The sequence below is a fragment of the Crinia signifera genome, chromosome 6, assembly GCF_055691185.1.
Source record: "Crinia signifera chromosome 6, ASM5569118v1, whole genome shotgun sequence".
Taxonomy (NCBI): domain Eukaryota; kingdom Metazoa; phylum Chordata; class Amphibia; order Anura; family Myobatrachidae; genus Crinia; species Crinia signifera.
The window spans coordinates 72,118,237-72,190,325 of record NC_139222.1 but is presented as its reverse complement, the minus strand read 5'-3'; the positions used below and the strand labels follow the sequence as shown (position 1 = coordinate 72,190,325).

General features: G+C 45.5%; 1 long non-coding RNA gene across 1 annotated transcript; it reads left to right on the top strand.

Moving 5' to 3' along the window:
- Positions 1-36,670: 36,670 nt before the first annotated feature.
- Positions 36,671-64,534, top strand: LOC146007717 (uncharacterized). The gene is made up of 3 exons (XR_014444392.1): positions 36,671-36,768; positions 43,383-43,614; positions 63,997-64,534. It is a non-coding gene; the product is annotated as an uncharacterized LOC146007717 (long non-coding RNA).
- Positions 64,535-72,089: the final 7,555 nt, after the last annotated feature.

The following is a 72,089-nucleotide window of genomic DNA, read 5'->3' as shown; positions in this document are numbered from 1 at the left end:
ATTTTATTTTGAAACAAACAATGTTAAAACAGGAAGTGGTCATCACTTTTTGGTGGGAACCACATTGTAAAGGATTTTTTTTTTTTTTTAAGAATAATTGTCATTTAAATAAGTTTGGCTTGAAGAGATTTAATTATGTAAATATATAAAGATTATGTAAAAGATATGAAAAATGTATAAGACTTTTTATACGTTTCATAAAGTTTTTTTAACATTTTCTATAAAAAAAAGAATGCAAATCAATACCTATATTTAGTCCTTGGGGATCTAGTGTTTGTAGTTCATAGATCTACTTCATTTCATTCCTTATGAAGTTTGATGATATATCACCCTCTCTCCAGTTACTTTTTATCTTGCCTAATACTAAAAACTGTAGTCCAGCAGGATCTTTATTGTGTGCCTCCAAGAAGTGTTTGACACACTCTAGGTGAGGAAACCTCTTTTTATGTTGTAAATGTGTTCATAGATCTTATTTTTGCCTTCCTCTTGGTCTGTCCCACACATTGCCTTCCATAGGGGCATTGTAATAGATAGATAACCTCTTCTAAGTTACAGGAAGTATTTTGTTTTATTTTATAATTCCTTTTCTGTTGTTCTACACTTGAAAGATGTCACCGGTTTGGTCGTAGTACAGCCTAGATTCCTACAGGCCATGCAGTTCAGGCAGTGAGTGAAACCATTTCTTAATCCTGTTCTCTCTTTTTCTTCCTCTAGTGGGGTGAAGATTTTCTCTACTGTCTGTTGAATGTTTCTGGCTTGTGGTTGTGTTTTATGAATTTTTTCAAATCTTTGTCAATTTGTAATATGTGCCAGTGTTATCAACTGTTCTGAAGTTACTTGAAAATTGCGTGTTAAAGAGGAGGTCCTGTTCTGTATTTTTATTTTTGTCTTTGTACTTAATAATTTCTGATCTTTCCATTTTTTCTACTATGCCAATTTCAGTTTCCAGGTGTTTTTCCTCAAATCCTTTTTGTAAGAATTGTTGTTATATAGCATTGCTTTGGGATGTAAAGGTGTTTCTTTTCCTGTACAATTTCTCTTAACTCTTTGAAATTGTCCCAACGGGATGTTTGATATCCACTTCCTGTGATGATTACTAGAAGTTGGTAGCATATTGTTGCCTGAAACTTTCTTAATGTGGGTTCTGGTTTGTATTTTATTGTTTTTGATATAGATTTCTAAGTCAAGAAAAGGGGAAGCATTCTCGACTTGTGGTTGTGGAGAATTCCAGATTGATTGTATTTTTATTGATTTACTCTGTAAAGTTCTGCAATTGTTCTTCGGGGCCATCCCATATAAAGAAGACGTCATATATGAAGCGGTACCAGCAGGTCAGATTGTCTCTGTATCTGTTGTTGTCCCAAATTGTCCATTCTTCCCAGCGGGCTACAAATAGGTTTGCATAACTTGTCGCAAAGGGTGTTGCCATCACGGTCCCGCATTTTTGTCTATAGAAGTTATCGCCGTAACAGAAATAATTGTGATATAAGATAAATTCAGTATTTTTCATAATAAATTTAATTTTTTGATTTGAAGTTTCTGTCATATTCGAAAGCATCCATCTTGTATGTTCACATCCTATTTCATGGCTTATGCAGGTGTATAGCGATTTTACGTTGCTCATTCGCAGGACGTAACTATCTTTTCAATCTAAATTCTGTAAAATTTGAAGGATGTGTATAGAATCTTTCAGGAAACTTTTTTGTTGACTGACCAGTGGTTGTAGTGTAGTGTAGGGGACTTGGCAAAAGAAAAATCATGTTAAACCCTACACCAAACCGGACTTAGGAGAAGCCAGGGATGTGTTTATATCCTGTGGCTCCTCCTCCAGAATGCCACTATTGACCGCCTAGTGGCTCCTGATTGGCTGCTAGGTGCCTCTAGGTGGCCAATAGCGGCATTTGGGAGTAAAAAAAGTCATCATGCTGCTTCTCCTCAGTCCAGTTTGGCGTAGGGTTTCTTTTTGCCAAGTCCCCTGGATTCTACTTTGGAATGAAGAGGTCTTGATCTGCGCCGGAGGATCTGGTGAGTTTAATTTCCTTCCACAGGTACCCAAAGGATTTCTTCAGGACCTGTGGACCGATGGACGATGACCTACCTATGGGCTCAACATAGGTAATTATCTATGTCACGGACCCACATCAATCTGAGCAGCTCCAGCTGTGACTGAGGTTCACTTTTTACACACGAGTCCCCTCTATGAGGTACGCCGCCACCAGCAAAGCCTGATTTAGTGCTTCGAAATTGCTCGCACCTGACCACACAATACACTATATAAAAAAGGTTATAGCGTTATCTTCTGGCTGAAGTCCTCAGAACACAAATTCAGAACTGGAATTACGTATGATTTATTCCAAGAAAATACTTCAGAGCTTTAGTGATAAAAATAGTGACAAAGATGGTTACAGAGATTTTAAAAGTGCACACAGAAGAAATACAACTCAAAAATAAAAGGGAATTAACAAATGACAAGTACTGATTCTGTAGTGAGGGGACTAATCATGAAACAACCAGGTCACTTCCAGCCCGCTTGCTGATCCCCTAAGAAGTACATCAGCTATAGGGAGAAGTGTTTAGTTATACCTTGCAGATTCCTCCCCCCACCTTTGGGATTTTGACCATTTCCCTGCTGGACACTAGTGAATGTTCCTAAATAATTGAACCTCTTACATGAAGGATTGGTCCACTGCTTTGAAGTGATTTGTACACATCCCTTTACCCAGTAAAATGCAACAGTCAAGTCTGATGATAGATCTTTAGTGGAGGGGGCAGATCACCTTTGGCCTACTCTGGACCATGCTGATCTAACCAACCTGATCAACCTGGATTATGAGGGGTCTCTGATCCTAACTCCAGAGAACTATACAGGTGGTTACTCTGAGGAATGTCCACAGTGCTTACACTCTGCAGGGGGAAATGGCAGGCAGCTCCCCTTTTAGTTCACATTAAGTTTACACACATAATACAGGACATGCCCTGATCTCACACATAATAATACCAGAAATACATTCCTCTCACACATAATAATAACAGGAGGCATGCTTTATATGATCCATAATGTGATCAGATCGTGACAATCTGCATGAAATGGCTGTGTATGGAACAAGGATTTATTTTTCTGGTGTGTCAGTGTGTTTATTTAACAATTTGTATTGCGTGGAAATACAAGTTTCAGGAGACCCTTTAATGCCCCGCATGCTGGTTCTTTTGGTTCTCTAAGTCCATGCATGCGAGTGAGGCTTGCTGGGACACATAGTTCCACAGCAATATACAATAGTTTTATTCTATTTTTTTACACATTTATTAGCCCGGTACCCATAGCCCTGGGGTACCGGGGACAGCCCAGGCTTCAGACTGGGTAGGTAAATACTGCAGGGGGGACCTCTTCATTGGGGGGTCCCTAGGACCCCTCCTCAGGCTGACAGGTCAGGGGGTTAATGCTTTGGCAGGGGGACTTGTATAAAAAGTCTCCCCCCCCCCCCCCCCCGACTGTGGCATTACCCTGCTGGCTGGTTGGGCCTGGTGCTGGTTTTAAAATACGGGGGATGCCTACTCATTTTGTCTCCCATATTTTGGGAACCAGAACCTTCCCCTGGGCCTGCTCCTGGTTTTTAAAAAAAGGGGAACCCTGCCCGGTTTTCCCCCTGATTTTTAAAAAATAGGACCGGCTGGTTATCCATTTTTTTTTATAATTTTTTTTACACTGCAGCCTGCACAGATCTGACTGATCCGTGCAGGTTTCTCCCAAATACGCCTGGAAAATGAAGTGTATTTTCCAGGCATATTTTACCGCAATAAGCGTCCGTATCCCACTAATTGGCAGTAATTACCAGACGTATTTAGTAAATTAGGAATCACCATTCTTTTGAATGGTGATTCCTATTCATATTCTATTTATGGTGTATACATTCGTATTTGTAAATACAAATGCCAATGTGCCATGAATACGAATTCACTACTACGCCTACAAAAGCCATATTTTACAATACAAATTTTGGTACTTGTTTCCTAGAACGGCGCCCACTGAGCAATTTGCTTAATGGGCTATTCTGCGTAGGAAAAATCACATCGCATGGGCCATTTTAGGGCCATGCGATGTGCGATGCAATGCGATGCGATTTTCCTGTGTAATTTATTCACTGCTCTCTCTGCGGAATGCGTCCTCCGACTTTTTCATTACCCCACTATCCATGTCGGCGTGGAGTTGATTTTATATAGTCTGGAGTGCGCAGCAAACCACCAAGCCCGAAGTGTGGCAAGCACAGCGAGCCCCGCAAGGGGACGTGAAATACATGTAAAGTAATCCGCGTCCCCTCGCGGGGCTCGCCACACTGTGTAAAATCAATTCCACGCCGACGTGGATAGTGGAGAAATGAAAAGGCTGGACGACGCGTTCCGCTGCCCCTCACGGGGTGCGCTTTGGGCTGCCATTGATAGTGGGGGGTGCGTTAAACCTATTTTTGGGACATACAATCATATTATTGTATACCTAATGTCATGGCATCGCACACCCTATAAAATCACATGCAATCGCATGCGATTTTGTGGGACATGCGATGCAATATAGTGGGGTACAATGAGCATAGATAAAATTACATTAAAAAAACGCATCGCATGCCATCATATGGCTCATGCGATGCAATGCGATTTCCCTACGGTGCCGTACGTAGGAAATCTGGGCGCCGTGCTAGGAAACAAGTACCCAATTTTTTTTGCCATATTTGGCATACTAAATTTCCCCCATAATCTGGAAACAGGGAAAACACGCTTAAAAATTTACACCGTAATGCCTATTATACATCAAACACCAATTACATATTATACCACATGCCATAATGCCTGTTACACATTATAGCACATGCCATAATACCCATTACACATTATGCCACACAGCATAATGCACATTACACAATATTTCATACACCATAATACCTATTACATATAATAACACACACCACCTTATATCCTATTAAATATTATGCCACATAAGTTCCGCTTACCTACATGCTCGTTGCTATTATGCTTGATGTCAGGGGTTGCATGCTCTTTGCCAGGGGTTAACATGCTCGTTGCCATGGGGTTAATGCTCATTGCTATGGGGTTAACATGCTCTGGCTTGTTGCCATGGGGTTAACCTGCCCATTGCCAGAGGGGTTTAACATGCTCTCTGCCATGGGGGTTTAACATGCTCTCTGCCATAGTTGTTATCCTGACCTCTGGCTCCTGGTCTTCACAGCCCCAGCACTGGCATCTACTAATAGTCACTGCACTGAAGCAGCAGTACAGTAGCAAGCAGTGTTCCCGTGCTGTTGCTGCTTTAGTGCGGTGATGATTAATAGATGCCAGAGCTGGGGTGGCCGAGACCAGGAGCCGGAGGTCTGTGGGAATCTGCTGAGAGCTGCTGCTGCTGGACCCCATCCTCCACGCCGGGTGCTCCCCCTCCCTGCCAACGCCTCATGCGCTGCCGCCATCCCCTCTGTAGAAGCCGTACACTGGCCCAGACACCTGCTGTCTGATGCTGCCTGTCCAATCTGCCTGTGGACCTGCCCACTATAAAAAAAGTGAGTCCCTGGAAGTTACTTTGGGGTAAAATACGTGCTATAGCGCGTATTTGCTAACCTTATCCACTGTCAGGATTGTGACTGTTCCATACCATCAGTACTTATTAATTTATTAACAGTCTCTTATATAGCGCACACATTCCGCAGCGTTTTACAGAGAATATTTGAACACTCACATCAGTCCCTGCATACCCTCCAACATATGAAGGGTAAAAATCGGTACACATTCGAAATGGGGCGTGGCCAATGTGTAAAGGGGCGTGGTAATGGAAAAGTGTTGTGTGGCCACGCCCCCTTTCCCGATCACACCCCAATTATATATATAGTGCATCAGGGTCATATAAGAAATACTTGGCACCTGGAAAGGGTATTTATCAGAACACTGGGTTGCCTGTCTTGGGGGCTCTGTTCATACTGCGTATGCGCTCCGGTTACTGTGGATACACGGATTCTCTGCGCGTGCGTGCCCGTTGCTTAGGTATCGCGGCAGCAGCAGGTTACATGATTGGGAAGCAGCAGAGTTGTTTATAGTATGAATCCACTGCTACTGATTGGTAAAAAACGGTCACATGATGCCGCTTAATTCGGAACACTAATCAAAGGTCACAAAAACTAGAATGAAAACTACTGCTTAGAAATGTCTCCTATTCACAATGCGGACACAGCACTATGGCACTGGCCATTTTATTAAAGACCACAGGCTATGCCAACTGGTGTTCCTGGCTCCGGGAAAATGTCTGCGCAGCGGTGACAGAAAACCTATCATTTTCTAAACTCATTGGTGTGACGTTTCCGGCACGGTAAGCGTTTCCTTCTGTCCGACCCACAATGCACCCTTGGGAATGGGTGCATTGCGGGGCCCGGGCAGAAAAACCGGTACATTCAGTACACTTGAATTTTGCCGGTACAGACCGTTTAAAAACGGTACTGTACCGGCAAAATCGGTACTGTTGGAGGGTATGTCCCTGCCCCAGTGAATCTGTATTCCCTACCACATGTACACGCACACAAAGACATTCTAGGGTTAATTTGTTGGGAGCCAATTAGCCTACCAGTATATTTTTGGATTGTGGGAGGGAACGAAGTACCCGGAGTAAACCCACGCAAGCACAGGGAGAAAATACAAACTCCGCACCGTTAGGGCCATGGTGGGAATCGAACCCATGACCTCAGCGCTGTGAGGCAGTAATACCAACCCAATATTCCGAGCCCATTCTATTTTTAGTGAAACACAAAGAATGAATGATTATCAGGCAAGTGGGGGGGGGGTTTGCCTCTGCAAAGGTGCGAAGCAAAAGACAGCAAAACGCTTTGTGGGCGCACTCTTGTAATGGAATAAATTCAATGTATTGTGATAGTGTTAAAACTTAGCTTTTATTATAAACTCTTGTTAAAAGGAATTCGGCGCGTTAGCAATTTTTATCCGAAATGGAAGTTGTAACTTTGCTTAAGTTTTGTTGTGTGATTGCTATAGATATATTCACATAAAGTCTTTCTAACGAAAAAAGATTATAATCACACTTTTATTTATCATTTAATGCATATAATCATCTCAGGTACATGAGCCCGAGTGACCGTAGGCTGCAAAAATGAGTTGAATCCCCAAATTGAGATTATTAATTATTAAGGGGATTGGCTGCCCCACGTCAGGAAAAAATTATATATACCTCTAGTATATTATTATGAGCCTGAATTGGCTAGTTTACTGGGAACACAAGCAGTGGGTGGCTCTGAAACCACTGATTCTGTGACACCAGGACCCCACACACAAAAGATACCACACCTGGACTTCTCCAGGGGTCACCCTCCTGGGTACTGTCCAGGCCCTTCACTGCTTGGCTTCCAAGTTCGGAAGGATGTTGGGCAGACCAGTGAGGTATGGTGGTATACTGTGTGGGGACCTTGGTCACGTGCAGTGGCTCCAGTCAACCACTTGTGTATCCGGGATTATTATTGACACGGCTGTGCTCACAATTGAAGTAACGCAGAAATTTCCTGGTGAAAAAGTCAATACATATAGTCACTCTGTACTACCAGATACATCCGGATTGTATCACTGTGGGTGGTAATTATATAGTATGGTGCTCCTTGTGGATAGATAACAAGGACATTGCATGGAATGGATCATTAGATCATTAGAAACGGTGACCCATTATCCAAAATTTTGGGTCAACCTAACAGATATGACAATCATAATATGAATGGCACACTGCCAGATACTAGATAGCCAGTATACAACTCGTAGCCAAATGGATAACCATCAGGGAAAGATGTTCTCATTGGCAGAACGACCTGCCAATCAAAACAATTACACCTCATTTGACGGGACACAGAATAAAGGGCAGATGCCCACAACCAAGATGGCGCTGCATGAAGAAGCCGTCGTAGGCGAAACACGTGTCCCAGCCGCCCCCCACGTCATCAGAGAACCAGCAGCGGGATCACCACAGACCGGCTCTTTCAAATCCAACGCTCACCAGCTTTTATATACACGCCGGGACCTCACAGCCTGCATCCGCGGCTGTCTACACTGAAGACCGCACAGCAGACACCTGCAAGGTCGGATACCATCCAGAGTCTTTCAGCGTCACCCCTCACAGGAGACACTATCCACCTGCCGGAGCACAAGCAGGTTAAGGTACGGGAGCGGACCGCGGACTCCTTCAGTGTCCAAGTCCTGCTCCGTGTAGTTAACTATTTCAGTACCCACCAGCGTCTATGTACTGCTCTCATTTTTCAGTCACGTAGGACGGGTCCTGTTACAATATATCCCTTTATGTGCAAATGCTACACTGTCTCCAGGGTGTTAAACTCTACCAATTTCACTGATACAATTTATGTAATCCTATTGTGTGGTTAACACAAGAGAGTAAGGTATCTATCAAGGAAAGCTTTGCTACCAGAGACTATAGAATCCTTTTTCTGACCACTAGAACTGTCAGATACCATATATATATATACTTTTTCAGTGAACCAATATCCGACAGCATATGTGGATAAGTCACCCAATCCGGGTGCAATGCATGGTTAATTCTGTTGTAAAGTGAATACAACTTGTTATCTATCCACAAGGAGCACCATACTATATAATTACCACCCACAGTGATACAATCCGGATGTATCTGGTAGTACAGAGTGACTATATGTATTGACTTTTTCACCAGGAAATTTCTGCGTTACTTCTATTGTGAGCACAGCCGTGTCAATAATAATCCCGGATACACAAGTGGTTGACTGGAGCCACTGCACGTGACCAAGGTCCCCACACAGTATACCACCATACCTCACTGGTCTGCCCAACATCCTTCCGAACTTGGAAGCCAAGCAGTGAAGGGCCTGGACAGTACCCAGGAGGGTGACCCCTGGAGAAGTCCAGGTGTGGTATCTTTTGTGTGTGGGGTCCTGGTGTCACAGAATCAGTGGTTTCAGAGCCACCCACTGCTTGTGTTCCCAGTAAACTAGCCAATTCAGGCTCATAATAATATACTAGAGGTATATATAATTTTTTCCTGACGTGGGGCAGCCAATCCCCTTAATAATTAATAATCTCAATTTGGGGATTCAACTCATTTTTGCAGCCTACGGTCACTCGGGCTCATGTACCTGAGATGATTATATGCATTAAATGATAAATAAAAGTGTGATTATAATCTTTTTTCATTAGATAGACTTTATGTGAATATATCTATAGCAATCACACAACAAAACTTAAGCAAAGTTACAACTTCCATTTCGGATAAAAATTGCTAACGCGCCGAATTCCTTTTAACAAGAGTTTATAATAAAAGCTAAGTTTTAACACTATCACAATACATTGAATTTATTCCATTACAAGAGTGCGCCTGTGAAGGAATTGCATTGGCGATAAGTGAATTGTGACATCCTCTACTCCACAGTAATTAATGTACATTTTAGCCCTATTGTTCCCTATGTATGTCTGTATTTCCCAGGACTTTATTCATGTAAGCATTATACCATTGATACCATTTGCCCGTGCCCTGACAGGAAAAGGGTTATCATAAACTGTCCTCCCAAAAGGCAATCTCCACAGGGGGTGATCCAATTACCCTGCTATTTTGCTGCTATTTACAGGAAAGAGATAGCAGAGGAACCATCTCCACAGGGGGGTTTACAATTCTTTGTAAACCTCTGGGCTCTAGCAGACTTTGTGGAACCAGACACAGCAGGGGTTGGGAGCAGCAGTTGGACAACTGTGGATTGAAGGTGGGATATACCTTATGCTTGAATCCACCAATCAGGAACTTGGGCAACCCCACAGATGATGCGATCACCGTGGGAATTTGAAATGTTTTAAAAAGTGTTTTTTGGTCAGACCAGAGAGAGCTGAAGGAGAAGAGAGGAGGAAGGAGGTTAGTCGCAGTCTTAAGGTTCAGAGGTATGCTCTACCTGTGTCTTGTGGAACGCCTCATCCTCGCTTCTGTGGAGTTGCCAGTGTTTTGTGGACTTATACAGTTTTCTGCTATCACAGCTGTGTGGACAAGTGATAGTTTGCCCTGTGGAACTGATCTGGGACTGTGACTATACAAGGACTGTCTGTTTGGGCCTGCTACCTGAATATCTTTCTACTCTGCAATTTACCTTTGCCACTGTTTATTGTCTATTTGTGCGTGCTGTGGAAAATAAACCATTCTTCTGGTTTCATCTGCTCGGTGTCTGAGTGATTGAGGAACTCGTACCCTCACATTTGGCGGCAGCAGCGGGACCACTCAGACACCAACCTTCGAGCAACGAGTCATAAACACCTCAGGGAATGGATCCAGCACCACTATGCTACCGATACAGCAAAAAGGATCAACTGCAGGATCTGTGCCGTACGAGGCAGATTGAGTTTGAGGCATTGGACACCAGAGCAGCATTAATGGCAAAGCTGGCACAATGGGACCAAGAACACCCTGGACAGGAGGACGATGAGGACCCCGTCCTAGAGCGGAACGAGGTGCAGGGGGCCAACAGGACAAATGCTTCAGGGGCTGCGCTGCCTGTTGGAAATGCAGATCAGTTGCAGGACTTGCTGGCAGCTCTGGGACAAGGAGCCTCAGTTTTGGGAGCTGCATTGGGGTTGCAGTCCTCTATACCCACTACGGCAGCATCAGTAAGCCAGGTGGCCAGGCTGAGATATAATGACATCCCACCTTTTGATGATGCCGGTTCGGATATTGATACCCATTTGCAGATGTTTGAATCTGTTATGACTTTGCATGGAATTGAGGCAGCAGAGTGGCCTCGATTTCTGTTCCCCAGTCTGAGAGGAAGGGCTCTGGAAGCATTCCATGCCCTGAGCCCAGAGCAGGTGCTGGTATATGAGGAGGTACGAAGTGTCCTGCTTGCTAGATATGCGGTGACTGCTGAATCATACCGTGTGAAGTTTCGCACCATAACCCGAAAAGGCGATTCTTCATTTACAGAGTTTAATAACCTGTTGCGGAGGAACTGTGATAAGTGGCTGTCCGTGAAGCAGGCCCTTACTGTAAAAGATATTAAAAATGCTTTTATCTTGGAGCAGCTGCTGAACAAGATGCCTCTTGAGATCAGAGAATGGGTAGCAGATCGGACCCCTACCACCCCCGAGAAAGCGGCACAACTAGCGGACGAGTTCACAGCTAACAGGCCTCGGTGGAGAGGGGCCAACATCGAGGAAAAGACTAATCTCCGACGGGCCCAGCCAGATCAGGATCTACCGGCGGCCCCCCAACGCCCAGCTCCACAGCCCCCCAACCCCCGGCCTTGGGGACCCGAGCTACCAGGAGCCCGTCGCTGCTACAACTGTGACAAGGTGGGTCATGTCCGCCGAGATTGCCCCCGGGGAAGAGGACCATTTCCAGGTGCCCGACATGCCTTGCCTCGAGTAGCTGTGTGCCAGGAACCATCATTTGGGGGAGGGGGAGGGGAGTACTGTCCTGATGCGCCAGAGGCGGAGGAAGTAGTATACCAGGTGGAGGTGGTAGCAGCTATTGGAAAAGCCACCCCGGATAACATGAAGCCACATCTACAGCCTGTAAAAGTTAATGGGAAGGAACTGCAGGGGTTAAGAGATTCGGGTGCCTCCATCACCCTTATCCGCCCAGAATTAATCCCCCCCTGCCAACTACTGAAGCAACGGAAAATTAAGATCTCCATGGCAGGGGGGCAGATCACTGTCATCCCCATGGCCCGGGTACACTTGGATTGGGGTCAGGACTCTGGGGAAGTGAACGTGGGACTTTTGGAAGGGCTCCCCACCCATGTTATTCTAGGAAATGATTTGGGTGGTGGATTGGCCAGTTGTTTCGTGGGAGCTATCACCCGGAGCCAGTCACAGGCTGGAGAGATAGCACCTGAGGGCCCTCTCCCGCCAGCACCAGGAATTACTGCTACAGCCCCTGAGCCACCGCCGGTGAGTAACATGGTACCAGACTTGCTTGACTGTGACGTGAATCTGGGGGAGGTAGATAGAGTGGAATTTAGGGAAGCCCAACAAGCAGATCCGTCCCTAGCTAGCCTCCGCAGGGCAGCAGGACGGAGTGATTGGGGAACTCAGGAGGATCGCATTCAGTGGGAGGAGGGGAGACTGTACAGGGTGCCAGCAAAAGCAGACCCATTAGAGCCCGAAGTCCCTAGGAAACAGTTAATTGTTCCCCAGCAGTACCGTGCGCGATTGCTAGCACTTGCCCATGACATCCCCTCAGCAGGCCATTTAGGGATTCGTAAAACCCGGGCCCGACTGCTGCGGCACTTCTTTTGGCCAGGAATAAACCAGGAGGTAAGACAGTATAGAGAGTCATGTGGGGTCTGTCAACGCCTCGGGGGACCCCCACGTCGTGTACCCCTACAACCCATGCCTGTGATCAGTGAGCCATTCAAGAGAGTGGCCATGGACATTGTTGGGCCTTTTAAGAAACCGAGCAGAACAGGAAAGAAATACATACTGACTGTGGTTGACTATGCGACTAGGTACCCAGAGGCGGTGGCGCTGGCATCCATAGATGCTGAGCATATTGCCCAGGCTCTCATGGATATCTTTAGTCGTGTGGGATTTCCCGAAGAAGTGGTCACCGACCAAGGTGCGCAATTTCAAGGGGACTTACTGCAGACCATATGGGCCAAATTTGGGGTCCATCCCTTTCGCACTACTGCCTATCACCCCCAAACAAACGGATTGTGTGAGCGATTTAATGCGACCCTTAAGCAGTTGCTACGGGCATATGCTGAATCAGAGGGGGGAGACTGGGAGAAATCCTTGCAACAGCTTCTATTCGCATACCGCGAAGTAAGGCAAGATTCTACCGGGTTCTCCCCTTTTGAGTTACTATATGCCAGAAGGGTCCGGGGTCCTCTCGACTTAGTCAGGGAAAGCTGGGAAGGATCATTCCAGGAACCGGAGGTTCCGGTCTTAGAATATGTGGCCCAAATGAGGGAGAGACTGCAAAGGCTAATGCAGCTTGCGCATGACCATATGCTGGAGGCACAGGGAAGGCAGTGCAAGTATTACAACCAGCATGCACGTGAACGGGAGTTGGAAGTGGGTCAGAAAGTGATGGTACTGGTACCTGTACGAAAGCACAAGTTACAGGCGACCTGGGCAGGGCCATATACTGTAGTGGACCGACAGGGGCAGGTAGATTATATCATTGCCCTAGATCAAACCGGGAAGCGGGTGGGCACCTACCACATAAATAGATTAAAAAAATATGTCACCAGGGAAATAGGGGCTGTGGCAATCTGCTGCCCACCAATGGATGACCCAGAGACTGACCCCATCCCTGACATTCTGGCAGCAACCAAGAAGGATGTGGGGGTGGAGGCCGTGCCCATAGGCACACAGTTAACTGAAACCCAGACCCGACAAATGAGGGAGGTTTTGGAGCTAGTGGGGCCTCAGTTCACTAGCAGGCCAGGACGCACTCATGTAGCAGCCCATCATGTCGACACCGGAGCAACTCGGCCCATTAGGCAACCAGCATATCGGCTGAATCCCGAGGTGCTCAATATGATGAAAAAAGAGGTAGACGAAATGCTGGCGCTTGGGGTCATTGTGCCATCAAATAGTCCCTGGGCCTCCAGCGTGGTCTTAGTGCCCAAGAAGGATGGGAGTACACGCTTCTGCGTGGACTATAGGAAGCTGAATGAGGTGACAGTGACAGACGCATACCCCATGCCCCGGGTAGATGAGCTGTTAGACAGGTTGGGGATGGCTCGCTATGTGTCCACCCTGGACCTTAGCAAGGGGTACTGGCAGATACCCCTTACCAGAGAGGCACAGGAGAGGTCAGCGTTCAATACCCCATTTGGGCTTTTTGAATTTACTGACATGCCCTTCGGGATGAAGAATGCCCCTGCCACCTTCCAGCGTACAGTAGATCGCATACTGACAGGGTGTCAGGAGTTTGCCCAGGCCTACCTGGATGATATAGCAATTTTTAGTGAGACCTGGGAGGATCATCTGCAGCATGTAGCCCAGGTTTTAGCAGAGATTAGCCAGGCAGGGTTGACAATCAGACCGGATAAGTGTCAGATGGGGATGGCAGAGGTGCTGTACCTTGGCCACAGGGTTGGGGGAGGCCGTATTCGTCCAGAACCAGCAAAAATTGAGGCCATTCTGAAGTGGCCTCACCCCACTAACCAAAAACAGGTACGTGCCTTCCTGGGCACAGCGGGGTACTATCGTAAATTTGTTCCTCAGTACAGCACCATTGCCAAACCACTGACTGACCTAACGACCAAAAAGTACACCCGAAACATTGACTGGACCCCTGACTGCGAGCAGGCTTTCTCCCAGCTTAAGGACATCTTGTCCCGGTCCCCAGTGTTAGCCGCCCCTGACTTCCGCCGGCGGTTCATTGTGCAAACAGATGCTTCAGCTTGTGGAATAGGAGCTGTGCTAAGTCAAATAGGGGAGGATGGGTGTGAGCACCCAGTTGCCTTTATTTCCCGAAAACTAGTTGCCCGCGAGATAGCCTACGCCACCATTGAAAAGGAGTGCCTAGCCATCGTCTGGGCACTAAAGAAGTTGCAGCCCTATGTGTATGGGCGTGAGTTTTCAGTGGTAACAGATCATAACCCCCTTAGTTTTCTACAACGTACAGCTGGAGACAATGGACGGTTACTGAGGTGGAGCTTAGCCCTACAACTGTACAACTTCTCTATTTCTCACAAAAAGGGTAAAGATCATGGAAACGCGGATGGCCTATCCCGTCAGCAGGAACCAGACCCAGTGCCACCTAACACCAGGAGACCAGCCTTTGCCATTACCCAGGACACCAGGAACATGGACTAAAATGTGGGGGAGGAAATGTGAAGGAATTGCATTGGCGATAAGTGAATTGTGACATCCTCTACTCCACAGTAATTAATGTACATTTTAGCCCTATTGTTCCCTATGTATGTCTGTATTTCCCAGGACTTTATTCATGTAAGCATTATACCATTGATACCATTTGCCCGTGCCCTGACAGGAAAAGGGTTATCATAAACTGTCCTCCCAAAAGGCAATCTCCACAGGGGGTGATCCAATTACCCTGCTATTTTGCTGCTATTTACAGGAAAGAGATAGCAGAGGAACCATCTCCACAGGGGGGTTTACAATTCTTTGTAAACCTCTGGGCTCTAGCAGACTTTGTGGAACCAGACACAGCAGGGGTTGGGAGCAGCAGTTGGACAACTGTGGATTGAAGGTGGGATATACCTTATGCTTGAATCCACCAATCAGGAACTTGGGCAACCCCACAGATGATGCGATCACCGTGGGAATTTGAAATGTTTTAAAAAGTGTTTTTTGGTCAGACCAGAGAGAGCTGAAGGAGAAGAGAGGAGGAAGGAGGTTAGTCGCAGTCTTAAGGTTCAGAGGTATGCTCTACCTGTGTCTTGTGGAACGCCTCATCCTCGCTTCTGTGGAGTTGCCAGTGTTTTGTGGACTTATACAGTTTTCTGCTATCACAGCTGTGTGGACAAGTGATAGTTTGCCCTGTGGAACTGATCTGGGACTGTGACTATACAAGGACTGTCTGTTTGGGCCTGCTACCTGAATATCTTTCTACTCTGCAATTTACCTTTGCCACTGTTTATTGTCTATTTGTGCGTGCTGTGGAAAATAAACCATTCTTCTGGTTTCATCTGCTCGGTGTCTGAGTGATTGAGGAACTCGTACCCTCACAGCGCCCACAAAGCGTTTTGCTGTCTTTTGCTTCGCACCTTTGCAGAGGCAAAACCCCCCCCCCACTTTCAGTTTAGTTACTGAACGCTGGGCGCACCACCAGCACCATAACCACAAGCATCAGCCAGAAGTGGTTTATACTGCTGGTATAGATTATTCTTAACTAACTATTTAATCCAAGCTGTTGCGGGTCCATCCCCCTTCTTCCTTTATGATTATCAGGCAATGCAGCTTGATGTTGACAAAAAGGAAAATTATGCATTTTTGGTAATGAATCCTAAAAACATGCAGTTTTACTGCAAGTGCTATAATATATGCCTTTAAGAATTATGAAAAGCACATGAGACTAAACATATTTGTCAATATATATTCTAGCCTCTGCTGTTTTCTTCTTCTCTCTGTTGACAATGGCTGAATCTCATTGAGCAAATACTTTATAATGTATGTTTGAACACAAAGACTAACAAAAGGGTTAAAAGATCAGCTACTGGCATAGAAAGCAAAGATAATTGACACAGCTCTGAGGATTACCTTTGTGGCACAGTCAAGCGTACCTTTTCTCTCTCTGCAGAAATCGCTATGGTTACTATCAGTCAGGCATTTAGGCCAGAACTGAATGTAGGAAATTTAAGCTAAAAAAAAAATGAAAAAAATAAAATAAAAAAAACATTGAGCACAATATACAGGATGGTGACAAAATGTCTTTAGCATTCAGCTCTAACCTGTATTGACACATTGTATATGACATTTAAATTAGCTGAATAACATCAGGATTTTGTTTTTGACTTATGACGTTAGGGGATACTCACGATGCACGAGAGCCGACTGACATGGGTTGGACCACACATTGGGACACTTCAAAGTACTGTGGGTACGACTGCAAAAGAAAGTAAATAAAACCCATAAACCACAAACTGTTTGCGCCTAAATATGGGTGAGTGCAGTGGGCACTCACAGGTGGCTGCGATCTGCACCTAGGGAAAAGAAACACAACAGCCTCTCTACAAAACTATGCTAAAATAACTAGGACTAAAAATTTGTCCCTACTAGAACACAATAGTAAACTAGGCTGACACAACAAATGTAATGGTCTAAACCAGGCTTTCCCAACCACGGTCCTCAAGGCACACCAACAGTGCAGGTTTTAGTGATATCCAGGCTTCAGCAAAGATGGTTTAATCCGAATCACTCAGGTACTAATTAAGTCACCTGTGCTCAAGCCTGGATATCTACAAAACCTGCACTGTTGGTGTGCCTTGAGGACCGTGGTTGGGAAAGTCTGGTCTAAACTAACAGAAGAATACTCAAGGGACGATCATACAACAGCAAGAAAATTCCTTAACAAATTACACAGGTGTGTGTGTGTAAAGGTGCCCATAGACGGTCCGTTCCCGGACTGTCCGTTCTGATCGGATCCGATGAACGGACCATCTATGGGCACCTTGAAGCTGATTCCCTATGATGTAACGCATGTGCAAACGTCAGTGTCGAACACCTTTAGGGTGGACACAATACCTGGGTAGACAGATATCTATCCCTGTGTCAACATCTGTGGGGGGGGGGGGTAGAATACTTTGATAACACACCCTACTCTCTATGAACACGCGGAGGGAATTACAGTTCCTTCTTTCCCTACTCAATCCTAGATCCAGGAAGAGCTGCCACAAAGCCCACTGTTGCTGGGACCAGGACCCTTCAGGAGTGTGTACTTCCCTTTATCGGATTAAACAATAAATCTAAAATGTGGATGCAGACCTTAAGAGCATAAAATGGCTGACCGGGCTAAAATGGCCGTCAGGCCTGCAATGAAAGCACAGGCCTGGAGACTGTATGAAGGCACAGGCCTAAGGCCTAACCGATGGCACATGCTTAAAGTCTAATTGTGGGCACAGACCCAAAGCCTGAATTTGGGCACATGCAGGGGAGCCTTCGATAAGATGCACTGGCCTGAGGTCTGACTTGTTCCTGGCCTCCGGCCTGTGCTCCAGAGGCACAGGCCAGAGACCTGATTGAGTTACAGGCAGGAGGCCTGGAACAAGAGGCCTGACTGAGTTACAGGCAGGAGGTCTGGAACAAGAGGTTATGATAATCTGGGGTGAACTCAGAGTTAACCCTTGCTCTGACTGGCAGGTCTGCAAGGTGTTGATTACAGCCTGAATTGTGCTTCTGTGGCCGAGGTGATGAAGCCACAGCAGCACCTGACCCTGACTATTCCGTGTGGGTGGAGGGAGGCATCTGGGGGACTCGTAAGGCTGCAAAATTCACAGCCTTGCAACTCAACCAGAATGGGGACCTATGTGTGTAAGCAATACTACAGGGGGCATTATGTGTGAATGCAGGTCTAGAGAGGCCATTATGTGTGTAAGTGGCACAAGTGGGGGTATTATGTGTGCAAGCAGTATTAGTGAGGGGCATTATGTGTGTAAGCAGCACTACAGGGAACATTATGTGTAAGTGACACTGAAATGTCATTGGTGGCACACACATTGTATAATTATGCCACTGCACATATAGTGTTACCTCTAAGCACCGGGAACGATGTCATTTTTTGCCATGAAGCCTCTGGCAATGCGTAATTAATAGTCTTACTTTGGTGCATAATTTGTAAGAGGGGACATCAAATGGTGTCAGTGGCATAACTGTGTGTGGCATAATATGTAATGGGCATTACGGTGTGTGGTATAATATGAATAAAGCATTACAGTTTGTGGCATAATGTGTAATGGAGGTGGGGTGTTTGCAGAGATGCAAACTAAAGACAAATTTACTTTTTGGGTGCACTCTTTTTGTAATAAATGATGTTATGTGATAAATTTACTTTTATTAGACCTCTTTAAAAAGGCATTACATATAATGAGACATTAATACAGATGGCATATAATATGCAATTCAAGTAAATGATTGGCGCATAAATCCAAACAGTACTATAAGTCAAATAACAAATATAATAGGTGAAAATGATAAAAGTCCCAGTCTCATCAAAATACAATAGATGTGCCACAGCATCACAATTACTATAGGAACTATATTAATTGTCTAATTGGGTATTATGGTGTGTGGCATATGTGGAAATGGGCATTAGGCTATGTGGCATAATGTGTATGAGCATTACTGCAGAGGCAGAACTACTATTGGTGCAGTAGGTGCATTGCACTGGGGCCCCTAAGGACTTAGGGGCCCACTTCTGCCCAGACCAGCAATTAGTTATCCCCTGGGCCCCCCGCAGACCATTTTGAGCAATGTCAGCTGAATTACCCAGTTCAGAGAGCAGGGTGGACCCCACTCCCTGAGGGCCTGCCCCTTACCTTTGGGCTGTAGGGCTCTCGTTTCTGTGCCAGCTGATAGAAGAGTCCTGCCTCCTATCAACACTAATGATCATAGCCATATACTGCCTCTAGTTAATAAACCACTGTTCATTTCCCCCATTCACTGCTGTCAAAGCACAAAAAGCAAGGACACCTGTCACAGCCCCCTGTTCTAAGCACCATGTAGGACATTGTGCTTGTACCCCTGCTACCCACTGCCTTTTGCAGTCATCCTCTCCCTATCAACCACTGCTCCCCATAACCCTCTGCCTTCCCCTGCCTGCCACTCTCACCCTCTGCCTCACCTTGCCTTTTGTTGTCTTCCTCTATCTATATGTCAACCTCTCCCTGCAATACGCTGTCACCCTCTGCTTCTTCCTGCAAACCAGTGCCCCATTTGCAAGACAGCTGCAGCTCATGGACTAGCAATCAATCCAAAAAAAAGCACATGCTTTTTATATTTGATGCTGTCATGAACGAATTGCATCTCAAGAACGATCAGCCAATCAGAAACGCCATATTGACCTGATCCGCAACTGTTTGTGATCTGCTACCGATCTGCAATTGGCTTCACTCCACTCGGACTGATCGAGCTCAAAATCATTTGCTACGTAAAATTAAGCCTTGCAGCCCAGCCGCATTCGCACGGGCGATCAGCACGCACAATTGATAAACTACATGCACCTGCATGCAATACACACCCATGCAGCATACAAGATTCTCTCATTAATCAATTAACTAACTACATGGCAGACACACGGGAAGCACACTTTTCAACTTTAACCATTTGCACTTCTCTGCATTCATATCTCTTATATTTTATTTTATTGGTTTTACACACAATTGCACCACCATTCTTAACTGCTATTATGTGCCATTTCAAAATCGGCAACCTTAACACACAAGTGTGCCTGTCATGTTGGGACAATAGATTGAGAGTTACTTAGGAAAGTGGCACATTCAGTACACAAGAAAGACACATGTAGTAAGGGTTAATTAGTAGCATAATTGGGGAAGGAAATTAGTAAATGGAATTCAATAAACACTATAAAATGAGGGTAATTGGTTAATGGGTTGGATATTACTTCCGTGCGAATTCAGACTGTGGCGTGTGAAACACCCACAGATCCTGTTCACTCAACCGACCGCTTGGCAACATGCTGGATGTCCGAGCTGAAAGGCCGAGTTCTGTGTAAACACGTTAGCATACGTGCGGTAGCATGACACTCCCCTTTTCCTTTTAGATGCGAACAAACAGGTTTGCTGCCCGTGTCCATGTGCGGTCCGTTCGCCCCGCCATGTGCAAATACGTGTCAGAACGAATCAATCAGAATGAGGGCCAATATGTATTCTTTTCATCTAAGTCAGAATGAGGCCAGGACCACAATTCTATGGGGCCCCAAAACATTCACAATTCCCACTATGGCTACAATTACATGGCTGTGAATCTTTGAGCTTTTTGAACATGAATAGATCTAATACAGTATTTTATATATTAAGAATTATTGATTCAAAATACATTTTAAATAGCGGTTTACATAGAATACATAATCATTTACATCAGCCTCTGCCTGTGGAGCTTGCAATGGATATCCCATACAGAATCACCTGGAGACTAGGGATGGCCATCGACCATCGATGATTCAAAATCATCGATGGTTTATAGCCGATGGGGAAGATCCAGATGGTTTCCCTACATCAATGGCACAACAAACCCAATGTGCTTTTTTTTTATCAACGTGCCAGGACATGGAGCATAGCTCCACCCCCGACACCTGCAAAGTCCCGCCCACATGTTTTGATTGGCCCACAGGCCAATCACTCAAACATAATAGATGACAATCGATATGTAAAACTATCGATGGTCACCTTTTGCATAGTTTTACACTATCGATGTCCAGTTGCACTTTTGCCATCGATGGCAACAATCGATGGCAAAGGCACCGATGGCCATCCCTACCGGAGACTTATACTAGGATGACTTTTGAGCAGTTAACCTATAATACCAAACTAGCACAAGCAGTAGTGTAATTATAAATCATGTGCCTCCCCAGGAAAAAGTTTGTCACCTTACACAGGTACTTGCTCATTGTAGGAAATTCCCCACTCCACCCTCCAACCGCTAGGGTCTTTCGCATCTGTCGTTAGGTCATTTTTGCAGGTAGGATCTGAAAATGACCATTCAAGTAGGTACGGGTCGTGATCATATGCAGTTTGTGAGCGGGTCATAAGATCCACCAGATTGCGAGTGGGTCGTACAATCGTCTTACAACCCACTCACGATGTGCATCGTTCTGGTGTGTACCAGGCATTAAACAGAAGACTCTGACTCAGGGCCGGTGCCTGTGTTTGGCGCCCTCCTGCGAAATGTAAATTTGCACCCTTGCAACAGCAACAAAAATAACTTGATCTTACAAGAAGCATGGCCACACAATAGTACCCATTTTTCATATTACACCACACAGTAGCACAATCTAATTCACAATACATCACACAGTAGTCTACCTTATTCACATTCTGACACACATTAGTACACCTTTTTTCATGTTAAGCTACACAGTAATAACCCTTATACACAATGCCCACAGTAGTAGTGCCGCTTACTTTCATTTGTGTGGGCCCACACAGCGTTGTGTAAGTTGTGTAGTCACAGTGTTGCGAGTGGACTAAACGCCGCCCGCAAAGATGCCCACTGGCCTTGCCCGCCCCGATCACCCGCACGTCTGTGAATGGATGTTTTGCATAAACATACATTCGCACCTTTAGGGGGTGGACCAAATCATTCTATGGTCGCCAACCATCAAATGATTTGGTGCGTACACGCAAAAGAAAGGCACTCTCAGGTGCCTTAGCTTTGCGCGTGCCTAGTACAAGGACATGCAGTGATGTCAGCTGCCCACCCCAGACAGCCGCAACACTGCCTTATTTTCATGAGAACGTCCATCCGCCCCATGCCCCCTGCCCGCACTGATGCATGCAAATGGGACAGCGAACTTGCAGTTCGCCATGTCTGTTTGCACCCAGCATCTGCACATGTGAAGAAATTTGCATGTGCAGATGCCAAACATTGCTCCCCGTGTGAATGTATGGGGGAGCAAAGGGATCAGAATAAGACCCTGAGGGGTAGATGTATAAAGCAGTGATAAGGGAGGAGAAGTGAAAACATGCCTGGTACTTTATCACCGGCCAATAATCTCCTCTGTCCCTTTTTAAACCCAGGCCGTTACTTAACAGCCAGGAGCTGATTGGCCGGTGATAAAGTACCAGGCACTGTATCACTTCTCCTCCCTTATCACTGCTTCATACATCTACCCCTGAATGTGTAAGCAACCCACTAATTACACACAAAATATCAATATAAAGATAAAAAAAAAAATAATAATGAAAAATAAACAAACAATAATCAAATACCAAAACAATCCCACCTATATCCTAAATCAATTAATATAAGCAAAAAAAAAAAAGGGGTTGTAGTGCTGGATATACATATACTGTATAAATGTGTATACAAAGTAACATGTGTGCCTACCTGAGTGCCCCCAGGCTGAGGCCAACCGGTCAAAGGTTTTGTTTCCTGGGAGGGAGGAAGCGCACTCAGCGCCCCATCACAGATAGGGAGGGAGAGAGGTGCCAAAGGCGGGGCTAAGACACTGTGTAGGAAGTGGGTGGGAGGGAAAGAGGCTGCTGCTCACACAGGAGTCAGGATGTGGCGCCGGGTGTATAGAGGAAGAATGGTTGTGGATGCGATGGTGCCGCCAGTGACAGGGGGAGCCGCTCTACAAGTTGCCATCTGCGCTGCTCTGTCAGTGTCATACAAGTTGACAGGCGCAGCGCGGGCAGTAGCAGAAGTGCACAGCATCAGGGTCAAGTTCAGCAAATTAGGGAGAGCGCCTCTCCAGCACAGGCGCCTCCCTGCTTTGCTGAGCGGCTAGCACCGGCCCTGCTCTGACTTCTTCTTACAGGACACAGCACTGTTGCTTCATTTGCTGGAGAACTCCTGCTGCCAATACAATAACATAAACACATAAACAAAACATAAGCCCGTTAGCAGCTGCTGACTCTTATATTTAGCGCAGCTCATTCAAATGGAAACAGTGATAATACACTGTGGTAGTTACAGAAAACCAAAACGGTAGGAAGGCCCTGCCACAAGATTATAATCTATGGGGCAATAGTAATTAATGCACAAGGATAGGTGTTATCTATTGAATAACAGTACACCCATTGGTACTTGTATACTATCACGGCTCCCACGATGGGCATCGTACAGGGAAAAATCGCATTGCATGCGATTCCATTTTCCTCAAAAATCATGGACATGTGTTAAAATCATGTTAAATGCACCCCAAATGTTTTTCACACTGTAGCACCCCCACTATCAACGCCAACCCGAAGCGTGGCGAGCGGCGGCGTTATGCGTCCTACGACCTTTTCATACCCCCACTATCCACGTCGGCGTGGAGTTGAGAATAGAAAGTGTGGCGATCCACCGAGCCCGAAGCGTGGCGAGGGGACGCGGATACCTGTGAAGCCCGCGAGGGGACACGGATACCTGTGAAGGTATCCGCGTCCCCTTGCGGGGCTTGATGCGCTCGCCACACTTTCTATTCTCAACTCCATGCCGACGTGGATAGTGGGGGTATGAAAAGGTCGTAGGACGCGTACCGCCGCCGCTCGCCACGCTTCGGGTTGGCGTTTATAGGGGGGTTGGTACAGTGTGAAAAATGACATTTGGGGTGCATTTAACATGTTTACTACTGATTTAAAGTTATTTGGATGCATTTGTGAACAAAATCACATGGCATCGCATGGCATGCGATGCGATTGCATGCGATTTTTCACTGAAATGCATTAAAAACCCGGTAAAATCGCATCGCATGCCATCACATATGGCATGCGATGGGAGCCGTGATAGTATACAAGTACCCACCCATTAGCAAAGGTTCATTATTATTATTATTATTATGTATTACCAGATACATTATATAGCGCACACATATTACGCATTGCTTTTACAGAGAATTTTTGTTTGGTTGGAAGCCAATTAACCTACCAGTATATTTTTATATTATAGGAGAAAACACACACAGGAAGAATACACAAACTCAGCACAGTTAGGGCCATGGTGGGAATTATTTATTTATTACAATTTCTTATATAGCGCACACAAATTCCACAGCACTTTATAGAGAATATTTTTGAACATTCACATCAGTCCCTGCCCCAGTGGAGCTTACAATCTATATTCCCTACCACATGCACACATACACACATTCATTCTAGGGTAATTTTTTGGAGGGAGTCAATTGACCTACCAGAATATTTTTTAATTATGGGAGGAAACTGGAGTACCAGAGGAAACACACGCAAGCATGGGGAGAATATACAAAAATCCTCACAGTTCGGGCCATAGTGGGAATTGAACCCATCACATCAGTGCTGTGAGGCAGTAATGCTAACCAATGGTGGTTCATGGTTCATTGTGGGCTGTACGACGTGGTGATCCAGCAATTTTGACCAGCGGTCCGGAGGATCAGAAATTGATACATAAGTACCATTTTATCTATTATCTGGGCACCCGATTTTTTTATCGGGTCGGAAAAATCGGGTCGATCGCATCGCATGTGACGCGATGCAATCGACCCGATTTTTACATTGGATCCAATGTTAAATGGTCCCTGAGACCCGATTTTACATTGGGTCCAATGTTAAATGCCCACCAGACCCCATTTTTTATTGTATGCCCACCCTGTTCATACCCCCACTATCCAAGTGGGCATGGAGTTGATTTTATATAGTGTGGCGAGCGCAGCGAGCCACCGAGCCCAAAGCGCGGCGAGCCCCGCGAGGGGACAAGGATTACTTAACATGTATTCCGGATCCCTTCGCAGGGCTCGCTGCGCTCTCCACGCTTCAGTGTGGCGAATGCAGCGAGCCACCGAGCCTGAAGCGTGGAGAGCGCAGCGAGCCCTGCGAAGGGATCCGGAATACATGTTAAGTAATCCTTGTCCCCTCGCGGGGCTCGCCGCGCTTTGGGCTCGGTGGCTCGCTGCGCTCGCCACACTATATAAAATCAACTCCATGCCCACTTGGATAGTGGGGGTATGAACAGGGTGGGTATACAATAAAAAATGGGGTCTGGGGGGCATTTAACATTGGACCCAATGTTAAATCGGGTCTCAGGGACCATTTAACATTGGATCTTATGTAAAAATCGGGTCCATCGCATCGCATGCGATTTGGTTGCATGCGATGCGATCAACCCGATTTTTCCGAAAAAATCGGGTCCATCGCATCTGATTGTATGCCTTAAGTTAAGGCATACAATCAAAAATCAGGCGCCCAAATATTACATAAGTACCGATAAAATAAGTGAGGATGTGTTGATAGGAAAGGTTTATGAAGGTTATGTTGGTGGTTCTAAAATTTGATAAGATTGCCTTAACAGGTGAGTTTTCATGTAATGCTTAAAGAGACTGTAGGAGACTCTTATTGTGCATGGGAGAGCATTCCACAGAGTAGCTGTAGCCTGAAGAAAGTCCTGCAATTGTGTATGGGACTGGAGTGAACAATGTGTGTGAATGAGTGAAGCAAATCTTGAGAAGGCTGATTGGGATGGGCTGTACGTTGGTGTAGTTTGTTCAATGGCCTTTTTTGTAAGTACAAGTATTTTATATTGAATATGGTAGAATACAATGGAGTGACTGACAATGAACATCTGGCTCGGAACAATTAGCCTTGCAGCTGCATTCAGAATGGATTGTAGTGGTGAGAGTTTGTATTGGGTAGACCAGTAAGAAGCCTATTGCCCACTAGGCTTCTGCAGCAACATAGCAAGCCGATACCTTGACCATCTGTTCTCAAACAGATACTGGATTCAAGGCTGATACTCTGACCATTGTTTTCCATGTCTATATTCTGACAATCAACTTGCACAACCCATAATACTGTACCTTGCAGGGTTCCCTGGAGAAGACTACTCGTGGGTTAGAGTTCGCGCCTCTGTTCTTGTTATTTATCAATTCCCTAATACTGCCTGTGTCTTCAGCGTCCTTGTAAGATGACCAACCTGCTTTCTCATCTCACCCCCTTTAAATGTGCCATTGATATATCAGTCCTCTGAGCATCGGTGTCTTAAGAGAGAAGGAGGCCTGTGTGTAGCCTCTTCCAGCTAGGCCCCCTCCTCTTGTCGGTAGCAGCACCAGAAGCAGTAGGGTCTGAGCACTAGAGCGCTCAGAACCTACTGCGCATGTGCAAACCTTGGCAAAATGGTGCGGCGGCCATTTTTCCAGCAATTTTCTCAGAGCTGATGCTGCCTGCAGCATCAGACTCCACTACGCATACCACCGTAAGAATGGATGCCACACCATTTTTCCGGAAATTTCAGCAGCACTCCTGTCACTGCCGCTAGACTAACCCTAATCCCACACACACACACACACACACACACACACACACACACACACACACACACTATTGCCTCAATTTAACAACCAATTCCCCAGCCTAACCTTAACCTGCCCCAGCATACTTACGTTCAGCATCCCAGCAGCTGGGATTCTGATACTGGTATCCTCCTTGATGTCAGGATTCCAGTGTTTGTCTCCTGGTGGTAGTTGAGATGTTGGCATAGCTATTGTTTACGCCGACATCCCGGCTGCTGGGGTGTTGAATGCATCCTGTTGTGGAGAACTGCATTTGGATTTCCCCACATAATGCAATAGTAATTGTGAGCAAAGTTTTTATCAAAGTGTATTTTTCTGTGGGTTTATCTGCTTATAATACTCTTAAATGAATATTTTCATTAATGATTTGAGAATACAGCTGAAAGACACAGTTATGGATGTCTCACTTAGGGCTGGATGTATCATGTTTCAAAAGTAGTTAAATGGAGACTGATAAACAGCCAGCCAATCAGCTCCTATTTGTCATGTTACCAGCTGGGTTTGAAAAATGACAGGTAGGAGCTGATTGGCTGGTTGTTTATCACTCTCCACTTTTTGAAGCTTGATACATCTGGCCCATAAAGTAAGTAATAATGTACAGGCAGGGCCGGATTAACAATGGGCCTGATGGAGCTACAGCTCCAGGCCCATTTTCCAAATAGGCTCATTTTGGGTACTTGTGTATTTTGGCGGCGCCCATCGCATCGTATACCATAACGCATGCGATGGTATGCGATGTGACGCAATGTCGTTGGTTAGTGTACGATGGCATACAATTTTAAAATTGTATGCCATTGTACATGGCATACAATGCCATACGATGCAATGCGATTAAACATTGTATAAGCACCCTAATGGGTGCATACAATGTTAAATGCACCCCCATGCCACCCCCCCCCCCACTATAAACGTGAACCCGAAGCGTGGCGAGCCCGCGAGGGGCGGCGGTACGCGTCCTACGACCTTTTCATACCCCCACTATCCACGTCGGCGAGCCCGAAGCGTGGCGAGCGGACGCGGATACCTGTGAAGCCCGCGAAGGGACGCGTTTACCTGTGAAGGTATCCGCGTCCCCTCGCGGGGCTCGCTGCGCTCGCCATGCTTCGGGCTCGGTGGCTCGCTGCGCTCGCCACACTAATCTATTCTCAACTCCACGCTGACGTGGATAGTGGGGGTATGAAAAGGTCCTAGGACGCAGACCGCCGCCCCTCGCGGGCTCGCTGCGCTCGCCACGCTTCGGGTTCACGTTTATAGTGGGGGGGTGGCGTGGGGGTGCATTTAATATTGTATGCACCCATTAGGGTGCTCAAAAGCACCCTAATGGGTGCTTATACGATTTTTAATCGTGTAGGAGGTCAAAATCGCGTCGCATCGCATCGCATGCCATCGGGTACATAGCATGCGATGCGATACGTTCATCGTACGATGTACATCGGGGGCGCCGCTATAATACACACATTTTGTAGCTGAGGGCCAGGGCTTTCCAACGAGCCCAGCCCCGTGTCGGTAGCCCCCCAGGAACCGAAGATACCGCCAGGCAAACCTGGAACGTTTTCCCCATAGGATAACATGGGACCCGCTAATTCCGACCTCCACCCGGTTCCAACGGCTGCCAGTTCCCCCTCCGACATCACAGAAGCTTGAGGTTGATCTCAGTCCAACCCAAATCGCTGGGCCTTCAATCTGATACCTGGTCCATATGGGTTCATTGGTTCTAGAGATATTGCGGGTAAACCTATTTTTTTTTTTTTCATTTCTGAAATGTAATTTCATGGCTGTTCATGTTGTTTGACAGATTTCTCTGAAGCCAAATGGCCCAGTTTTACGGGACAAAATCATTTGAAGCCTACATGTAAATGGGTCAGTTGGTTCCGAAGATATAGCTGTGTGTTTAAAGGGGGCAGGGGTGGTTTTCTCTCCCCCTCACACCAGAAAATGCAGGGACTAGGCTGGTGTAAAACGGGCCAGTCCGGGAATGTCCCTGCATGATCCTAGGACCATATTCCCGGGTAAATCCCTGCATTTTCTGGTGTGAAAGGGGTATTATTTCAAATAGGCGGGATATGCAGTGCTCTGAATACAGCCGGGCAGCCCCCTGCTCTCTGCCCCGCTGTCAATGGCTGTCATTTCTGGCCGGCGGCGGCTTTCCCCCAGTTACTGCAAGCATGAAATCCCACATGGCAATGAGCATGGAACCCCTGGCAATGAGCATGGAACCCCTGGCAATGAAAATAAAATTTAAATTTCTAATGTGCGCCTTTGGCGTGCAATTCCCCTATTTATAAAGCAGATTTAGCATTATTGCTCATTCTGTTTGGTATAATAATGTGTATTTGGCTCAATCCATGTAGCAATATGTGAATTTTGCCTTAATCTGTGTGGCATAACGTAAATTTTGATACAATCTGTGTGCCATAGTGTGAATTTTGGCTGTCAGTGTGGATTTTGGCTCATTCCATGTGGCACAATGTGTAAGAGGCAAGTACAGTAAAAGGGGGTTACTATTGTGTTGCATGATTTATATAAGGGGTATATGGTGTGGTAAATTAGGTGACCACATAAAAGGTGCTGAAATGTTGTCTACCAAGTTTCGGCTTTCAGTATTTTTTTTTATGACTGGAGTGCCACCTCACCCCACAAGTATCTTAGGACATTGGTGTCCTGCGGGTGCACCTTTGGAAGGCACCTGCTAATATATCTCCCTGCATTTTTCTTATGTCAGCCCCCTGCCTTTTCCAGGCATATATAATTAGTTGAAAGTATTTACACAAATATAGACACACTCATGAGCAGACCACCCAAACAGAACACTGGTCACGCCCCCCACATTATTAGGTGCTGGCCACAACCCCTATTATTGCGCATAATAGGCCCTTGATCATTTTCAGCTCCAGGCCCATTTAGACCTTAATCTGGCTCTGTGTACAGGAGTACAGAAATACTAATGCTATTAATTTTCCACAACTTTCCACCTCTCTGCAACAACAGCTCTAATTCCTACACTTACCTCTCCCGACTCTGCTGTTTCCCACCTGTACCAGAATCTTGAAACAGCCAATGATGAAGTGGCTCCAGCTACCCATTACACCCCCGCAGGCTTAGATGCCAGCCGTGGCACACTAAAATGACATGACAACTACAAACTCAGTCACGTAAAGTAGAAAGCCAATGGCGTAAATCTCGTAATCTGACTGATTTCCTCACACATAAGTCTATCTATCACTCCTACTGCAATTCTTTGGACACTGCTAAACAAACATACTTCCAATCTCTCATCTCTTCGCATGCCACCAACCCTAAGCAACTTTTTTTTACACATTTAAGTCTCTTCTGTACCCTCCCGCTCCTCCCCCACCAGCTACCATCAGCGCACAAGAACTTGCATCCTACTTTAAGGACAAGATTGATAACATTCAAGATGAAATGGTATGCTCTTCCACTACCTCTAACCCACTCTCTTCCCCACCTGAACCCTCTGGCATTTTCTCTTCATTTGAGCTCACAAATGAAAAGGAAGTTTCCACACTCCTCTTATCCTCCTGCTCTGTTACTTCTCCTCTTGATCCTATGGGGGAAATTTACTAAAGGAAATTTGTAAAAAATAGGTGTATTTGTATCCAGAAATACACTTATTTTTGACATTTACTATCCCGAAAATACGGCAATTCGTAGTCTTATTGAGGTGCTATCAATACGAATACGAATTGCCGTATTTTCGGGATAGTAAATGTCAAAAATAAGTGTATTTCTGGATACAAATACACCTATTTTTTACAAATTTCCTTTAGTAAATTTCCCCCATATCTGCACAAGTCATTAAAACTCTGTCTCCTGTTCTTATCCCAACCCTAACTAAAAACTGCAATCGCTCTCTTGTTACTGGTACTTTTCCTTCTTTGCTCAAACATGCAGTGATTACTCCCATTCTGAAAAAAACACAATTCTGACCCTAACTATCTCTCTAACTATCGTCCTATCTCTCAGCTCCCTTGCCTCTCCAAGCTACTGGAGAGACTTGTCTACTCTCGCCTCGCACACTTTCTTAACTCACACCCTATTAGACCTGCTTCAGTCAGGCTTTCGTTCCCAACACTCCACTGAGACAGCACTGACTAAAGTGGTGAATGATCTGGTAATTGGCAAGTCTAAAGGCCATTACACACTACTTATTCTTCTAGATCTTTCTGCTGTGTTTCACACTCTTCTCATACAAACACTGCACTCCCTAGGTCTTAATGATACAGCCCTTTCCTGGTTCACATCTTACCTATCTGATTGCTCTTTTAGTGTTCGCTTCTCTGACTATAATTCCTCTTCACTACCCTCTGTCAGTCAGAGTTCCTCAAGGCTCAGTCTTAGGTCCTCTGCTTATCTCAATCTATAACTCATCTCTTGGCAAACTCATCAGCTCTTTCATATTTCAGTATCATTTATATGTGGATGATACTGAAATCCAGCTATCAACCCCAGAGTTGTCACCAGTGGTTTTGGGCCGAGTCTCTGAATGCTTCTCTGCCATCTTATCTTGGATGTCTTCTCGCCACCTCAAACTCAATATTTCCAAAATGGAATTACTTATATTCCCACCAGCTAAGAACAGTTACCATCCTGACATCTCCATCGCGGTTGACAACTCGAAAATCTACCCTACCCCACAAGCTCATTGCCTAGGGGTCATCCTCGACTCTGAATAGTCCTTTGTTCCCCACATTCATGTTACAGGCATCTAAAAAACATATCCAAAATACAACAATATCTCACACAAGACACTACTAAATTTATTATCCATGCACCCATTATATCGCACATTGATTACTGCAATAGTCTCCTAACTGGACTTCCCAAGAACAGACTCTCACCACTGCAATCCATTCTAAATGCTCCTGCTAGGCTGATCTTCCTAGCAAGAAGCTCATCGTCTGCTGATCCGCTCTGCTAGTTGGTTACCTGTTTTTTCCGTATTCAATATGAAACACCTATCTGCTAGCATATAAAGCTATTAACCATACTGCACCAGCTTATATCTATTTACTTATCTCAAAATATCTCCCATCTCCACCACTCCGCTCTGCACAAGATCTGCGTCTCTCTTCTGCACGGATCACCAGCTCCCATTCAATATTACAGAACTTTCATCGGGCTGCTCCCACTCCCGACAGTCATTATGCTGACATCGGGATAATGACTGGCCGGACCCAGACAGCATGGTGAGCACAACTAAGCCCCTTGCGGGCACGGTGGCTTGCTACGTGAGCCACCTATTCTGTTCTCCCTCTATGGGGGTCGTGGATCCCCACGAGGGAAAATAGCCGACGGCCGTCGGGAACCCGGCTGTCGGTGTTTTGACAGTCGGGATCCCAACGTCGGGTGAATGCCTGTCCGGCACCCGTAGTTTCATATGGTTAAGATTTGCACAGCTTGTTTGATCACAGAGAAGCTCTGTTTGTCTCGGATACAGACCTAATTAATGATCTGAATTAAAATCAATGTTAATTAACAAGCTTCGCGAGAGTCGGAGGCCCCGTGGGTGCATTTACATTACAGGAATAAATGCTAGGACCGGTTCTGTATGCTAAGGGAAAATGTGTCCTTTTAAGCAAAAGTGAGATATATACCAAATCTAAAATATGTGCTAAACTCATTAACTCATTCATATATTTTAAAGTCTATTTAATTCTACCAGTTAGAAATGAATGTGTTTCATGTTTTGTTAATGTATTCTTTAACTAGCGGCAGTACCCAACTCTGCTCAGATTACCAGAAAGCTTTGCCAACACCCTCCTGATGGCAGATAATGGTTATACTTACACTTAAATCTGGCAGGGAAAATTACATACACAAAGGCGAAAACTGATTTGCAATCGGTTCACTGGTTTCGCGGTTAATTGCACACAATCAGATGTTCTCGCCTATATGTTGTATAGATATAGATGATATACACATACTTTGATAAGGTCCTGTGAGTTATGTGGTAATTTAGAAAAAATATATATATATTTTTCAGTCAGAAATGTCTGTCAGTGAGGCCTCACACCAGCGCTTGATTGTTAATATCTACCATAAATCCCTTAGGATTAATATGCGACTCCTCTTCACCAATAAGGATAGCTTAAACAGAAGTACACTCCCAATCCAGGCTCTTACCAATGTCCCCTGAAGTCACTCGCTCTCATACATGGATATGCAAATTGATCCTTTTGCAATAATTGAGCTGCTACTTTAGCTCTCTCAGGAACTAGCATCTGTCCTTATACAGTCTCAATGGTCGCATTTTAATCCTAAGGGATGTATGGTAGAAATTATTAATCAAGCGCTGGTGTACAGTATCTTAGGATACCAACTTCTCTTTTTCTATTGTTTACCGGCTTGAGGAGGTCGGTAATGCGGGATTAGAACCACACACTAGCAGCTGTTGAAGTGGACTGAATTTGCGCAGGACTATCTCAAAGTTGTATCATTCTATTTTTAGGGATGAGCCACTGCCAGGGAGGCAGGGATGGGCCTTTTCAGCAAGGCAGGGATGGGCCGTTGTCAGCGAGGGAGGGGTGGGCCACTGTTACATAAGCACCACAGTCAGCAAGGCTATGATGTGCTATATTTCTGTGAGTAGTGTCTCTGTGAATGGTGGCAGTGTTTACACTTGTGGTGTGATGCAGCTGTGGCTCTGTGATGGGATTTTATTGACAACTGGAAGTAGATCAGGTGTGTGATCACTGGGGGGAAAAATGCACAGCCATGTGATTTGGTGTGTCCAGCTAGAGAGGAGGGGTCGCCTGGGCCAACATAATTATTATCAATTACAGGCAGGTAATTGTGGTAACAACCTCTCACTGAATGGTTATGCTACATGGAGTCAACAATCGACAGCCACTAGGTTGACCACTAATGGTCAGCAATGAATAGGTCAACACCAAAAAATGATCCACATACCATAGGTCGAAACAAGCTTACGGTCAACATGAATATGGTGTACACTCAAAAGATTGACACAATTTTTTTGCGGTTTTTGGTGTCTGTCGGCATTTGTCTAAGTGTACTGTGTCCCCTTGCTGTGCTCGCCATACACTTTTATATTCTCACTCTAGGCCCACCTGGATAGTAAAGTTGAACCTAATCGGTCCAAACAAAAATCCTGAAGGATAGACATTACTAACTAAAGCTAAGACTAGGCAGAAACTACCCACTCATTGAAACCTCTGCAGGCCTGGTACATCTGCACCACCAGGATACTCACCATGACATCCTTCTAGGATTCACTTGTAGCCCACCTGTGCTCCTCAAAACCTTTTGAAAAGGGGAAAGACATAGTTGAGGACAAATAAACAGTTCATATGCAAGTTGTACCTTCCCTCTGTTAATGTATAACAAGACACTTGTAACTGTTACTAGAACCACTTACCCACTCACCCTACCGCCGTAACCAAACTTGCTTGTAGCTTAACTAGACCAGAATAAATACATCACACTATGGAGGTCAATCTAGTTGATCCGGTCCCCCGTGAGTGGAAATTATGTTTTCCTACTGCGCATGTTTTGTGAGCATGTGCAGGTTTTTTAGGCTAACGGTTTCGGTGATTGCATAGTTGCGGAGCAGTTCGCACATAGCGATGCGACCCAGGACTCGGCTCCCCATGAAAATGCTGGGCAATCCCATGGGAACGCGGGTGGGGTGTAGAGAGCTGGAGGCGGGTGGCTGACTTCACATGACGTCAGCCGCACACCCTGTCTTCGGCCGGATTCCAGCAAATATAAGTCAGTCTCCACTGACTTATATTTGTAAGGCCAGGAGAAATCATCCGATGGTTGGCGAGGGGATGTGTATTCGTAAGTCAGGTAGGCAAGTATACAGAGAATACATATATAATATTTTAATATTGGTGCAACTTTGCTATTTATATAGAAGATTTTTACTTGTCATATTTTTCTTTAGTCCAGACAGGGAAACAATTATCATAAAGGACATTAAGTCTGTACCTAAGAGTGGCATGGCATTCACCCAAAATGAGAAAATGTCTAACATTTTATTTCTTTGGCCAGAAATACCAGTGGGGTGTGCCATCATTACACTTTTGTAATGACCTCCAGAGATGACCAGCACTGAGGACAGATTGGTTAAATTCAATTTAATTAATTTGCTTTGGTGGTTTTGAGCAGCTAAATGGATCAAAATAGTAATACTTTAATGCCCCAGTTAAAGTCATATTTTAGGCATACCAAAGACGTGTTCTGCTATATTCATGTCTTTATGTATTTTAGCAGATTTTCCAACCACAATGGTTATACCAGAGGTTCCCAAATTCAGTTTTTAAGGCATCATATGGTCCAGAATTAAAGTATAGCCAAGCTTGGCAACAGGTAACCTAATCAGTACCTCAGTCAATTTGATTTAATCATCTGTAGCGAGCCATGGATTTAAGTGAAACCTGAACTGTTAGGTTCACTCTCAGAGGCAAATTCCTTCTCAAATGGACAAAGCCATGTGCACTGCAGGTGGGGCAGATGTAACATGTGCAGAGAGAATTAGATTTGTGTGAGTTATTTTGTTTCTGTGCAGGGTAAATACTGACTGCTTTATTTTTACACTGCAATATAGATCTCCCTTTGAAGTAATACCCCGCCCAAATCTAATTCTCTCTGCACATGTTACATCTGCCCCACCTGCAGTGCACATGGTTTTGTCCATTTGAGAAGGAATTTGCCTCTGAGAGTGAACCAGAATAAGGGCTTATGATTGGGAACCTCTGGGTTATGAGGTAAATCAGGGTTGCCTACTTCTCCTCCATAAGGGAGAAAATGCTCTGCTCCTGGACTTCCCTGGTAATGTATGATTGCCATCACCTGTGGTGAAACACCTTTCTTATCAATCAACTAGGGAAGTCCAGGAACAGAGCATTTTCTCCGTGAAGGAGAGGATCAGGTAGGTAACCCCGAGGTAAAGATTATGAACCTTATTCTGGTCCATGCGAATTTGCACGGGAGCAGGATGTTTTTGTTTTGCACATGTGCATTTCTGCACGGGTGCTGTGTGAGGGTGGCCTCGGCAACAGAGCACTCACACACAACAGTGCGGGTGGGGGGCATCTGGCAGCGGATTGCCTGGGGATTTGCCCATGGGAACGCCCAGCATTTCATGGGCACTCCCATGAAAATGCTGGGCGTTCTCATGCTAATGCCCCAATGGTGTGGGGAGGCAGGCAGCTGACATCACCAGAGGTCAGCTGCCCGCCCTGTCCTCGCACAGGACGCAAGCAAAACTAAGACACCTTAGAGCAGGCCTGGTCAACCTGTGGCTCTCCACATGTTGTCAAACTACAAATCCCATCATACCTTGCCACAGTTTTGCTTTAAGGAAGTGTTAAAACTGTGGCAAGTAGGGTTACCACCTTTCCCCTTTAATTCCGGACACATATTAATTACACAGGTTCTGTGGAAGTTTAAAACCAGGTGATATGGAGTCTTGAAGTCAGCCAGCCACAGAACCTGTGTAATTAATATGTGTCCGGAATTAAAGGGGAAAGGTGGTAACCCTAGTGGCAAGGCATGCTGAGATTTGTAGTTTCACAACATCTGGAGAGCCACAGGTTGGCCTGTCCTGCCTTAGAGTGTCTTAGTTTTGCAGGTACTCACTACATCATTCGATGGTTGGCTACCATCGAATGATGTGAGTGTCTCCCCATAGGCTACAAATTGATTTTTAAGCAAAACATCCATCTACAGCCGTGTGAGTGAACTCGCTCTGAGAAGGGGGTGTGGGCAGGCTAATAATTACACGCAGCGCTGCGAACTTCACAGCGCTGCGTGTCAATCAAAATAAGGTCCTATGTGTGGTGTTAGGACTCTGGGCCAGATTCTCTAAGCTTCAAAAGTGATAAAATGGAGAGTGATAAACAGCCAGCCAATCAGCTCCTGTCTGACATTTTTCAAACACAGTCTGTGACATGGCAGGTAGGAGCAGATTGGCTGGCTGTTTATCACTCTCCATTTTGACACTTTTGAAGCTTAGACAATCTGGCCCTCTGTCTTGTTTATCTTGGCCAGTGCATTACTGTGTTCATCAGTGGGGGCTGCTGTTTAGGCATCGCCTTATATGGGACTTATGGATTTTACTTGCAAGAGGTTAATCTTCTGATGAGCTGGTGATGTCCACCTGCTCATCAGCTGTAATAAAGAACCTAATGACACAGTGTTAAAGTGCTGGTCATAATTATTATTCTTGTTTGCCCTAAACCTGCTGCCTGAAACCAGTGTTTGTTAACAATCCCTTTTATCTTGGACTTCAGATCAAGTATACACTTCTTGTTAACCAGGTAATTTCAAGTTGCTCCCAGCAATCTGTTCTGCCACTGTTTGACTGTACTTTGTGGGTATGTTTCTTATATTATCCATTTCTGAGTCACAAGATATTTAGATGTTTCACTTTCACCATGTCTGACTTCTGGCTCATATTTGGGTATTTCACACTGTAGTACATAATGGGTAAGTTGGGGTTTCTGTCACCCGCTGCTCTGATATTGTCAGCCTAGTAAATTACAATGCAACTGGCCTTGTAGTTTCATTTGTTTACATAAATCACCAAATCCTGCTATCAATTGACCCATTTTCCTTCTTTGTTATGTCGATTGAGACTGTACAGTAGATTAAATAATTTATAAATTTGCCATTATTTAGCCAGATCCATCCACATTATAGCTAGTGCACGGTTAAGACCCAAAGCAAGATTATGGGGGAACCTGAGCCCAAATGCTGCTGGGAGCAATTGTTTCTTTTCTGTCCCTCAATAGTGCCCTAGTTAATGGATATGGTCATTTTTGAACCTGGAGTTTGCTGAAGTGCAGATCTGTGACTTGAATCTCGGGAGCACAATATGGCTGGTTTATGGGACAGTAGAGCTGGTGCAGGACAGCTATTCAGGATATGAAAGCACTGGGATTAAATAATTCCCATACAGATGGAAAGCTGGAGCAGAATCAGCACCTACTAGTTTAGAATATGACCAGAGAGATACTGAGCTGCTGGGAAGGATGATGATTTAGTCCACACCGGTGTTGAACCAATGAAGCAGATGTGCTGCTGGAGTTCTGGCCAGCTACACAGGAACACCAGGATTAGTATTGTACTGCTAAATGCAGAGGAGGTGGAACATTGCAGGCCAGCTGTTACATGAACACTGGAATTAATACTGTACCGATAAAGCAAAGGACCTGGGAGACTTTATACCACTGGCTTGCTGATGATTGGTTTAAAACCATCACCTGATGGCAGATATACTGCTCATTGGATGCAGAATGGTCAGCTGATGTGGACTGTCATGGCGCTGCCCATGACTGGGCTTGGAGGATAACTCCAGCTTGGTGCGCACATCGTATCGGCCGGGATGGCCGCAGACCCCAAGGGAGTGGTGGAGCAGATTTAAAGCATGTAGAGAGTTGGCTCCAACAGACAGATGGTGCAATGATTGGCAGAATACTACTCTGCCTGCGCTGCAGGTAAGAGAGCGCCTGGCTGGGCAGCGCTGTTCTACCCCATTTTGTGACTGCCCCATAATAGTGCCTTCGATTCTAATAGTTTGGGAGAGAAGAGGGTCTGTGTGCAGACTACATATGGGTCCCCTCCTCTTTGGTACTACAGTATACTCTAGCTTTGTGCCAGAGTTTACTGTGCAGGTCTCTGGAAACATGGGGCCCGCATCTTGTTCCTTGAGACTTCTCTACTGCACACGCCAAAAAACTGCGAAAATGGCTACAGCACAATTTTAACCTGTGAAATCTGCCAAGCTGCAGTGTCTGGCTTCTGGCCAACACATCCAGGGATGGCAAAGAAGTAGATTTCACTATATATGGGTAAAGAGGGTGTGATGTGGGCCCCCTTGAGCCAAGTGAGTCCTGAGTGCTTTCACTGCACCCATTCTAAATATGCCATTGCCTTGTAAATGTTATGCCCAGCTGTAATGTCCTAGTTATTGGTATGTTTTTTGGGATTTTTTTTCATCTTTTACCATCCACATAGACTTTGAATGTGAATGGTAGTGTGCCAAGCGCAGCAGTAGTGGAGCAAGGCCCTACTACTGTGGGCATGATGTGTAAATGGGCACTACTGCTATGGCATTGTATATAAGTGGCACTACTACTGTGGGCAATAAGTATAAGGGGTACTACTACTGTGGTAATTGTGTATAAGTGGCAATACTACTGTGGGAGAAATGTGTACAAGGGGAACTACTGTGGTAGTAATGTGTACAAGAGGCACTACTACCGTATTAGCAATGTGTACAAGGGGCACTAATACTGTGGGAATAACATGTACAAGGGGCGCTATTTACCAATTTACATATATTTCAGCTAGAGATGTGCAGACTCAGATTCCGGAGATCCGAGCCCCCACGGACGTCATCATTCCGAGCCCGATTCCGCCTGACTTGGTCCGTCCGCGTGATCAGAACGTCAACTCCCAGCGCCGGATTTCGCGAGGCTTTAAAAGTGGCTGCCGCGCCCGCCATCTTCACTCCAGTCAAGTAGTGGGTTGGGAGAGGGTGTGTTGGTGCTGCTGCTGGGGCTTAAACTTGAGCTTGACCTTGAGCGCAATATTTTTCAATCGCTGGTGCTGTCTCTCAGTGCTGCTGTGTAGTCTAACTGTGTACTTGTAGTACTACTGTCTCCTCTGTGCGGTCTACCTCTGGTGTGCTGTGCTGTAATTAATTATTTTATTCGCTGGGGCTGTCTCCCTCAGTGCTGCTGTGTACTCTGTTCTCCTCTCTGCTTAGGAGAACAGTCTAACTGTGTACCTGTAGTACTACTGTCTCCTCTGTGATGGTGCCTACCTCTGGTGCTGTGCCTGTAATATTATATTATATATTAATAATTAATTAATTATATTATATATATAGTCCACTGGTGCTGCCTGCACTGAATCTGCCAGTATTATTTAGTGCCTGTAATATTATATTATATATTAATAATTAATTATATTATATATATTATATATATAGTCCACTGGTGCTGCCTGCACTGAATCTGCCAGTATTATTTAGTTACTCAGTCCACTGTTGCCACTGGCAGTGCTTCTGCCTACCTAGTGTACCTACCTAGTACATACTAGGCTGCAGTGGCGTAGCTAGCGTAAGGCAGCCCCCGCTGCCGCTTGGGGGAGCGTGTGGCAGTGGGGGCGCCGTCTGCAGGGAGCGCTCCACCAGGCAAAAAAACTGCAGTGCAGGGACTCGGGAGGCGCTGTCCCAAGCTGTCAGTCAGCGGCGCCGGCAGCAGGAACTCTACCTCCACAGTACCTCTCACATCCGCTGAGGCTGCCGCTGTGAGGTCTGTAGCCCGTGAGTACTTATGTCCCCTCCGGTGGATACCTCCTCCCCCTCCTCTGCCCGGGAGTCGGGACCTTCCTCCCCTTCCCTCCTAGAAGAGGTCACAGGTGGCTCCATACCCTAGAGCCGGATTAAGGGCCCCCCTCCTGCCGCTCGGAACCCCTGCACTGCTACACAGCACCACCTCAGCTGTCACTCAGCAGAGCAGGGAGAGGGATGTGCAGTACTGCAGATCGGATTAATAAGAGAGCTCTTCGCTTCCTGGCTCCCTGCTGTGCTGAGTGACAGCTGAGCTGGTGCCGTGTAGCAGTTCAGGGGGAGCCGAGCGGCATCTCAGCTGTTCAATAGCGACGCGTGTAGGCAGTACTAGTAGGCACCAGCCTGTAGCTGTGGTGAGCATGCAGGCAAGCAAGCCGTTGCTCCTCCCCTCCCCCGGGCTCTCACAGAGCTGTCTCCTCTCCAGTCTCCACCATGACACCCCCCCCCCCCCCCAATCCCCACTTAAACACAGACGGCAGCCGCCCCCCCCCCCCCCCACACACACACACACACACACACACCCACCTGTGCATTCTCCAGGAAATCCCTAGTCTCCTACTACATGACTGAAGAGAGGGGGACATTGAAGAGGAGCCATGCCGCCAACGAAGATGGAGCAGCGAGCAGGGTGAGTGTGTGCTGGGGAGACTTGGGTTTGGGAGGCTGAAGAACATCAGTAAAGTTCTAGGGGCAGCAGGGTGCTGCACAGTGGCTGGGGGCAGGGTGCCATGTGCCCCGGGCCATTGCATTAATGTAGCACTGCTGCACTGTGTGCATATATCTCACAGCCAGGAAGGATGCTTCGGCTGCCAGGGACCAGGTCAGGCTGCAGCTACGTGATTGGGCTGGGGCTGATTGCTGTGTTCTGCACATCACCTGGAGAGGCTCTGAGTGCTGGGATTAGTGGGCCACGAGGGGCGGGGCTTATACATGAGGGGAGTGTGTGGAATATGTATATTGGGCATCGCAGTGTGTGGAATATGTATATTGGGCATTGTGGTGTGTGGAATATGTATATTGGGCATTGCGGTGTGTGGAATAAGTATATTGGGCATCGCGGTGTGTGGCATATGTATATTGGGCATCGCGGTGTGTGGCATATGTATATTGGGCATCGCGCGTGTGTGGCATATGTATATTGGGCATCACGGTGTGGGGCATATGTATATTGGGCATCACAGTGTGTGGCATATGTATAATGAGCATCACGGTGTGTGGCAAATGTATAATGGGCAACAGGGTTTGTGGCATATGTATAATGTGCATATTCCACACACCGTAATGCGCATTATACATGTGAGATGTGTCTTTACATTGTGTCATATTGTGAAAGGGGTCCTACGGTGAGTGGCATATAGTGTAAGGTGCATTATGGGGGGGGGGGGGGGGGGGGGGGGGCGCCAGAAAGATTTTTGGCAGGGGGGAGCAAAATTTAAAGTTAGCCACTGCTAGGCTGCTATATCTAATTTAATTAAAAAATAATACTTGTGCTGTGTGGGACTGTAAAAAATAATTCCATGCTGCTGGTGCACTGACGTGTGCCACTGAGTGCCACTGCCAAGCAGTACCTAATATAAAATTAATTATTATATAAATTCTGCTGGTGCACTGCATAAAGCTACTGGTGGTGTGTAATATAACTACCTTTTGAAAGGTGACCACTGGCAATGCTACTGCCTGCCTACCTACCTAGTAGTTTATTTTCTCTACCTACTAGGCTGCTATATTATTAATAATTAATTGAATTATATATAGTCCACTGGTGCTGCCTGCACTGAATACTGTGAATAGAGGTTGCCAGTATTATTTACTCAGTCCACTGTTGCCACGGGCAGTGCTACTGCCTAAGTGTACCTACCTAGTAGTACAACTACATACTAGGCTGCTATATCTAATTTAATTAAAAAATAATACTTGTGCTGTGTGGGACTGTAAAAAATAATTCCATGCTGCTGGTGCACTGACGTGTGCCACTGAGTGCCACTGCCAAGCAGTACCTAATAATAAAATTAATTATTATAAATTCTGCTGGTGCACATACTAGTATTGCTGACGTATCTACCTGTCTTGTGCCTAGTACTGCCGTATCTACCTGTCTGGTCTGGGGCCCACTGCCTAATACTACCGTATCTACCTCTGCAGTGTCACTCTTACATGAGCCACGTGTTTGTGCCGCACACTTGTGTGGCTTAGCATAGTTATCCAGCTACCTCGGTGCAACCTTTTGTCCTAAAAACAATATTGTGTGGTGTTCAGAATAGACTGGAAATGAGTGGAAATGAATGTTATTGAGGTTAATATAGCGTAGGAGCAAAAAAAAAAAAAAAATTCTGCGGTTTTAGCAGTTTTTATGCTTTTTTAACAAAAAAATCAGAACCCAAAACCCAAGAAATCCAAACACAAAACACTTAGGAGGTGTTTTGCCAAAACCCATTAGAACCCAAAACCTCAAGGTAATCAGAACCCAAAACCTGAAAAGTGGCCGGTGCACATCCCTAATTTCAGCATAGTTTAGTATTTTGGACCTGGCACTTGGAGGTGCTCAGTAAAAAGTGAATTATTAACTTTTGGAGACCGTTTCTAGACTCTGGACTTGTCAGGAACTGCCTTCCAATCCTGCCCTACTAGCAGTATACTGTACCACAGGTTTTAGAACACTAGATTTTAGTTTGCATTAAAGTACATTGCATGCATTGCCTACATTACTATTTAAAGTGTATACAGTACTAAAATTGCCTAAATTACTATAGTTTCTTTTTCATGTGTAGCAAATAGAGTCAGGGAGGGGGCTTCCCGATACCCCCCCCCCCCCCCCCCCGCATACACCATTGAAGTGGGTGAGGTGGAGCCTGAGGCAGGCACCGAGAAGGAGTGGTTAGTGAGGTAAAAGGTGAACTAGGCCAGAACAATACTTGTAAGGCCAACTGTCTGGAGGGTGTGGAGGAAGAGAGGAGGGTTCAGTAGGATAAGCAGATAGAAGTGAACGCTGGACTTGGCTAAATGCGGCTCATTGGTGACTTACTCATAGATCCTAGAATCTATGAGCTAAAGTGTGTATGTACTTGCCTGGTCATGTTTCGCTAAAGAGGTTGCCAGGTACATGCATTGTTTAGTGTGTACCTGGCATTAATGTACAACTACTTTATTTTTCTAGTCCAAGTGAGGCCCTCTGTCCAACAGTTCTTCCATACTTCTATATATCGATGGATGATTATGTAAATACATATTTTTAATCTTTGGGCATCCTGTAGCTCTCTATAAATAAAAGCTCGCTCTGTCTGACCTTAATCTCTGTACAACACTGTATGTGGAATAGTCTTTGCTACTCATCATGTCTGGGGTTTTGAAACTTTGTTGACTTGATCAGATCTCTTGACATTTGATAATTGCATTCTGCTATTTAAGCCGCACGTGAATGATACGCAGGTCAGTTCCTTTTCATTCTGACTGAGATTTCCTTTGAGGGTCTTTGCGGGTGATTGAGGCCTAACATTCACTATATGTAACCTAGCGATATGCATGTGTGCTACTTTGCCTTCCTGTTGGTTTTGAATTCTTCTTCATGTCTTGCAGCTCTCCTCCGGCTGAACACATCTCTCCCTCCCTGTCCCCCTCGCTCATGCACACACTCCCCCTGCAGTAAGATAAGGAATGAGACACTTTCGACTCAACACCGACTGCTGGAGCATATTGAAGGTAGTCAGTGCTAAGCCATCTAACGGATCAGCATCTTAGACCCAACTGTGTCTCCTGAACCTACCTTTGCGGTGCGGAACAGAGATCTGCCATCCCAGACCTGCTCAAGGTAGGGAATGATAATGTATGCTTAGAGAAGCCATAAATGTGCATTTCATTTCAGTGGCTGGTTTAATACTATGGAGAAATGCTGTACAATACATCTCACTAACAGAGCACACACTGAGACAACATATTAACCTTTTCTGTGTCAAACAACCCACTAAAAATAAAACCCCAGGTTCTCCTGCTCCAGGAAAGGTGGGCAATGCATTAACAGATTCTACTGGTTCTTCAGTGCTGACGGGTATCTAGCTTACACCAATAATTCTATTGTAACACTCAAATTGTGCTTTAATGAATTGCAAGGAAATGAAATGCTCGTTGTGCTCCGCATAAGCTCTTTTACCCTGTGCAATGTAGGATTATGGTTAAGAACAATGTATATACAAATGATAGAACATTCCTGTGTTTCTAGTAGAGGTGATACGGTTAATTCTATGGCAACAGGGTTTATTTTATTTGTTCTGTACTTTGCATCTTATTCCAGCTAGAGGTGTTGATAATACTTTGTAACCCCCCTCTCTATAATTTGACCGGGGAGAATCCTATTATTTTGCTTTTTTCCATTTATAATAATATCCATCTTTTCACACTAGTATGTAAAGGATATAAAGCTGTCAATCATGTGTGGTTACTAGGCAGCAAGCATTGTCACAGTCACAGCAAGCAAAAAGTAGCACTGCTCAGTAACCCTGTTTTCTCAGCTTTCGAAAACCTTGTCCTGTGATGGCAGAAGGTGGTCATCATTCTATATACGTTTATTTCACCCGGTGTATTCATGGAAGATTACCTTTCTTCTTGATAGTTCTTAAGCATTAAACATACACTAAAGTTTATTAATGAAGCGTCGGGTTATGTCGGTCACCCAATATTTAAAAAGCAATGCATAGCTAGTAATGGCATTGCCCTTTAAACTATCAAGCATAACATGATAAGAAATGCCTGACTTAACTACCTGATGCTTCGTAAATAAGTCCCATTGTGTTTGTGTTGTGGCGGTGGCTAGATGTACAGTATAAATGGAATGTAGTTGGCATTCTGATGTTTACAATCCTGACCATCAGAATGTTGACAGTGGGATCCTGATCAGTGGAAATGCCAACAACCTGAATCGGTAAGTAGAAGGGTTAGGGTTTGAGTTGGACTGCAAAAGGGTAATTTAGGGTTAGGCTCCGGGGTAGGGGGGTACCGGCACATTAAGGGTTATGCTGTGGGAGGGATTTGCTAGGTTTAACTGTAGAACACATTGACAGCCTAGAACACATTGACAGCCTTGTTACCACCTGCTGCTGACAATCCGCACCCAACCCATAATAACTGCCTATCACTGTAAAAGTGGCCATACAGTAATGTGATTTTGCCCGATTCCAATTCCTCTGGTTGAGAAATCAGACAAAAAACTATGTGTTTTAGATGCTCCGATCTGATGCGTGGTCCCGTGCGCATTGGATCGGAGCACCTAGGATCTGTTGGATGACAGCCTCTGGCAGAACTTGCTTGGATCGCATGCCATATATCATATGCAAAAGGACCACATGCGATCCTGCCACCCGGGAAGGTCCTAGGCAGTTCAAGAAGAATCGCATACCACTTCTCCCTTCCGAGAAGTCGCACAAATGTATGGGAGCCTTAAACCTCTACTGCAAACATTGGTTAACAGTAGGGAAGCCAATCACTGGGCATTTTTTTCAATCCCAGGATTTGGGATTGAAAAATGCTGGCCTCCCTACTAAAAACAATCCTGCATATTTACTTACATGGGCGGATGCGGTGCGGCTGGGAGCCGGACGGGAGCTGTGTGGGCAGTGCGGCTGTGCACCTGCGCAGCGTGACCTCTGACCACGTCCTGCTGCACAGAGCTGCACAGCCAGGGACGGTAGTAGCTGGGCAGCATCTGAGCAGGTGCCGAGACCCGGCCCAGCATTAGACTGTTCATGCTTAGTGCTTATAGTTGATATTTCAGATGGCATAAACTGTTGAAAATAGAGCTATTATCTCTTGGACAGATGAACAAATTTGAACTGTAATAGACTACTAATGTTACTGCTATCTAACTGCTCTGTTGATTGTTTATTGATCTTCATATGTGTTATCTCAGCAAAGCCAGTTTGTCTGTGCGCAACAGGTTAATCAAAAGGAACCCATAAAGTCAGCCATAAAACGATAACACTTTACCTTTTTCCTAATGTTGGTCAGAACCATCAGATTATGTTGACATGAATTATCTGTGATCATTTCTGAAAAAAGGAACTATGGTTTCCAGATACCTCTGGCTCCTCAATAATACCCGTGAGCCATACCCATGGTTAAATGCCAATTTGTCACTGTCAAAGCTTGTAAGATTTGTTTTTATCAGGTGAGAATAATGCTTTACTTCAGCACACAGGTGCAGTAGGAATATTGCAGCTAAATTTATTGTAGTCAGATCCTACACAGAAATGCTTATAATAATAATAATAATAATAATAATAATAATAAAAAAATGAAATGGGCTCACTGCATAACTGGGAACCCCTGGCATAGTTTTAGTTTTGAAAAAAAAAAAGTGGAAACATGTAGATTACATGATTACTAGTAAGCCTGCTCAAAGCTAATGCTTCGAAAGTTAGTCTGCTACAGTACCTTGTAATTGCCTTAGTTTCACTCACTACCAACAGGTGACATTGTTTTGGAGACATACAAATGGACACTAGACACATATATGATGATTGAGTCACATTAAATTTACAGCATGGCATAACAAAGATTTGTATCAGCCTACTGTCATCTTTTGATGTTTTACTACATTTGGATGCTGGCTTGGTACCACGCACACACACGCATGCATGCAGGGCCGGCACTACCCGCTCAGCAAAGGATGCAGAGCAGGGAGGCGCCGGGCAGTATAGGCGCTCTCCCTGCTCTGCATCCCCTGCTGTCCTCTGTGGCTGCTGTTGCATCTCTCACACTGGGTGATAGGCAGCGGCGCCGGCAGCACAATGCTCCCTCCTGATTCCCCAACCCCGTCAGCGGCAGGGACCGAAAAGGGGCAGGGATACATGGATGGAGGAGGAGGGGCTACACAGGACAAAAGGGGTGACGCTACATGGGGAGCCAGACTTCTGAAAAAAGGAAGCTGCCACCCTGAACTAGGTAAGTGACATGTGAGAGTACTACTGTGTCAGCAACTATTAACCATTGGCAACTAGTGTGGGCATATGTGTATAGGCATCGCTTCTTCTGTCGGAAACTGGTGTGGGCATATGTATAGGCAGCACTACTACAGTCGGCAACTGGTGTGGGCATATGTATAGGCAGCACTACTACAGTCGCAACTGGTGTGGGCATATGTATAGGCATTGCTATTAGTCGGCAACTGGTGTGGGCATACGTATAGGCGGCACTACTACCATTGTCAACTAGTGTGAGCATATGTATAGGCAGCGCTACTACCGTCAGCAACTGGTGTTAGCATACATATAGGCAGCGCTACTACAGTTGACAACTGGTGTAGGTATACTTATAGGCAGTGCTACTACTGTCGGCAACTGGTGTAGGCATTATATATAAGCAGTGCTACTACTGTCGGTTACTGTGGGGAATTATGTATAAGCAGCGCTACTTCTGTCACCAACTGGTGTGGGCTTATGTAAAAGCAGCACTACTACTTTTGGCAACTGGTGTGGCCATTATGTACTGTATAAACAGCGCTACTACTGTCGGTAACTGTGGGCATTATCTATATATAAGCAGCTCTGCTACTGTAGGCAACTTTGGGTGTTATGTATAAGCAGTGATAACACTGTGTTCATATGCAGGATTACTTTGGCCATTACATGTAGCATAATGTATGTAATTACATTATGTCATATGGGCATTATGATGTGCAGCATATTGTGTAAGGGACATTATGATTAACAGTATGGCATAATGTGTAACAGACATTACTGTGTGTGGTATAATGTGTAATGGGCATTACAATGTGTGTAGCATAATGTGTAATGGGCATTACAGTGTTATTGGTAGCTTGATATGGCCACGCCCCTTCCCCACGAAGCCATGTGCCCATATATTTGATGCGCGCCATTGGTGCGCACTCTCCCAGTTTTGGTTCTAATGGTAGGGCAGTCACCAATTCTCTTTCTGGCACAAGGCACCAAAATGTGTAGTTATGTCACTGGTGCTGTGTAATGTGAATAAGATTATGCTACTGTGTGTTGTAATTTGAAATGGGAGTGCTATTGTGTGGCCATGCCCCTTCCTTGGGCGGGATTCTCTAAACCAGAAATGGTGATTCCCTGCAGAAGCCTATGGGCTTCTTACTGCAGAGCTGGGTTAGAGATCCGTCATGGATCCCTCCCAGCATGCCCTGCATCCAGACCCACGCTCTGCGCATGCGCAGACAGAATCTCGGGTCTCAGATTCGGAAGTTCAGTGCCAGAGCCGGATCGCAAGGGATAGCTCTTATCATAAGAACTGTCCCTTGTGTTAATAATCACCTATGTTAGAGCATGTGTGATTATTAAGAATGCGAAGCCCGGTTATGTGCTGCGATGTAGGGCGGCGGATGTTAGAGCATCCTGCCCCTTGTGAGACCACACGTCTTTCTTTCAGTGTGCGCTGTCCCTTTGTAAAGTATGGGAGGGCGCAAATTTATAGTTTGTTAGTCCTTCTTTAATGGACAAAACCATGTGCACTGCAGGTGGAGTTATTTTGTTTCTGTGCAGTGTAAATACTGGCTGCTTTATTTTTACACTGCGATTTTAGATTTCAGTTTGAATCTACCCAAATGCAACTCTGTTTGCAATCATACATTACCAGGGAGGTCTAGGAACAGGGCATTTACTCCCTCATGGAGAGGGTCAAGTAGGCAAGTATAGCATACAGATATGCAGAGTTGGTCACAGATCATTTGATAATAGAAATGCCTGGGTAACCCTGGGCAATGCTATGGTCATGCAGTATGAGCATGGGAAATAAGATGCTGCACCATGTTTTATTTGTATGGGATTGTGATTTATTTGTTGCGACGCATCTGCGTTTCAGAATCTCGGATAACTGCTAATAGCTCAACTCCCAAAAATACTGGCATTGCATACAACTCAAATTAAAGTTGCCGACTCTTGGGAAGAAAGCCAAGTTGGGACAGTGCTGAGAGATATGGGGGCGTGGCTTCACATAAGGGGCAGAGAGGGACACACAAGATTTTAGGAATACCTTCCCAACAGTCCTGATTCTCACAGGAATGTCAAGGTTTTTTGGGACATTCCCGCGTCCCGCCCGGGGCAGGCAGTGTCCTGTGGTGAGGGGGTGGCTGTTGAGTCCCCCCTGTCAGCTGCTGAGCAGCGCTAAATAGACGCTGTGCGCATGCGAACAGTGTTTATTCCCGCAGCCAGGGGGACTGGGGGCATGGCTAGAGGCTCACAGAGCCTCTGGGCTATGCCCCTGTAGAAATATGCCCCGGTGCTATTGCACCGGGACGAAAGGGGCAGTGCCGCCGCCGGGTGGTGCCGCCCCCTGCAGCCAGGGCCAGTGTACTAGTGCGGTCACTGGCCCTGCTGCTGGCTGGCGCCTGCTTCCTGGCCTGGGGTGGCCTGGCGCCACCCCGGGGAGCCGGAAGCAGACCCTCCAGTGACGCCAGGCGTGGGGGCAGCGGCGAGCCTTCGCCGCTGATCCCCACGAACAAAGGGGATTTGAATACGGCGCCAAAGGAGAGCCAATCATGGCTCTCGCTCTGGCGCCCAATGGGAAGTGGCGGCGGCGAGCCAATCCTGGCTCGCCACGTCACGAGCCCCGCCCCCGGGTGCTGGTTTGAACTAACCAGCGCCGGGGGCGGGAAGGGGAAGTCGGCGACGGAGCAGCAGAGGAGAGGAGACGGCTGGACGGAGCGAGGTCTGCCGCCGGAAGCCCCGGGAGGCGGCAGCTGTGTGCGGAGTACTGCTACACGCTGCCGCCCGCCGGGCGAAGGACACAGCGCCGGGGACAGCCGGCGAAGACGGAGGAAGCCCGGGTGCGGCGGGGTGCAACGCAAAAGAGCTTGCCCCGGCCCCCCGCTGCCCCGGTGAAGACTGCAGGAAGCCCGGAGGTGGTGGGAAGCATCCCACCTCCGGTGAAGACGGACCACCCTCGTGGCTGGACCAGGCTTGGTCCAGCGGAAGGCCCTAGGATGGGTAAGTCCACAGTGCGGGTCCCCTCCCTAGACCACCAGGTGTGCGGGCAATAGGTCCGTGGGCCCAATTCAGGCACCAGGCCTGTGGGTATTGTAGTCGGGCTCTAGGCCTGTGGGGACTTAAGGTTTTGTATTGTTGGGCCTCAGGCCCCTGTTGTATTGTTGGGCCTTAGGCCCCTGTTTTGTATTGTTGGGCCTTAGGCCCCTTTTGCACTGTTGGGCCTTAGGCCCTCCTGTATTGTTGGGCATTAGGCCCCTCTAGTGTCGTTGGGCATTAGCCCCTTTGTGTGTGGGTGGGCATTAGGCCCAGTGGTGCTCTGGGCTTTAGGCCCTTACATAGTAGGCCCCTCGGGCCCCATTGGGTTATTGGGTCACTGGACACCAGGTCCAGCTGGCTGTGGGCGCAAGGCCCTGATCGTGTACGAGGCTCAGACCCTGCTCGGGCTGAGGCCTCTCCTTAGAAGTAACGGGCCTGTATCGACAGGCCTCGAGTGCAGTTATCGCCGCAAGGGGTATCGCGGTAAGGCTAGGAACAGCCAGAGGGAGGTAGGCCCTCGCTAGGTGTTGGTGCAGTGTTGTCTCTTTACATTGCACTGTTTTACTTGACACCGTGTACTGTATGCTGTACTGGGGTTCACCAATCGTGGCCCTGTGCAGATTGTGTTCCTTTTCAGGTTGCGCGGGCGTTAGGCGCCAGGTTGCGTGACGCTAGGCCGTGGCATCGGAAGATCCGGCGCTAGTTCACAGGTTGCGCGGGCGTTAGGCGCCAGGTTGCAGGACGCTAGGCCGTGGCATCGGAAGATCCGGCGTTAGGTCCTAGGTTGCGCGACGCTAGGCTGTGGCATCTAAGGATCCAGCGCTAGGTCGCGAGTTACGTAAGCCGGCTTCAGGCCGCAGGGTGCGCAGGAGGTAAGCCGCATGCGCGTTGGTGTATTGCCCTGCCCTAGGGAGCAGGAGGTTACGTGAGTTCCTTTTCAGGTGCTGGTATCCGCACTGGAAGTGTGACGGTGGACCAGTGAACGACTGGTGAGTAGAAATTGTATTGAATCTGTTGTCGTGTTGTTTGTGCTCCTTCCCCTCCCCGGAGCGTTCCCCCACCTCAGTTACGCCTGCCGTGTTCCACAAGCGGGCGTAACCACTCTGAGGCCAATAGTGCCTGTGATGAGCATCCCCTCCCCCCCTTAGGGGGTTTTCCCCCTTGTTCCCCCTACAGGTGCAGTCGCTTCTGGAGACCAGTGGAGCAAGAGGAAGGTACCGGGACCGTCACAGGCCCGAAGGTAGGAGGCGGAGCGGGCGAGGTGAGTACGCACAGCGAGTGGTGCGCGCCGGGCCCTCTTACACCCCCACAGTGTCAAAAAGGGACTTAGCCTTGCAGGAAACCGCAAATATAGGTCACGTCCCCCTAATTTCATGCCCCACTTCCAGCAGCCAGAAAGTTAGGAGGTATGTTTTAGGTGAGGGCATGGCTGCATGTTCTTCTCACCATCATAGCATGCCCTGCATTGCACAGCCAGGGGAGGGAGCAGCATGTCTGCAATGACACAGGTCAGGGAGAGTAGGCAGGTTTGACTCATATCCACAGTAAAAAGAGGTTAAACAGCTAATATTCCAGTGCAATGTTTAAATAGTTTTTGCATTTATACATTGTATTTGGCATAACTAAGCAGTGGAACAGATCTGCACCTATTAATTATTTTGATGGGGTATGGGTCATTATGTCAACATTCAGTAGGTCAACACATGAAAAGGTTGACATGGGTTTTTCATGTTTTTTTGTGTCTGTCGACATATGTCAACGTGGACACTGAGCTCACCATGCTCTGGGCACGATGCCTCACTGCACTTGGTGCACTTTTATATTCTCCCTATATGCCCACTCAGATGGTGAAGTATGAACAAGTCATTTTTTAAAAAAAAAATCATGAAAAACTATATTTTTCTTTGTCAACCATTTACATGTAAACATTTTGCTTGTGTCCACCTAAGGCATGTTGACATTTTTTATGTGTCGACCTATTGTATCGACCAAATGTCCGCGTACTATTTAGATGCAATAAAAGTACTGCTACGAGAGTCCTCATATCTTTGAGACCATGTACAGTAGCACATGCTGTGTTCTGTGATTCTGAGACATATTTCCTTTTATACATGTCCTGAGAGGGTTTTATCTATTTAAAAAACTGCTGCACTTGTGTGTTGGAGTGGTTATAATTATCTTACTCAGGAAGCAACCTCAATTACAAGACGAGAGGCTGTAAATATAAAACGTGTGCTTATAGCTAGCTCTTTAGGAGCAGCATTTACTTATGCATAATCAGCTGCAACGCTTCCCAAATTAGCTCTAACCATTGGTAAAAGCATTACTACAAACCCATAAAATAATCCAAGTATTAGAGTGTAAATGTATGCTCTCCTGAGAAGAAAGGGCCATTAGGATGTTCTTACTGAATCTGCGTCGGCAGTTAAAAAAAAAAAGTGTATATTTAAAAGTTATTAACCCTTTGAGTGCCAGCATCTTTGTGAGAGATGTTCAAAATATCCGCTGAAAATGCCAGCGTTGCTCACATTTGTTATATCAATTCAAATAAAAATGTTGCGTTAAAAAAAGTTGTTGCTTGGCAATTTTCACACTTATTTTTTGACAAGTTCACTTGGGTTGAGAGAGTTAAGGCCCATACACACTTGACGACTTTGAGCTGAAATCATCAAAACATCATGTTTGAGTGGCTTTCACCTCTAAAGGCCCATACACACTTGACGATTTTCGCCTGAAAATCGGTCAAAACAGCCGTTTTGAGCGATTTTCCGCTGAAAATCGACTAGTGTGTATGCCCCCCAGACTGCCGACTAGCGATGATGCGCGCTCCCGCATCATCGCTAGCGAGGTCCCTCGTCGGCTGGTTTTACCAGCATGTCTAGCGATGATGGATGGTTTTTTATCCATCATCGCTGTGTGTGTATGCAGCAGGCTGAAAGATTATCCACTTTCAGCCCGCTATACCGCCCCAAAGCCTCCCCCTGCTCTCTCCCCCCTTCCCCTGCTCAGACGGAACATGGGGAAGACGCACTGCCGGCAGCCACCCCTCCGCCCGCAAGTCTGGCCATCCGCAGCGGCTCCCGGTCCCCCTGTCATCGGTGTCCGCACTCAGCATGAGCTTCCAGCCGCCTGCCCACTCCGAAGTCCATCTGCCCCCCGCACGCAGCAACTCCCGGTCCCTCTGTCACCTGTCATCGGTGTCAGCACTCGTCATGAGCTTTCAGCCGCCTGCCCGCTCCGAAGTCCATCTGCCCCCCGCACGCAGCAGCTTCCAGCCCCCCTGCTGCCGCATCACTACTGCTGAAAATAAAACAGCAGCAATTTTTACGTGGTGAGACCATATATATATATGACCACTGCCACAATATAAATATATATATATATATATATATATATAATATATAAATATATATGACCACTGCCACTATATATATATAAATAACTTGGATTCTGCAGCCTGGCACTCTCCCATATAGTCAGCAGCCTCAGTGCCTTCTGGGGGTGGTATGTAACGTAGAAGAAGTAGCAGCAGCACTCAGCAGGTCTTTCAAAAAATTATTATATTTTCAAAGTGAACAAACTGACGTTTCGGAGCTCACATGCTCCGTTATCAAAGTGGACTGTCTCACCAGTTCACTGTGATAACGGAGCATGTGAGCTCCGAAACGTCAGTTTGTTCACTTTGAAAATATAATAATTTTTTTGAAAGACCTGCTGAGTGCTGCTGCTACTTCTTCTACGATATATATATATATATATATATATATATATATATATATATATATATATTGCGAACAGTCGGCACTGGCTCTCTTCAGTTGCGCTTGCGGTGCCCGGACCACGAAAGGTGCAAATATTGATACAATCTCCGGCACTCGATCAAAGAAGCTCACCACATCAAAATATTGCTATGCAACGTTTCGGACCTTTTATTAGGCCCGTCGTCAGGCAGTACAGTATCAAAAAACAAGTGTACAACACATACCTTTATACCAGAAGCCTTCATCTTTGCCGCGCCGTCCCAGTCCGTGACTTCCGCCCCTCCACCGGAAATGTGGAGCTTGCGTCACTCCCACCTTCCCCGGGAGCATAGTACGTTGTCATGGTGATCTGGCGCGTCTAGATGATGCGTACATGTGCAGAAAGTAAATAACACCTAAATATGGACATACAACAAACAACACATTAATATATATATATTTACAATATGTACAGGTCAAGGATATAGGTGCAATATATAATACAGTTACCGATGATGCAATACGAGACTTATAAATTTCATAAAAACATACTGAGATTTAATTGCTCGTTAAGTCCCCTCGGATGTACTGTATCTAATATATGGATCCATTTGGATTCCAAACGCAGCAGCTGTTTACCCCTATCCCCTCCCCTGTGATCATCAGGGATATGATCTATTATCATATGTTTTAAACTGGATATGGTGTGATGTTCATTAAGAAAGTGCTTGGCGACCGGTTGGTCATTGCCTTTGCCACTTAGTGCTGCCCTTATGGCAGATCTATGCAGCGCCATTCTGTCTTTGAATGGCAATATGGTTTTACCCACATATGCCATTCCACATGGGCATTTAATCATGTATATAACATGTGTGGTACTACAGGTGAGCGGGTGTCTGATGGTGTATTTAGTGCCATTATGTGGGTGGTGAAAATACTTGCCAGCTATCATGTGACTGCACGTAGTGCAACCAGTGCACTTATGGCAGCCATTCTGTTTGGCATTTATACCCTTCATGGCATTAACATGTTCTGTCACGTCAGATCTTATCACCCAATCCCTTATGTTCTTGCCACGCTTGTAGCAGGGGCGCATCTTAGTTTTCTTCAAGCATTTCAGGTCCCTGTCATTCTGCACTGTTGGCCACAAATTGTGGGTGATCCTTCTCACTTCCTTATGCATCACATCAAAATTGTGTACCCAGTTGATCACATCTTCTGCATCATTATTCTCTCGGTGAGTAGTGAGGACTTCATGTCGACTAAGTCTGTCAACCTTAGCTTTTGCTTTTGTCAGGGTTTGTTCTTTATAACCTCTCCGTCTGAATTTATCCAACATGTTTTCCATTTGGTCCTCACACTCTTTGGGGTCACTAGTAATTCTTTTAACCCTTAGTAATTGGGAATAAGGGAGGCTGTCTAGCGTTGGTTGGGGATGGTAACTGTCAGCTCTTAAAAGCGTGTTGCGATCAGTCGGTTTGCTGTATAAACTGGTCACTATTCTGTCACTTTCCAGTCTGATATTTACGTCTAAAAATGGTACACATTCCCTGCTCATTTTGAAAGTGAATTTTATGGGACTGTCTTGTTCATTGATATTACTCATCAATGTCTGGAAATCATCATAAGACCCAGACCATATAAGGAACAGGTCATCTATAAATCTTTTGAAAAATAGGACCCTGTCCCTTACTTCCCTGTTAAAAAACAGGTCTTTTTCTATAATGGCCATATAGGCATTGGCGTACGTTGGAGCGACATGGGATCCCATAGCAACGCCAGTGAGCTGGGCGTAATAGTTGCCATTAAAATAGAAATAGTTGCGTTCCAACACTAATCTCATTAATGTCACAAACCACTCTACATCAGGTCCTCTATATAGTTCGTGGTTAGTGAGTAATTTCTTTACAGCCAGCAGACCCGCCTCATGTGGTATGCTGGTGTAAAGACTGGTTATATCCAAGGTTACTAACCAGGCATTGTGCGGAAGGTTACCCAAATTCTGTAGACAAATCAACAAATCAGTGGTATCCTTAATATAAGTGTCCCCCGCCTGTACACATGGTTGCAAGTGATGATCTAAAAATTGTGATACATTGCTGTATAAAGAATCCCTTGCGGATATAATGGGCCTACCCGGTGGGTTGACCATATTTTTATGTATCTTAGGCAACGTGTACAGGAGGGGCACTCTTGGATAATCAACAGTAAGAAATTGCAGAGTCATATCGTTAATTACACCATTGTTATGCATTTCTTTCAAGGTATTGTCTAACTCAACCTTGAACCTCTTGGTTGGATCTCTGCTCAGTTTCATATAGGTACTGGTTTCACTGAGCTGGTTATAGATCTCTGCCACATATTTATCCACATCCTGGACCACCACCCCTCCCCCCTTATCAGCTGCTCTAAAGACTACATCACGGTATGTGCTGAGTTGTTTTAAAGCCTTCCATTCGTCTGAGTCCAGATTATTTCTATAAATGCAGGGAGTTTTTGTAGCTTCCAAGATCTGGTTGTCGACAGCTCTAGTGTAGCCTTGTATTGCTACATTGGTCGACACTGGATCAAATTTGGACTTTCTGCGAAAATGATTAATATCTGGTTCCTCAGTCCTGTCTTTTTGGTTACCAAAAAATTCTCTGAGTCTTAAGGTCCTGTTGAATTTATATTGGTCGACACGCCAATCGAATGTGTCGAATGTATTGGTGGGTACATACCCTAAACCTTTATTCAGGACCGCTGTTTCCTGTTCAGAGAATTTTCTTGTGGACAGGTTAAATACTAGGCATTCCTCTTGCCCCTGGCCTTGTCTTTTTTGGCCACGGTGGCACTGCCCGCCTCGTCTTGTTGGCTGTTTTTTGCGCCCCGTCCTCTCCGGGTCAGCACGCCTAAAGGGGGTCGTTGGGATGTTTTAGATCCTCTACCACGCTGGCTGGACTCATCAGAGGAGTTTTGATAATCACTGGAAGTGGCATCATCTCTTCCTCTCCGTCCATATTGGCGCTTCCAGTTGTGTCGATTATATTGGTTTTCCTGTCCGCCTGTTAACCATCTGTAAACTCTGGACTCCTGGTAGTCTTTGTCCACCACCTCAAATTTTTTCTTTTTAAACGCTACGAGTTCTTTCTTATAATTGGCCACTTGTGTTTGTAATTTACTGAACAATACAGTCTCAGTTGTTGGTGAAAAAGTTGTAATGTGACTCAATTGAAAGTCATCAATTTTTTTCTTAATCAGCGCCAATTCCCGTGCTGATTCTTCCACGACTAGCGTCATGAGGTCCATGGAGCATTTATTCATGACCGCTATCCAGCGGCGTACAAAATCTTTATTGTACCTCCCAATGGTAGGTGAGTTCTTGACCCGAAATCCTCTGGGGATATAATCGACACAACTGGAAGCGCCAATATGGACGGAGAGGAAGAGATGATGCCACTTCCAGTGATTATCAAAACTCCTCTGATGAGTCCAGCCAGCGTGGTAGAGGATCTAAAACATCCCAACGACCCCCTTTAGGCGTGCTGACCCGGAGAGGACGGGGCGCAAAAAACAGCCAACAAGACGAGGCGGGCAGTGCCACCGTGGCCAAAAAAGACAAGGCCAGGGGCAAGAGGAATGCCTAGTATTTAACCTGTCCACAAGAAAATTCTCTGAACAGGAAACAGCGGTCCTGAATAAAGGTTTAGGGTATGTACCCACCAATACATTCGACACATTCGATTGGCGTGTCGACCAATATAAATTCAACAGGACCTTAAGACTCAGAGAATTTTTTGGTAACCAAAAAGACAGGACTGAGGAACCAGATATTAATCATTTTCGCAGAAAGTCCAAATTTGATCCAGTGTCGACCAATGTAGCAATACAAGGCTACACTAGAGCTGTCGACAACCAGATCTTGGAAGCTACACAAACTCCCTGCATTTATAGAAATAATCTGGACTCAGACGAATGGAAGGCTTTAAAACAACTCAGCACATACCGTGATGTAGTCTTTAGAGCAGCTGATAAGGGGGGAGGGGTGGTGGTCCAGGATGTGGATAAATATGTGGCAGAGATCTATAACCAGCTCAGTGAAACCAGTACCTATATGAAACTGAGCAGAGATCCAACCAAGAGGTTCAAGGTTGAGTTAGACAATACCTTGAAAGAAATGCATAACAATGGTGTAATTAACGATATGACTCTGCAATTTCTTACTGTTGATTATCCAAGAGTGCCCCTCCTGTACACGTTGCCTAAGATACATAAAAATATGGTCAACCCACCGGGTAGGCCCATTATATCCGCAAGGGATTCTTTATACAGCAATGTATCACAATTTTTAGATCATCACTTGCAACCATGTGTACAGGCGGGGGACACTTATATTAAGGATACCACTGATTTGTTGATTTGTCTACAGAATTTGGGTAACCTTCCGCACAATGCCTGGTTAGTAACCTTGGATATAACCAGTCTTTACACCAGCATACCACATGAGGCGGGTCTGCTGGCTGTAAAGAAATTACTCACTAACCACGAACTATATAGAGGACCTGATGTAGAGTGGTTTGTGACATTAATGAGATTAGTGTTGGAACGCAACTATTTCTATTTTAATGGCAACTATTACGCCCAGCTCACTGGCGTTGCTATGGGATCCCATGTCGCTCCAACGTACGCCAATGCCTATATGGCCATTATAGAAAAAGACCTGTTTTTTAACAGGGAAGTAAGGGACAGGGTCCTATTTTTCAAAAGATTTATAGATGACCTGTTCCTTATATGGTCTGGGTCTTATGATGATTTCCAGACATTGATGAGTAATATCAATGAACAAGACAGTCCCATAAAATTCACTTTCAAAATGAGCAGGGAATGTGTACCATTTTTAGACGTAAATATCAGACTGGAAAGTGACAGAATAGTGACCAGTTTATACAGCAAACCGACTGATCGCAACACGCTTTTAAGAGCTGACAGTTACCATCCCCAACCAACGCTAGACAGCCTCCCTTATTCCCAATTACTAAGGGTTAAAAGAATTACTAGTGACCCCAAAGAGTGTGAGGACCAAATGGAAAACATGTTGGATAAATTCAGACGGAGAGGTTATAAAGAACAAACCCTGACAAAAGCAAAAGCTAAGGTTGACAGACTTAGTCGACATGAAGTCCTCACTACTCACCGAGAGAATAATGATGCAGAAGATGTGATCAACTGGGTACACAATTTTGATGTGATGCATAAGGAAGTGAGAAGGATCACCCACAATTTGTGGCCAATAGTGCAGAATGACAGGGACCTGAAATGCTTGAAGAAAACTAAGATGCGCCCCTGCTACAAGCGTGGCAAGAACATAAGGGATTGGGTGATAAGATCTGACGTGACAGAACATGTTAATGCCATGAAGGGTATAAATGCCAAACAGAATGGCTGCCATAAGTGCACTGGTTGCACTACGTGCAGTCACATGATAGCTGGCAAGTATTTTCACCACCCACATAATGGCACTAAATACACCATCAGACACCCGCTCACCTGTAGTACCACACATGTTATATACATGATTAAATGCCCATGTGGAATGGCATATGTGGGTAAAACCATATTGCCATTCAAAGACAGAATGGCGCTGCATAGATCTGCCATAAGGGCAGCACTAAGTGGCAAAGGCAATGACCAACCGGTCGCCAAGCACTTTCTTAATGAACATCACACCATATCCAGTTTAAAACATATGATAATAGATCATATCCCTGATGATCACAGGGGAGGGGATAGGGGTAAACAGCTGCTGCGTTTGGAATCCAAATGGATCCATATATTAGATACAGTACATCCGAGGGGACTTAACGAGCAATTAAATCTTAGTATGTTTTTATGAAATTTATAAGTCTCGTATTGCATCATCGGTAACTGTATTATATATTGCACCTATATCCTTGACCTGTACATATTGTAAATATATATATATTAATGTGTTGTTTGTTGTATGTCCATATTTAGGTGTTATTTACTTTCTGCACATGTACGCATCATCTAGACGCGCCAGATCACCATGACAACGTACTATGCTCCCGGGGAAGGTGGGAGTGACGCAAGCTCCACATTTCCGGTGGAGGGGCGGAAGTCACGGACTGGGACGGCGCGGCAAAGATGAAGGCTTCTGGTATAAAGGTATGTGTTGTACACTTGTTTTTTGATACTGTACTGCCTGACGACGGGCCTAATAAAAGGTCCGAAACGTTGCATAGCAATATTTTGATGTGGTGAGCTTCTTTGATCGAGTGCCGGAGATTGTATCAATATATATATATATATATATATATATATATATATATATATATATATATATATATATATATATATATATATATATATATATATATATATAACCACTGCCAACAATGATAAGGCTGTCCAATTTTTTTTTTAAATAAATATATATATATATATATATATGTGTATACATACACACATATCTATAGCTAATGAGGCCGCCACTCCCGCCACCCCCACTGAGGTTAGTGCGCTCCAGTGCCCTCCCAATGGGCAACAGCCAGACGATAGATGAGGAATAATCAGACGCCACTCGAAGACTTGTCAATCATCAAATAAGTGTATTAGCAGAAAACTTTTTTTTCTGCTAATACACTTATTTGATGATTGAAAAGTGTTTGAGTGCCGCCTGATTTATACTCCTCTATCTATCTATATATGCACCACAGCCCACCAATTTATATTATGGCAGAAATGCAACACATACATTGTTGGCGCAGGCCGGCAATGTATGCGTTACTGCAGCTACTGCCCAATGTATATTATGGCGGTAACGGCCATGGCGGCATTTACCTGATCACTGGGCTCCAAATATACCCAGCCCAGTGATCAGTTCTGAATTAGGCACCAAGCACAGAAATGCACTGAAATTAAAGGGCCCCTGCTCCCACCCTTGGAATACAAACCCCGCCCATTATGTAAATATCCTTTTATAATGAAAGATTTTCATCAAAGTCTTTCGCTGCTTGAAAATCTCTCGCTCTTTGGGGAAAATAGTTCAGTGTGTACGCACTACTTTGGTGAAAGATATATCTTTAAGAGATTTTGGCAAAGTCTTTTGAAATGAAAATCTCTAAGTGTGTATGGGCCTTAAGACGTCTGCTCATTTTTGTCTGCTGTCCCTTCAAATTCTCCTTAGTGTGGCACATGCACCCCTAATGAGGCGCTCACCCACACAACACTAAAGCCGCCTGTCTACTCCGCCCGCCGTGACCCCAGCACTGCAGCGACCAACCAGGGAAAATACTCTTAAGGTGCGTACAAGTTGGACACACCTGTGGGTTTTTTGCAATATCCCCCATCGCCTTAACATGCAAGACAGCAGAGGATATCACTAGTGAGTGGCATCCAGATGCATCATGGCCCACACTGTTGTTCGTTGTCTACATTGGCAGGTAAGCAAGCATGTATACCCAACTTTAGTGTTCACAGCAGAAGTGAAAAACCCAATTTTCCACCAAGGGAAGGATGGCAGGAAAGAGAGCAATCAAACGGTTTGCCAACATTCCATCTGCCCCCTCTGGGAGAGGAAAGCGAGCTTGTGCAGCAGGGGGCGAGGCTGGCAGGTGTGATGTAGAATGGCAGCAGGGGGCTCAGGTTAGGATGTGGCACAGGGCGCATGGTGCTTGTGGTCACATCATCATGGCCATGCCCCTGCTACACAATGCCGATATTACATGCATGGCATATTCCACAGTCCCTTTCAGGTTGCTCTTTTGCTATGGAGTATGACTGTAGTAGGACTGAGAAGCACCTAAGACCAAATTCCCCCAATGGAATGTGATATTTGTATTGAGCATGCATAACAGAGCTTTGAGTATAATCTGCTAAATTAAATATATTCAATAAGTAATTGGGCATATTTTGAATTGGCTATATTGTCACTTCAAAGATGCATTAGCTTTTTGTTTACAATACAGTATAGTAAACATTTTGACCACTCTGAGAATTTGACATTTTTATAATATATTAAATGTTTTTCTTCAGAAAACATATAAGAGCATACTTGCCTACTTTTGAAAAATAGTTTTAGGGAGATTATAGTTGGAGGCAGAATTTTGCACAGCGCCCCATTGAGGGGGGGGGGGGGGGGTGTCATGCTCCACCTAAAGGGCGTCTAGTTCCATATATGGAGAGATTGTGAATGTGGCACCTAGAAGTGGGGGTGTTTACTGCTACATCTAAGAGTTATCTTTTAAATCTACTTATATACAAATGTAGATGAGCCCGAAAGCAGTTAGTAAGAGCTACTATACTTGCTAAAGTGCTGGAAAATGGTGCCGATGATTCAATGTAAATGTATCAGTATCTATTTCCTTTTTTCCCCAAAAAAGGTAACTGTATAATGTGGGCTAGGTGAAATGAGGGAGATTGCTAGACTGCAGGAGAGAGGGAGATTGCTGCTATTTCAGGGAGTCTCCTGCAGAATGCAGAAGGGTAGGCAACTATGTTTAAGAGGACAGTCTGTGGTACAGAGTCTATTTTTTTATTTTGCAGGTGCTAAATGTTGGTTTCAAACAAGTGGTAAATACATACATACATACATACATATATACATACATACATACATACATACATACATACATACATACATACATTTATTACCCCTTCTGCTGGAGGGGGAAGCCTGGTCCTGTGTATCTGGAATGTGAACCAGTTATCATGGCTACACTTTCCGCCATTACTTTTAATGTCGGTCCAGCCTAGGATGCATAGCCATACACTCGGATGGATGATCAGTTTTCAGTTATACCCAGTGCTATTTTTCAGCAGGAACCAGCAGGAACTCAGTTTCTGAACCTCTAATTAAATATGATGTCATCAGGAACAGGGATCCTGAACCTGTTCTGGGCCAAAATGTACTTTCCATAAAAAATGTTTTACTTGAAAGTCCCCTGTGAGTGCCTTTGTTTCTAAATACGGTACTCTTTACCTAGAACGGCGCCAGCGATTGAAATCGCGGTCGTCGTGGGTAAAAATCGCGGTCATCGCGGGTAAATCGGGATGACCGCGATGACCGCGATCACCGCGATTTTCCCATAGGGAACAATGTTAAAACGGCAGATTGACCGCGATTTTACTGTTAAATGCCTCAATGGACCCGATTTGGGGCCAAAAAGGCCAAATTAACCCTTAAATGTCCCCCCAAATTTTTAACGCCACCCCACGATCCACGCCAACCCGAAGCGTGGCGAGCCCAGCGAGCCCGCGAGGGGCGGCGGTACGCGTCCTCCGACCTTTTCATGCCCTACTATCCACTAGGGCGTGGTGTGAGAATATAATAGTGTGGCGAGCGCAGCGAGGGGACGCGGATACCTTCACAGGTAGACGCGTCCCCTCGCGGGCTTCACAGGTGTCCGCCTCGCCACGGACACCTGTGAAGCCCGCGAGGGGACGCGCATAACTGTGAAGGTATCCGCGTCCCCTCGCGGGGCGCGCTGCGCTCGCCACGCTTCGGGCTCGGTGGCTCGCTGCGCTCGCCACACTATTATATTCTCACACCACGCCCTAGTGGATAGTAGGGCATGAAAAGGTCGGAGGACGCGTACCGCCGCCCCTCGCGGGCTCGCTGCGCTCGCCACGCTTCGGGTTGGCGTGGATCGTGGGGTGGCGTTAAAAATTTGGGGGGACATTTAAGGGTTAATGGGCTCTGTGGCCCATTTAACATTGATTCCTATGGCCAAATCGGGTGGATTGAGGCATTTAACAGTAAAATCGGGTCCATCGCGCCTTTTAACATTGATTCCTATGGGAAATCGGGAGCATCGCGTCGCGGGCATCGCGGGTACATTTATGGCCGGCCGCGACGCGACCGACACGATTTTCATGTTTAACATTGGTTTCAATGGGAAATCGCGGGCATCGCGTCGGTCGCGTCGCGGCCATACATAAATGTACCCGCGATGCCCGCGACGGGCGCCCTTCTAGGTAAAGAGTACCCTAAATACAATATGTACATCTCACTCACGCATATAAATATATATTTTTTATTAATTTTTTTCTATTTTATTGATCCACCCCCAGATCTGGGTTGGATCTGGGATTGTGATCCGTGTCCGAACTGGCTTAGCTATGTGAAAGGGGTATTATTTGGCCATTTAGGGGGTGCTCCCCATTTGATAGTCCAAAAGTTGATGTGCTCCCCTGTTGCCCCAATTTATTTCTGCATCCCTCCCAATATAATTCTGCTTGAAGATATTATTCAGTTGCAAAAAAACAGTAAGAATGACAATTATCAGTTATGTATTTTTAAAACCAGCCCTTGTATTCTTGGTGATTACAGTAAATCGGTACATCCGGTAGTAGTTGACTACCCTACCGGATTCCGCAGAAGAATCCCATGTCAAGCTTTTATCTCTTCAATGCCTCCCTGCATTATAAATCCAAAATCCAAATTCTTTGTACTCTTCATTGCAGCTAGAGCCTAGAGGACACCAAGGAATTTCTGGGCAAGAACAAACAATTACAGCAACTCAATGCCTAAAATCTCACAGACTTGTTCAAGACGTTCAGTTGCTGTTCTGACAAAAAAAATCAGATTGGAAAGAAATGTTAGCTACAGATACGTCCTCTTCTGCAACATTCCTTCTTCCATCATTTCAAGTTGTAATGAATTAAGCTCTGATTAGCTGCATTGGGAAGACTGATTATTACAGAGATTTGGGAAGCGCCACAATTGTTGAGCAACAATCTCCTTTCCTGTCCATATTGTAATAAAAGAAGCTGTGGGGGGATTATCTGGCTGATGCAGCGAAAGCGTGTGGATGCAAAATAGAGTGACGTAAATCCTCCATATTAATGAACAATTAATATTCTTAAAATTGTTGCTACGATGTGATGATATAGATAATCAAATAATAAACCAAAGAGAGATGTAAGTCAACCTAGAGGACCAATAACAGAACATCACTCTTGGATGAAAAATACATTTTACTCAGGTGTAGATGTATGAAGCAGTGATAAGGGAGGAAGAGGGAGCCAGAGGAGGAGTGGCCCATGGCAACCAATCAGCATTGAAGTACCATCTATAATTAGCATAATATAAAATGATACAGAGCAGCTGATTGGTTGCCATGTACCACTTCTCCTCTGGCTCACTTCTCCTCCCTTATCACTGCTTCATACATCTACCTCAATCTGGGGTTACGGTTACCACTGTAGATTTCTTGTACCTCTAACACTCCCTGATGCATTTAGACTTGATGGAGTCTTTGTCAATAGCCTAAGCAAACCATTTGGAAACAGGATAATAAATGCACATTTCCTTAATCGCTTGAATCGATTGTAGGTGACTCATGAAGTACCCACTATGCTCTCACAGTAGTGTGTTGATCACAGAAGTATACCGCAGCATTTATTTGCCTATGACACAAAGTTTTTTTTTTTGTTTTGTTTTTTACTTTCTAAAAGGACCAGAACATGACCAATGGCAAACTAATAGGTGGGTTACAATGAGGTCCAGATATGACATGACAGGGATAATGTGACAACCCATGATAGTCTATTCAAAAATGGTACAATGCATTATTAGAGGATCCATAGAAAACCAAATTTAACACCCTAGAATTCCTACTGTTGCTTCCTATGACTTTATGGCCTCCTGTTCTCAATGGTCTTGGTGAGGATAAATGCAGGAGAGAAACAGTAGCACCTCCAGACAAAGGGACAGATTCCTTATACAGAATGTCTTCCCACTGATGTGTTTAGTGTGATGAAGCCGGTTACTGTGGTTTTAAAAACCCTCAGTTCTTTGAGATAACCTAACAAATATTTATTCTTTAAACATACCCACCAAAGCTTTCTAGCAAAGTGAATTGTGACAACATGGAATACTTTTTTTGGGTGAACCTGAAATTTTCTGGCACATTATGCTATGCCCAGCAACATGTGCACACACGGACATCGCATAAGCCAGTATTATGGATGTGATATGGTCACTAGGCAATGCTTAAACAACTATTACAATAAATGTCTCTATATTACCCAATGCCCAAGGGTGAAATGTAATCACTGCTAAGTGCCCTGTAAAGCCCTATTAACAGTATAAATCATGCATCACCTCTTTTCATCTTTTAAACATTATGCTCTTGGTTGCACAGCAGCTACAGGATCTTCTATTTAATCATGCGGAACTGTACAACTTGTGGCTGGAGGTTATTGAATAGCATTTTATTCACTGTTACATCTTAACCAAGTGCTTTATTACATTTCATAAAATGGGACTTGTATACCAATCAGTTTCTTTTAATATGTTTCCTTTTGAACAAAGAAAGATAAATTCAAGATAGATTTATAGATTTACTTGGTATTTAATGGTCATTATTCATTTCTAAGTCTCCTGGAGTTCTCTGCTGCTTTTTACACTGATTGCTCCTACAAATACTAAATTCTCTAGATCCGATCCTATCATCCTACTAGTCAAATAATCTTATTTTGTCCTTGATCTTGAAAATGATGTGTGCAGGTGTTCTTATTGCAGAGTTGCTGTTTATAGGCAGACACCAGTGGATGACTCAAACTATGAGCACTGAGTTACTTTACCATTGGTGGTGGTTTATAGAAAGTAACAAGTACAGCTAGGGTTGCCACCTCTCCCGGATTTCCGGGGTTCTCCTTTCTGGAGGCTTTTCCTGTCTAACGAATTCTGGGAATCTCCCGGAATCTGGGTTTCTAAAAAAGCCTCCAGGCTTGCCTTCAGCCCACCACTGCCTCACCCCCCTTTAGTGCGTGCTGCCGCTGCGGTCCTGTGGAGCGAGTTGCCCATCAAATGCACTTGCGCATCTCACGAGTGTTTGTCTGCAGGCCCAACACTGGACAGGAGGTGTGTCAGGGGCACCACTTGAGGGTGATCTTGAGGCCTGTGGCTGCCGCTTGCAGTGCAGTGGCCTCTGCTTCATCCGTAAGTCCTGACCAGCTGCAGTGCTGTGGCCACTCTATGGCGGCTGGTCAGACAGTCCTCCTGCCGCCGCTGCCAGAGACCATGCCCACTTTTTCTGAATAGGCCATGCCCACTTCTCCCATACCGGGAGTGCGCACGCATTATTATGAGGTGGGTGGGGATCTCCAGGAATCGATGAGTGAGGTGGCAAACCTAGTTACAGCTGTACCCGCTGTTAAACACTGGTTCTCATGGAGCAGAGCAGGGTGTCATACAGCTCACAAGCTGGTGAATGTATTGTAGGCAATGTATAGAATAGCAGGTACACTTGAATTATTGGGAGTGGTAGATAATTGTAGGTCTCTTTAGAGCAGGCATGTCCAGCTGTTGTGAAACTACAAGTCCCATCATGCCTTGCCATAGTTTTGCTATTAGGGAATGCTAAAACTATGGCAAGGCATGCTGGGATGTGTAGTTTCACAACATCTGGAGGGCCACAGTTTGGACATGCCTGCTTTAGAGGCTTGTGGAAGACCTGTATCGTTAACTGTGATGCTGTATCATAGTGATCTCAGTGGCCATCTTGGTATAGGGCATGAAGCTTCCCTGGAGAACACGAAGACTACAGTCTACACATAAGCATTTTGCTCCATTACATTCCTGCAATCTTTTTCTCAGCCATCTGTCCTTTTTTGCCTATACCATCTTGCCTGAAAAACTACAGTAATACATTTATTTGGATTTTGTATCCTCTCTGGAAGGATGATTCTCAAATGGAATTATCCGCTCTGAATTGCTCACTACTGAATGTACTCTTATCACCTCTTTATAGTTCAGAAGCCTAGTTATCAAAGCACTGCAAAGTGATCACCAGTTCTACTTTACTAATGTCAAAATGCCAGGTCTGCACCTGATCAATTCCCAAGAAAAACGAAGTTCCATTCTCAGTGGGGATCTCAATAAAACAATATATACATTATATATGATTAAGTCTAGACATTGTTACGGCATTTAATTTCACATGTCATAAATCAAACATCAAGGGTAAAATTGAAAACACCAGTAGGAACCATATCCAATTGTATAAAATACCCAATATGTTTAAAAAGGCTGCAAGAATACAGGGTGTGCGCATCACTCAGGTGGTATAGGACAATATTCCGGGGGCCAAATGTAATAGGGTGAGAGTTTCAGAAAGTGAGAGATTTTGGGAGAGTTTTCCCATGTTTTTTAAAGCAGCAATCAATTACATGGCCAAATCAACCTGGGTTTGCAGTGTAATTGATTGCTGCTTTAAAAAACATGGGAAAACTCTCCCAAAATCTCTCACTTTCTGAAACTCTCACACTATTACATTTGGCCCCTGGTGCGTTTCTCAGAATATGTGACAACTGGGGATGTTGGGCTGGATTTCATAGAACACATTCAACTCCAACTTTTTACTCAGATCTGTTCTATTAGTCCATGCACAATCTTGGTGCATTTTAAATTAGGGATGTGCACCGGCCACTTTTCGGGTTTTGGGTTCTGATTACCATGAGGTTTTGGGTTCTAATGGGTTTTGGCAAAACACCTCCTAAGTGTTTTGTGTTTGGATTTTTTGGGTTTTGGGTTCTGATTTTTTTTGTTAAAAAAGCATAAAAACTGCTTTTTTTTGCTCCTACGCTATATTAGCCTCAATAACATTCATTTCCACTCATTTCCAGTCTATTCTTAACACCTCACACCTCACAATATTATTTTTAGGGCAAAAGGTTGCACCGAGGTAGCTGGATAACTATGCTAAGCCAAACAAGGCACAAACACGTGGCTCATGCAAAAGTGGCACTGCAGCAGTAGATACAGCAGTACTAGGCACCAGATAGGTAGATACGGCAGTACTAGTAGGCACCAGACAGGTAAATACAGCAGTACTAGGCAACAGACAGGTAGATAAGATAGTAATAGGCACTAGGCACCAGACAGGTAGATACGTCAGCAATACTAGTATTGTGCCCAGCAGAATTTATAATAATTAATTTTATTATTAGGTACTGCTTGGCAGTGGCACACAGTGCACCAGCAGCATGAAATTATTTTTTACAGTCCCACACAGCACAAGTATTATTTTTTAATTAAATTAGATATAGCAGCCTAGTATGTAGTTGTACTACTAGGTAGGTAGGTACACTTAGGCAGTAACACTGCCTAAGTGTAAATAATACTGGCAACCTCTATTCACAGTATTCAGTGCAGGCAGCACCAGTGGACTATATATAATTCAATTAAGTATTAATAATATAGCAGCCTAGTAGGTAGAGAAAATAAACTACTAGGTAGGCAGGAAGGCAGGCAGTAGCACTGCCAGTGGTCACCACAAAAGGTAGTTATATTACACACCACCAGTAGCTTTATGCAGTGCACCAGCAGAATTTATAATAATTAATTTTTTTATTAGGTACTGCTTGGCAGTGGCACTCAGTGGCACACATCAGTGCACCAGCAGCATGGAATTATTTTTTACAGTCCCACACAGCACAAGTATTATTTTTTAATTAAATTATATATACCTGTAGCAGCCTAGTATGTACTAGGTAGGTACACTAGGTAGGCAGTAGCACTGCCAGTGGCAACAGTGGACTAAGTAACTAAATAATACTGGCAGACTGAGTCATAACTACTTTTTTGCGCCCCCCCCCCCCCCCCCCCCGCCGGACATTTCCGGCGCACCCCCCCCCCCCCCCCCCCCCCCCGAAATATTAACCCCCCTCCTTACCCGTTCCCATATCCGCCGGCGCTTCTGCCTCTAACCCGACACGCAGATCTGTGTCGGGTGACGGGCGGTCCCCGGCTCCGGCTGCAGTGCTAATATAATAACAGACACTCGGAAAATGGCTGCCCCCATACAGCATTATGGGGGCAGCCATTTTCCGAGTGTCTCTTATTATATTAGCACTGCAGCCGGAGCCGGGGACCGCCCGTCACCTGACACAGATCTGCGTGTCGGGTTAGAGGCAGCGGCGCCGGCGGCAATGGGGTAAGGAGGGGGAGGACAGGAGTCGGGAGCCGGGACCAGGCGGTAACTATAGTCCCACAGACCCCCCAGGCGCCCACACCTGCCTAGCACCTCCCCGCCACCGCGGGGGCTGCGGGACTATAGTTACGCCAGTGCTGGCAGATTCAGTGCAGGCAGCACCAGTGGACTATATATAATATAATTAATTATTCATATAATATATATTACAGCACAGCACCAGAGGTAGGCCCCAGCACAGAGGAGACAGTAGTACTACAGTTAGACTGTCCTCCTTGCTAGGGAGAGCCCACCCTAAGCAGAGAGGAGAACAGAGTACACAGCAGCACTGAGGGAGACAGCCCCAGCGAATAAAATAATTACAGCACAGCACACCAGAGGTAGACCACACAGAGGAGACAGTAGTACTACAAGTACACAGTTAGACTACACAGCAGCACTGAGAGACAGCCCCAGTGAATAAAAAATATTGCATTCAAGGTCAAGCTCAAGTTTAAGCCCCAGCAGCAGCACCAACACACCCTCTCCCAACCCACTACTAGACTTGCGAAATCCGGTGCCGGGAGATGACGTTCTGACCACGCGGACGGACCCGAGTCAGGCGGAAATCTCCGAGCGCTGCACGGAACCGGGCTCGGAATGATGACGTTCGTGGGGGCTCGGATCTCTGGAATCCGAGTCTGCACATCTCTATTTTAAATGAGCAACTACAGTATAAAGGTGGCCATACATCAGAAAGATATTGTACCCAATCATACAATCTCAATTGATTGTAAGATGGATTGTATGCAGATTGTGTGCACATCTTATGTACACAATCATACAGTCAATCAGCAGATGGATTGTATGACTGATTGTATGATGGATTGTATGCGGATTGTATGCACATCTTGTATACACAATCATGCTGCAGATGGATTGTATGACTGATTGTATGATGGATTGTGTGTCCAAAACCACCAAGGACTGCCGGGATTTCAAGGGAAATTGTACACAATCATGAGCACAATCGAGCTCAAGATCGATCTTTCTGATGTATGGCCAGCTTTAGTGTTGCTGTAAGAATTTGCCCGGTAAATTTAACACCATTGCCATTGTTGGAAATGGAGAGACTGCAGCAGTTATGTTCTCATAGCCCCCCCCCCCCCCCCCCCCCCCCCCCCCCGTGTCTCTAGCCCCCTGGGAACCGGAGATACTGCCAGGCAAAGCTGGAACGTTTTCCCTATAGGATAACATGGGACCCGAAAATTCCGACTCCCACCCAGTTCAACGGTTTCCAGTTCCCCCTTCGGCATCACTGAAGCTCGAGGTTGATCTCAGTCGAACCCAAATCGCTGGGCCTTCAATCTGATACCATGCTGGATCCATATGGGTTAATTGGTTCCAGGGATATTGAGGTTAAACCGTTTTTTTTTTTTTCCATTTCTTAAATGTAATTTCATGACTGTTTATGTTCTTTGAGGGCAGATTTCTCTGGAACCAAACAGCCCAGTTTCACGGGACCAAAATCATTCGAAGCCAGGGGCGGATCCAGGATAAAATGACAGGGGGGGCACCATGATAAAAGAGGGATTAGGTGGGGGAGGGGCAGTGTTAGTGGTGCCAGTGTACATGCTAAGAGAGCGGCAGAGAGAGGGTGGGAATGGGACTAAAAATAGGCCCTGGCAGTTAAAGTACGCAGGCCCACCATGGCAACAAATGTGAAGGACGTAATTGTGCGAGCGCCGAAGGCGCGCTCCAGAAAAGGGGGTGTGGCCACTCAACAGGGGGCGTGTCCTTGAGTGTAGTGTACAACACCACATACAACTTCTACACATTATGCAACAAAATACTACACCCCATTATACTTGCCCCTTACACATGATGCCAAATGGAATGAGCCAAAATTCACATAATGCCACACAGATTGAGCCAGAATTTACATAATGCCACATGGATTGAGACAAAATTCACATAATGCCACACGGATTGAGACAAAATTCACATAATGCCAAATGGATTGAGACAAAATTCACATAATGCCACATGGATTGAGTCAGAATTCACATAATGCCACATGGATTGAGCCAGAATTCACATAATGCCACACAGATTAAGCCAAAATTCACAATACGCTTCATACACAGGGACATTGTGTGCCAAAGGCGCGCATTAAACATTTACACCATAATGTCCATTATACGTAAAGTTACACGCTATTATGTCCATTATGTATTATGCCAAACACCATAATGCCTATTAAAAATTATGCTTCATAAGTGCTGCTTATCTACATGCTCATTGCCAAGGGTTCCATGCTCATTGCCATGTGGGATTACATGCTCATTGCCAAGGGGGAATACATATTCTCGGTAAACGGGGACAGCTGCCGCCAGGCAGAAGTGATAGCCACTGACAGTGGCAGAGCCTGGCTGTATTCAGAGCACTGCAGGTCCCGGCTATTTGAAAAAATACCCCTTTCACACCAGAAAATGCATTCCCAGGTTGGCCCCTTTTACACCAGCCTAGTCCCTGCATTTTCTGGTATGAGGGGGAGAGAAAACCACCCCTTCCCCCCTTTAACTAGTTATCAAATTTAACTGGCTATATCTTCGGAACCAACTTACCCATTTACATGAG